The sequence below is a fragment of the Eschscholzia californica genome, unplaced genomic scaffold, assembly GCF_041429995.1.
Source record: "Eschscholzia californica isolate CP2 unplaced genomic scaffold, dmEscCali1.0.p SCAF_1, whole genome shotgun sequence".
NCBI lineage: Eukaryota > Viridiplantae > Streptophyta > Magnoliopsida > Ranunculales > Papaveraceae > Eschscholzia > Eschscholzia californica.
The window spans coordinates 36,348,999-36,421,087 of record NW_028238198.1 but is presented as its reverse complement, the minus strand read 5'-3'; the positions used below and the strand labels follow the sequence as shown (position 1 = coordinate 36,421,087).

The window sequence follows — 72,089 nt, the reverse complement described above, 5'->3', positions numbered from 1 at the left end:
TATGTCAAGGGTCCCCACCTAGGACGAGGTACAAGCAGTGGTTATGGATATGAATTCACTAAAGAGTCCGGGATCTGATGGTCCACTGACACACTTTCATCAACATAACTGGGAGACGGTGGGAAACGAATTAACATCTTATATCCAACAGGCTTTCATTACAGGTAGCATTGATCCTTCACGTAACATTACCACTGTAGCTTTAATTCCTAAGGTTAGGAACCCGAGTACACTGTCAAAGTATCGTTTGATTTCTCTTTGCAACACTATTTACAAATATGTCACTAAATTGGTGGCAAACATAATTCAACCTTACTTAGAAAATTGTAGTCACTGGTCTCAAAATGCATTCCCCTGGTCGCCAGATCATGGACAACATCGTCATTTTCCAAGAACTACTCTATTCTATGAATAATTCTAAATCGAAGAAAGGGGTTTTTTGATGAGACATGAAAATGCCCCATCTGAATCTCTTAACTCATACCAGTTAGTCCAATTCGAGCAGTTGCTCTGATGAATTGTGTATTTCTCTTTGACAGGTGTCTTTTATGGAGTTTAGTGTAAAAAACCGATACAATCGAGAGAAAGACGGGTTGGGGGTATTCTGGTCATTTCTTGATTATGGTAAGATTGGTCAATATTGGGACTCGGATGAAATGTAGAGTCCAAGGTGAACTCGTGGGCGAAAACAGAAGTGAAATCGGAGTCCGGACGAGCAACATAGAGCAAGTTGAAGTTCGAGTCAAAATCAAATGACCAGGTCAACATATACCAACTCAACAACATGTGGCGCAAATCTGACGGCCTGGGTGAAAATTTCGGTACATTCTCGGTCATAATTCGGGACTATTATTCTCGGTTGCACGCCCATTCAAATCCAACGGTCTAGTTCACTTAATCGACATGTGGATTAATCTAAGAATGCATGGTAACCTCTTGATCTTGCCTGAGAAGCACCTAATCATCCCTTCTTGACAGCACGTTCTCACTCAATTGGCCATAATATTTGGAGAAAATCTTCTCCTCTCTCTCACCTGTCTTTCTAAATACAAGATGAAGTGAATACAGTAGAGAGAGAGGGCTTGAGATTTTAGAGTGATAACTAAATTGATATTTCTCTCCATGTATAGAGAAGTTTTACAGGGAAAGATTGAAGGAAATTTGAGATATTTAGAGAGAGAGGGATAGGCATTCTCTCTGGAACAGGAAGGTAAGAAGATTTTGGGCATTCTCTTATTGATTTGGCAAGAGCTGGATATTTTCTTACTGTTAAAACAACTCAGAGAGAAGATATAGATGAAATTCTGTATTTAGAAGATTGAGAGGAGGATTCAAATGTTTTACAGCATAGAGAGAGAAGGTTTGAAGATATTCGATAGAGATTATAGAAAGAATTAAAGATTTGTAGTAAGAGAGAGGGCTGGAGATTGATCTCATAGCTGTTTCTTTGGGCTATATAGAGGGGAAATAACAGAGGAACAGGGATCAAATCTTTAGGGGTTGAGTTAGGATTAATTTTTCTGGTTCTTCTTCTCTGGTAATTAAAGATTGATTTTAGAGAGAGAAGAAGAACCAGACTATTGCAATAAACAGAAACAGGGATAGCAACATAGGCTTTTTTTTTTTTTTTCTTAATTTCCTTTCTGATTTTTAAAAGAGTTAGAGAGAGAGATTCTGTAAAAACAGAGAGTTTCTTGTCTTGTTATTTTATGAGAAGAGAGAGATAGAGAGAGGATTGTAAAGAGAGAAGCAGAAAGAGACAAAGAGATTTTAGAGAGATTCAGAGTGAAACAGAGAAAAGAGATGGAGAGATTTGTAGAGATAGTGATTTTTATCTAATATAATCTCATTCTTCAAAGTTTGATTCTCTGGTGTGAAATAGAATAGAAAAGTAGAAAGAGAGAAACAGTAGAGTGATAGAGAAAAATGCTTGGAAAGTAATTTCCCCAGAGAGAAAATATTTCCGAGAAGACGAGAAAGTTATTTTCCTTAAGGGTGCGTTTGGCTGCCAGTGGAAAATCAGTGAGAAAAACTTTATCCTTCTTCCATTTTCTCTCTTATATTTCATGTTTAGTTCAATCTAATTTCATGAATAGCTAACTCTCTCTATCTAGGGTTTTACAATGAAACAGTATTTGACCTTTTAGAAACATATCTTTGATCGATTGATTCTCTCGATTGTCCTTGAAAGTTCGATTTGTTTTAATTTGTCAAATCGATTTTCTTTTCATTGTTTATACTTTTAAATTTGATATATCATGCTTAGGTTAAATTCTTTGATGATATATGCTTATTGATTGATAGACAATAGTTTAAAGATTTATTTTTCGAAATAAACAATAACATTGTTATACTGTATCGGTTTTAAACGAAGACATCTCCCGGAATTAGGATAGTTCATTATCCGAAATTCTAAGTTATAGGAAAAGAGAATTGATTAGATATTGATTCTAAAAGTGATTTTATTGTGTGGATTCTAAAATCTTAGACTTCTCCCCCATTGATTCGTATACCATTTTTTATTCGTTTTAATATTTTTAATATCTTTAATCACCAAAACCAAATCAAAACCAAAAACCGTACTAATTCTAAGTCTTAGAATAGGTTTCACTTAGTCCCTGCGGATCGACCCGGTCTTACCGGATTTATTACTTGACTCTCGTATACTTGCGGGTGTAGACCTATTTAGGAAACTTTCTAAGCCCATCATTTTTGCTCTTAAAATGGACATGGCTAAAGCCTATGACCGGGTGAGTTGGCAATTTTTGGAGTCTGTCCTTAGGGCAACTGGTTTTAGGGGCACCTTGTTAAATTTAATTATCTCCTGTGTCACTTCTACTTGGTTTCAAGTCAAAGTGAATAGTGGTCTTTATGGTGATATCAGGGCCTCTAGACGCCTCAGGCAAGGTTGCCCTTTATCACCGTTTCTCTTCATACTATCCTCTCAGTCCCTTTTTTCCCTTATTAATCATTTCGAAACTCAACATAAGTTTACATGATATATAGTCAAACCATCCAACCCTGGTATATCGCACCTTCTATTTGCTGACGATTTGATTCTTTTTAGTACTACTAAAGTTACAAATCTAGAAGCAATTCAAGAATTAATGCAACAATACTCTGCCTTCTCTGAGCAACGAGTCAACTTTGATAAGTCCTCCATCATTTTCAGCTCAGGGGTACCTACACCAATTAAGAATCAGTGTATTGATTCACTCTAAGCGGAATCTCAGACATCTCATGTCTTGACATTAGTATGTCCCAAGATCATCATGCATAAACTAATAGTTAAACTAATAAGAAAATAAATGATTACCTTAATCACTATTTTCCCTCGAACCTTTCCCATCGCTAAAGAAGACCAAGAGCTCCAATTGTCGCTGCTCTACTTGGGACACCAAACGGTGTATTTAATCTCCCTCCTTGAAAGCTCGCTAGCGCTCCAATGGTGGTTTGATAAGAACACCTTCTTCTTGTTTGACTAGTTGATAGCTTGGGAATTAACTCGCTTTCTCCTATCTACTTGATGTGGTAGAGTAAGAAAGCTTAGAGTGAAATTCCACACCTTATTCTCTGCCCTAAGAGTATTTATATAGAACCCTAATAAGAATCCAACTCCAATTAGGTTTCCTAAAAGACCCTTTAGAATAAGAATTAAGGAAATTACCGAAAATAGCAACTAGTTGATATTTTCTTAATTCCTTGAGGAGGTGACGTTCCAGCCAAAATTGGCAGATTTAATGTTCCTAACATAAGGAACCGACCCTCCAAAAATCAGCCCAATCCCAGCCCTAAAAGTTCCCGAATCGGTTTAGGCCCAAAACTCCGTTTTCGGGCTTTTTTGCTATCTTTTGCCTAAATTCTCTTTAGGCCAATGAGATATGTTTATGGGACACACCCATGGTTATATCTAACTCCCACTAATTATATCATCCGATTAAATACCATTCTTATGTGTAACCCGTTGTAGGATCCGATCGAAGTTAGCCGCGAATTTAATTCGTAATTCGACGATCGTAGTTGGTTTCTAGCTAAACACTACGACCCCTAAATCAATCGGACTTAATGATCTTCTTCATCAATTGTCCTTGCCGACAAATTTCTCGCATTGCAATCTTGGTCGAAGGACATCTCCTTCAGACTCCCACTTGGACTTAGAACAAGTGCAATCCTCGATTCTCGTGTCAATTAGTATCCCATCTGATACGTCACGTCATTCAGACTTTCTTGATATCCGAGTACAACTGTAAAAGAAAAACGATTAACTCCTAATCCGTTTGAGCGTGGCCACGCATTTTCAGTTGTCAACTCATCAAGTGACCTTGAGACACTTTGTATCTAATGTGATTAGGATGACACAATCCATTCTTGCGCTCCCACTTAACTTCATGTCTATCCTGTCCTTCCCAATATCCGCCTTCATAACCCCCTTTTACGGCGCGGCGTTTAACAGAACCAAAGTCGGACATTCCTTACATAAGATGAGCGGAACACTCATGTTTTGAGGAATCTCTCCAATTTTGTCTTAATGAGAAGCGTTTGACGTTCATCACGAGTGATGTACTTCTCATTAGAGGCTTATCCAGTGTATAAACCTTTTACACACCCACGTAGTCGACTCGAATACTCCCATTCTATAGCCCATGAAACTGCGCTATCTCATCGACCTCACGTGCTAGTCTTCCTTGGTCATTGTTGTCCAAGCAACGTCCTGGACTAAAGAGATGATAATAAATATTCCAAGTTCACTTGATAGGGTTTCATTCATCAGATCACGTATCTGACGAACCTATTCGGAATATTTTTATATCTGTGGATTGTCGTTTAAATACTAAACCAAATTTAGACGACTGTGATATAATCAACTTGTTTCCGAGAGCTTGTAAATCTGAGCCTCTTTCGTAAAACTCCTTTTAGCGCTCAGTTTTACTTGTCAAAGTTTATTCAGAATATACCTCATGCCTTAGACTTGTGTATGAATCTCATACTTTGTCTTAGGTGACAGTTTAGTTTTGACTAACGATGTAGTCCGTTTTAAACTTTGTTAATTATCAATTAATTGAAGATTGGTTCTTTCAACTTTGATAATTGCTAGTAACTCTTTACTAATATTAAGGCTTTTACTCTATGTAGAATTCTTTCAGCCTACTTTCCTTCCATGTTTGGAAGTTTGCTACGATGACATGTTCAACTTTTGTACTACTTCATCCTTCAGCCTTCGAGGATGCTCTAAGTAGTGTTTCGGATTTTCCAATCCGAATTTTGGTGTTTAAATGCTAATCATGTCCAACATGATTGACTTTATGTTTTCAAACATAAATGTCTCTCTCATACGTGTTTGCTCATCGATGTCTTTTAGACTCCGAGTCTTGCAACGCTCTCTGTCATGAGTTTTTGGGTCGAAATTCTTTTAGACTTTTCCGAGTCTCAGATTTTCGGTTTTGGATCTCAAGCGTCTCAGCGTACTGAGTCTTTCTAATCCTATCATCTTTTTTATCTGTGCTTATAGATTTTAGATGCCCAAAATGACATTTTATCCTTGTGTGTGGTCCTTTTATTGAGTCAGTTCGTTACTGTTATACAACATCTTATGTTGTACTCAATCTTTTGTATGTACTCTGCATACGGACCCAGAAGGTTTTGGATCTCAAGCGTCTCAGCGTACTGAGTCTTTCTAATCCTATCATCTTTTTTATCTGTGCTTATAGATTTTAGATGCCGAAAATGACATTTTATCCTTGTGTGTGGTCCTTTTATTGAGTCAGTTCGTTACTGTTATACAACATCTTATGTTGTACTCAATCTTTTGTATGTACTCTGCATACGGACCCAGAAGGTTTGTTACTCCCACTTACCTTCTTGAAATTTCATGATTCAAGAATTTCTTCATTCCTCAGGAATCAAAACTACTTTGATTACCTCTGTGAATCGAAGATTCCGACTCTTGCATGCCATAATCCGTCGATGGATTCCTGAAGCATGCATATGGACATAACTGGACTGATGAATTTCATTCTTCTTGTCTAGTTTCGGAAAACTCGAATGTTTTCATCCTTCTCAGTTCTCAACTCTGGAAAACTAATTTAGGTCTTCCGTTGACTTAACTTATCAAGCTACATGTCTTGACGAGATATGGATTCCATGATGATTTTGGCTTTTAGCCAAAATTTAGAGTTAGTTTCCGTCTCTGCGCAGGTCTTTTACCTCTTCAGAAATAACCTTTATCTTTTGAATCTTTGAGATTACTTTTGACCTTAAGGGCTTTTGAACAACAATTTGGAATACTCTCGGTCGCTAGAGAGTTCTCCTGTGAATTAACATTCGCTTTAGTGCGGTAGGTTTTTAAGATCACATCTTTACCTCTTCCTTTTCCGAGGAACCGCGGTTTACTGTCTTTCAACAGTTTTGTTGCTCTTGGTCGAATTTAATCGGCCTGTACAATTTTCATGATTGTTCTTCATGACTCTTCATGATTTTTCTCATGGTCGAATTAATTCGACTTGTACTTTTCTCCCACTTATTCTTGTAATAATTAGTACTTTTCTCCCAAAATACTAGGTATGCTAATTACTATAAGAATATTATTATGAGCAACAAACACTTTATTCTCTGGATTGTTTGTGGAAAAAGCCCAAATTTCTTTTAAAGAAATTGCTAATTTTTGTACCCTTGTAAAACATTCTTACACAAGTTTAGCTTTAGACGATGTAGGTTAAGTGTGAAAACAATAGTTTTCTAGAATATATCCCAAAATATTCAGAAGACTTGGCTTAAACCCATCATTGATCGAATCATGCATAGCAGTGTTCGATTTCTCCCACTGAATCCACCATCCCTCAGATGTGTTTCATGGAGCGAGTTGTGAAATGTTTTCTCAAATCCTTTGATGGTTATCAAGTGTTTGACTCAAGTTTTCACCACTCCAATCTAATCAGAAGGCTTAAACTCTCTTGTCAAAGTGATTCTTTACATCAGTTTGTACTTTGTTTGAACTTTTCAAACATTCCGACTTACACTTTATGATTTGTATGTTTCCATACTTCATGAAGTTGTCAGAGTACGTATTGAAGTTTCTCTCGTTAGCTTCTGCAAGTAAACTTATAGGTCTGCATAACACCGTATGAGTCCTAATAGAATACTAGTCTCTATGCCTTTTTGAAAATGGTGACTTTGTCAATTAGTCTTTAAGACCCAATTGACAATGCTGAAGTTAATGAGTTTGAATCTCTTGATATCAACCATTATCAATGTTAACCTTCAGTTAATTTTACCACTGGATTCTATAAGAAAAAAATAACTATTATTAAGTTTTAAGCTAGATCAGTGTCTAAAACAAGACTTCGATCCCTTTCAGCATCCCTAGCATTACTGCTTCTGCTCCCTCTTGGATCTTTACTTCTTTTAGTCAAGTATGTGATTCCCTTGAGCTTTATCGAGCCGCACATCCGGTCTTAATATACCGATGAAGGAATTTTACGATACTTATTTTTAATTTTGTTAACAAGGATATTGGAACCAGAATTCATAATTCCATTCCTTTTGTCCTCCAGTGCTAAGGGTAGTTTCCTCTTGAATGGACTAGCCATTGGTTGGAAACATTCACAGTAATGAGGAATACTCTTGATCACTTGTTCAGCAACTGCTTTGCCTTTTCTTTGATCAAATGTTTTTCTCACTTCACTGACCCTTTGTCCTTTTGAATCTCAAGAAACCCTTTCTTAGATTCCTTTTATCAAATCTAAAGAATTGATATTCCCGTGTGTTCTGCTCAGTTGTTCGTAATAATCTGAGTGACTCATCTAAGGTATTATCTATCTCTCCATTTATGACATTGAATTGGGTGATAGATGAATTCTATTGTCTTCCATTAGAATGACTTTCAGATTTCCTTGGAGGTCTCGTATCTCTCCATTTATGACTTCCGTAGGAACCCCTTCCTCAGTTTGTCTTGATGGTCTAGCTAGCATCCATTACTCTTTCAAAGAGAATGTTATATGATTGCTTGCAAAAGGCTTTTGACCTTCTCCTGTATGAGTCAACATTGGGATTGGGTATTCTAGTACGCTTTTCTTTTAAAGCTGAGAACAATTCTCGGATTCATTTTTCCATTCTAGGAAGTTGATTAGCACCTCCCTTAGGTGTGATTCAGTGTTGAACCCGTTTTCTTGTGTCATCTTTAAAACTACATAAAGGAATCAAAGTTTTAAACTCGTTATCGTTTTTGAAAAACATTAATTTTCCCACATTATTCAATATAAAATCGTCCCTGATTGAATAAGTCATTCCAAGACCCCAGTTCTTCGGAGTAAAGCGGACTATGGCCCTACCCTTTGACTTCGTCTTTCTGGGTGAGTGAACTACTTAACTGATCATACCCTTATGACTCTTGGTTGATAGATTTCATTAATGAATGACTAATCTACCCTTTTGCCTCGAGTATCCAAAACTCTTTTGCCGATCTCGTTGAGTAGAATCATTTAGACATGTAGGCCTCTTCTATGGACCTACCCGCATTGTCCCAAGGTAGAGGAGGTACTCTGCTAAGGCCGACCCACCTTTCTCGAACAAGGGCGCAAAGGGTGTCTTAATTTGGATAGGCACTTTACTCAAAATTACATTTAGGGACTTTTACGCTACTCTGGCGTTTGTTATAGTGAACTATTTAGCCTAACTAACATCCACGACATAAAGCGTAAATAAGTAAGTAAATGCGCGTGAGAAAGTAAATCAAGCAGACATGGATCCTAGTATGATCCCTAACCTAGAAGATCTGATCTCCTTGGTTTTCTTCTTGTTTCACCTTTTGGTTCGTCTTAGATCGCCATCTTTGAACCTCTATTGATTTCTCCCACTCGCCTTTGGATTCCATCCTCGAGTTTCTTCAATGGACTCATAGACCCTAAACTTTAATTACAAGACTCTAACGATTCACTGATCGTATAACTTAAAATTACAATTATGCACCCATCCGTGCTTAAAACAAGAATAAAGAAACAAATCTATGGCCATACTAGTTTCCCGCATTCACATCTCATGCATTTATATAATATATCAAGGCTAAGAATTATATATGCATGATAATCCGGGAGATACTTTTGTCGACATCCTATGTCACATTACTGGTCTTAAGTCTATTCTCCAAGAATTCGACTAATGGCGCGTTCCGGTTTTATCTTTTATGATTTTTAAAATCAACTTTAAGAAAAACTCCGTTTTGGGCTTTTGAAGGTCCGGGTCAATTTCGGAAAAAATCGGTTTGATTCTTAATGATTTCACAAATCAATTTTAAGAAAAACCAGTTTTGGCCTTTCGGATGGCCCAGAATAATTTTGGCAAAATTTGGGTGGAATCGGGAGAAAATTTGGACAAAACTCCCACTCGAATCATGGTCCCTTTTATGGTCCAAAAAAGCCCGGGACAAGTCCTCACAAAGTCCAAGACAAGTCCCGGCCCAAGCCCATTAAGGGCTCGGACAAGGTCCAGACATGGCACGGCCCAAAGGGCCGACATGTCCTGGTCCGAGTCCTTCTCGGCTTGGTTGCGTCCTGGGCATAGGCCAGGACGCGGGTCCTTGCTCCAGACGCGTCCTAGACGCATCTGGTGCAAGACCGGACCAAGATGGGATGTCTCGGAATATACCAAGACACCCTTGGGACTCCCAGACGCGTCTCCAAGACGCGTCCAGGAAGCTCCTGTCCCCAGCACTAGACGCGTGCTCTGGACGCGTCTCCCAGACGCGTCCAGGAAGCTTCTGTCGGCAGCTGCTGGTCGCGTCCAGACCTAACTTTGACTTTGGCTAATTCCCTCGTCCGGACTCCGATTTGACTTCCGTTTTCTCCTACGGGCTCGTCTCGGACTCTACTTCTCACCCATGCACTGAACTTTGCCAAATTACCAAAATGTCCTCGACTCTAAATGACCAAAATACCCTTCATATATATTTTCTTCGTTTTTAACCGTTTTCACACCTAACTCTGAAAAAGACACCTAATTAAGAAAACCAACCATTTTATTATAATAAGGATTCGAAATGAACTAACTCGGCAAAATTAAACGACTCTGATGGGACATTTTCATGACCCATCAAACATCCCCAAACTTAGATTTTGCTAGTCCCCGAACAAAACAAAATAAAAGAAAAACCTAACTCACTTTCGGAGGAATCCCGGTTGTATTTAGCATATGCAACGAGCCGTTAAACCCCTAGGTTGCCCTAGTGGACGAGTGTTGTCTCGTGAGGGTTTCCAGAGAATATACCCACAAAATTCAAAAACATTTCAAAACTACAATATGGTTCAAATGCACTTGGAGTCAACTAAGATGAACAAAAAATGTTTATCTCCTAGAAAATTTTAGCAAGCTAATAGGAATCAGTAACTATACAGACGTTAAAAATCTCTTCACTAATAATCTAGACTCGAAGTGTACGTGACTAACCACAATGAGAATGACTTTAGTTCCAAACAAACAGAACCTTGATCCCTATCTTAATACATTTCGCCTCGACTTTGGCCTCACAGGCATACGCTCTAAATATGAAATCACTCCAGAATGGTTCGCTCGTATGTGTGAGTGTGATCACTAACCTGGACTCAACACATAAAAAGGGGTGAGGATAATATTTTAGAACGAATGATCTTCGAAAAGGAATATAACCACTAAATGGAATGAGGAAGCTAACTTGCCCTTCTCACCCACTCTACCCTCTAATAATGTTTCCTAAAGGTCAACGAATACAAGTGATGAGATGGATGATGATGAGATCCCGAGAATGTCGACGGCTTCAATGTTAGAAAAACAACTTCCATACTTAGCTTTTTTGCTTCAAACACTTATTTAACACAACAACTAAAGTTCACATGAACTTTTTTTACACAAACTTTTTGTTTTTCATATACTTTTTTTTTAACACAACTATAAACAATACAAATACCAACACTAGTATTCTCAACAATCAACTTTTCCTTCTTTCACACTTTGCTTTCACTTTCTTCTTTCTTTACTTTTCATGCCTTCATTCTCGGGAGTCATATGATGAATGGATGGTGGAGTATCCGTCTTCCTAAAGTTGACACTATTATCAGGTTTCATGGACTACAAAAGTAAGGTTTATTCGCTATCATGATGTCACTCCTAGTGGTTATGGAAGTTGAGCACACGAGATCAAATGAGCTCTTTTTATAAAGTTGCGAGGTTGAGTAGATCTTCACTCTACTCAGAGTCAGCGCAGAAGAGTACGCTCAAAGGTAATAGAAAGGCTCAAATATCTCACAAGGGTTAAGTCTCCACTAATGATTAATCTAGTTCTCTTAGAACCATCTACCCTTCACTTCCATAATACTCACATCGCTAGCACACAAACGAGCTCAAGACTCGAATTCATGAAGAAACCTTTAACAACCGGATAGTACGATCAACTCGACTCTATAACTATTAACAAGCCAAAAACAACCATTAGACTCACATTTTCGGTCCAAAATTGAAAAATTTTGAACCCTCTTGAATTTTGAAATGAAGGACTTAGCAAAAGTTCTTCCCTATCCCCAAACTTAAACCGAACATTATCCTCAATGTTTTGAAGACTATGTCAAAAAATAAAAAGATGAGAGCAAAGATATTAACAGACTCTACTGTCCTATATTAAAAGCATGGGTTGCCTTCCAAGAAGCGCTAAATTTATCGTCTTCAGCCAGACGATGATAAAAGAAAAAGGAAAGAAAAGTTACTGTAAACCTACTGGATTAAGGGTTGATGACACCCCATATAACAGTATTCGGAAGATTTGAGGGTCAACCCAAAAATGAAGTATCCAGGAAGGTTCAGTCTCACGTCCATGAAATGATATGACAATTTAAGTGAGACTTTCAATGTGGATGAGTTATCCCCAAACTTAGATGAAGCAATAATCATTAAGTTTGGCACTACACCGGAAACAGTATAGACCTGATCAAAAGGGTCTATGTATGAATGAAAAACTGGGTGTGGAACTGCAAAAACATCTTGACCTATTCCCAATGGACCATATGCACAAAAATCTAGAGGACTCTCAGGGACAGATGAATTTATACTCTTTTGGTCTGTTATAGACCACCCTATTAGTTTCTCCATAGATGGAGACGACTCTGGGTTAGGCTGACTGGAGTCCTCTTCTGATGGGCGAGGTGTCTCTAAAGTTGACACCATAATTGGCTCCGAGATTATGAGGAGTTTCGCTTTAGCTTCCCACTTCGCAGTATCCAGCAATGGGGTTGAATCCAGTAGAAGATTTACCTCATTGATACTGCTCGCCTCATCAAAATCGAAGCCAAAATGGGTCAACAATGCTTCCAACGGGTCATCTGTTAGAGTTTGGTAGCAATGGAACCATTTTTTTATAAGAGTAACGAAACTACGAAGAACCTAAGGAAAATACACACACAAGAAAGCTGACTCAACCAAGCAACCTAGACACAATCTAGACGACTGGGTGGTCTTTTTCACCTAAAAATAGATCTAGACAGCTTCTACTTCTTTCCAAAGCTCGAACTATGATTCTTATAAGGAGTTACTCCGTCACAGTACAGTGATCAAGCAATTCTCCAGGAGATAGCCAACTATGAAAGTTGAAAATAACTATACCCTTGGCAACGTTTCCTCTTCTCGAGGCGGTCGTGGAAAAGAATTATGCGCTTGGATCGTTCCCTCTTCCTAGGAATACTCCAAATACTAATCGAGTTCTAGATTTGTCTAGAATGTCCTATAAGCTCGTTACCCTTTGGCCAATGTCTAAATCAATTTTTAATTTTAAGTGAGGTTTGGGATTGGGCAATGTTGTTACTGAAGGATATATCCGTTCGGTCTGAAGGAGATATCCTTCCGAAGGAGTGTCCTTCGACCAAGATGGCAATGCGATCAATTTGTCAGCTAGGATAACGACGACCATAGTGTAAAGATCATCTAGTCTGGTCATATTAGGGGTCGTAGCGTTTTGCTAGAAGCCAACTACGATCGTCGGATCACTTCGGTGATTCGCGGCTAATATAGATCGGATCCTACAACGGGTTACACATAAGAGTGGTAACTTGATCGGAGAGATTTGACTAGATAGGAATAGGCTAAAGATGGATTAGATCCAACTAAATAGGCCGAAAAGGTTCAAATAGAGATTCATAACAAGATAGAAAGAACCGGGCTCAAAAGGGGTGCCCAGAGCAAGGCTCTAAGGCCCGGCCATATGATGGCCAACCAAGATAAGTGGGCCGGCCAGATAAATCCCATAGTGGGTGATGAGACATGAAAATGTCCCATCTGAATCTCTTAACTCGGGCCAGTTAGTCCAATTCGAGTTGTTACTCTGATGAATTGTGTGTTTCTTTTGTCCACGAGTCTTTTACAGAATTGAACGCGAAAAACGGATAAAATCGGGATAAAGACACACTTGAGGGCATTTTGGTCATTTGGAGGTTATGGTATTCTGGAAATTTTAGTACTCGGATGGAAAGTGAGGTCCATGACGAGTCCGTAGGAGAAACCGAGAGTCCAATCGGAGTTCGGAGGAAAAAACTAAAGCATGTCAAAGTTTGTGTCAAAATCAGTTGAATAAAAGTCAACATAGATTGGTCAGTGACACTTGGCGCATAAGATGGAAGTAGATCTATGGCATGGATGAGTGTGTGGTACACTGTTGGGAAACATTGGATGGCACTGGGGATTTCTTTTGACTCTTGATTTGGTGCTTCACACGTTAGAGTTTCAATGCTCCCGAGCGGATCCGACGGACACAATCGCGGGCGCACGGATCAGCAAGAATTAGATGGTCTCCTCAACTTTTCTTGATAAACCCAGCTACAACAAAGTTTCCCACTATCAAAGGATCATCACTTACCAATTTTATTGCCTATCATGAAGCAATCCAAACGTGATTTGGAGGGAATGGCCAATTTAGCCAAATTCTTGGAAATCTTTCCTGATTCTTTAGAAATTAAAGAGAAAGATATTAGCATCAAAATGGAAGAAAGAGCTGGAATTTACTGAAATTGATAGAGATTTGGGAAGAGATTTTCTAAGATAAATAAAGGAAAGGAATGGTGAAGAAATTTCTCTTATCTTCATTGATATAAGTCTCTTTCTTGGTTGATTGAAGTAGAGATATGGCTGAATATTTTAACAGGAACATTAGAGAAAGATTTGGACTGAAGGAAGGAAGTTACAAGATTTTGTTCTCTTACTCTTATCCTCTTCTAAAAACATAACTGATATTTCTCTTAATAGTATAGAGACAGAGATTGATAGTGAGGATATTTGATTAGGAATTGGTTTTCTCTTATCTTCTGCTTCTCTCTTGTAATTGACAGTAGAGATAGAGACAAAGAACTCTGGTTGGAAATTGGAATTTGTTTGAGGAGATATTTGGGCAGTGGATTGAGAAGATTATTTGGGTGATTTTATTAGAAGATTTGGAGACATAAATCAGGAAATTTCAATGAGTTATAGAAAGAGAATTGGAAATCTAGAAAATTTCTGACTGTTAGACAAAGAAGATTGAAGATATTTTTAAAAGAGATGGACAGAGAGCAAGATATTTCTGAATTTATTGCTCTTCTTCTCCTATATATTCAGTGAAACAGAGAGAGAATGGCATCTCATCTTCTGGGGGCTGAAATTATCAATTAAAAACTTTGTTCTTCTTCCTTCTCTTGGAGCTTCAAGAAAATTATAGAGAGAAGAGAAGGAGAAGAACAGAGTATACATTTTTCAGAGAAGAAAATCTTGTAGAGAGAGAGTGAAATTTATAAAGAACAGAGTATACATTTTTCAGAGAAGAAAATCTTGTAGAGAGAGATTGAAATTTATAAAGAACAGAGACCATTTTTCTTCACAATTATTATCTATCTTCTTCTTCTGTTTTCCTTTTTGTGAGAGAGAGATAAAACAGAGTGGGAGTAGAGAGAATTGTAGAGAGAAAGAGAGGATTATTTTCGGTTTTTCATCTAATATAATCATGATTTGTTGGTGTTAGTCTTCTGGTTTTGAAATAAAATAAAGGAGAAATAGTAGAGAGAAATTGTGTTGAAGAAGAAGACACTGTTTGGATTAAGCCTTTTGCAAGAAAATCATTTTCTCCAGGGGAGTGTTTGGTTCACAAAAGGAAATTATTTTCGTGCGATAAAAAGTTTTAATTATTCTTCTCCTCTTTCTCTCCTATTTAGTTTTAATTTTGATCATGATTAGCTAAAATTCTAATCTAGGGCTAGGATGAAACCCATTTTTGAGCTTTCAGGGACACATTCTTGTATAATTAATTCTCTTGATTGCGTTTAAAAGTTCAAGTTGTTTTAATTAGTTAAACTTATTTTCTTTTCATAGCCTATATTTTTAGTTTGATACACCCTGCTTAGATTAAGTTCTTTGATGGTGTATGCTTATCGATTAATAGTCAATAGTTTAGAGATTTTTTTTCAAAATAAAACAATTACGAGTTTATGATTATCAACGGGTTTTAACGAAAATATCTTCCGGAATTCGAGTAGTTCATTACCTTGAATTTTGAGTTATGAAAAGAGAAATTTAACTTGTCTAAGTATTGATTCTTAAAGTGAATTTATGTGGTGAATTCAGAAACCTTAGGCTCTCTCCCCCCTTTTAGTTCATTTTTATTGTTTATTTCAGTTTTTATTTTATTTTATTATCACCAAAACCAAAACCAAATTTTAAAAGAAAACGTGCTACTTCTAAGTTTTAGAATAGGTTTGACTAGTCCCTGCGGATCGACCCGGTCTTACAGGAACTATTACTTGACGCTCGTATACTTGCGGGTGCTGACCTTTTAGGTCCATCAGTGGGCTGCCCTGGCTGGCCAACTAAAGGGAATAACCAAAATACTCTAAAAGGGTATTTTGGTAATTATCTTTTTTGTAACCCGGAAAATAGAAAGACCTAATTTGAATATGATTCTAATTAGGGTTTCTCTATATAAGGGTCATTAGAGAACAAAAAAGGTGTGGATTTTTCTCAGTAAGAAAAATTATACACCTCTCTCTCTCTCAATATACAACTAGTAGAGAGAGAGAGGATTGTAGAGAAAAAGCTCCCGTTCTATCAATCTAGTCAAGAAAAAGGGTTCTTCTCAACCCTCTATTAAGTTCTAGCAAACTGAAAGGAAGGGAGATCAAGTCAACCTACTCGGTGTCTCAAGTAGAGGAGCGACACTTGGAGCTCTCGATCTTTACATGCGATTGGAAAGGTTCGTGGGAAAAACGAGATAGAGGTATTTATTCCCTTCTAGTTCATTGATTAGTTCATGCTATATGATCCTGGTAATCCAGTGTTAAACATATAGATGTTTGAGATTCCGCTTAGAACACTAGTAATAGTATGTATTAGATACCTACAAAACCTAAATTTGCAAATAGCTAGAAGGTGATTCATTTTGATAACGAAAGGTCCACTACTTTAGAGCGCGTAACTGCTCAACGAAAGTCTCCGTGCCGCTAGCACGGGTTATGCCTAGTTATAAATAAATCAATTATATTTTATTTAATATTTTTTAATAAGTGCTCCGGCAAGCTTAGAATCCTGGGTCCGCCACTAAACATGAAAACAAAATTAGGATATTAAGAGCTTATGTAGTGAGTGATTTGAAAAGACTCCGTGACTCAATTTAAACGACAAGTAAAAATAACTAGTCAAGCAAGGACAAGAAATATCGAAAAAAAGAAATTTTGTCTAAACAATACCCTTCATAAAGTTGTGGACACAAATACAGTGAGCGGGTCAAGCAGAGAAAAACAAAATTTGAAAAGGATTTTTTATTTAAAAACCCAAAAAATGGGCCTAAATACAAGATTAGGCCCACCATACATTAATAATTCCTAGAAAACTCATTTTTTTGAAGATAAATCAATATCAAACCCAATTTCGAATCCCCATGTGCATTTTCACACCTCTAGGAACCCAAATTTTCTTGTAATACCCCTTGTGCCCTTCTATATATAAATCTTTTTTCCTCTCAACCTTCCTCATATTTATCCAGATTATTTCTTTCCCTCTATTCCCTCACTTTCTTTATCAGAGAACATTTCTTACCGGAAATAGGTGACTGAACCGCCATCAAGATGTAATCTTTTGTTTCAACAGATGTATTCTTCATCTCCATCTTCATCACAAGCAACTTGTTCAGCTTCATCTTGATCTATTTACTCCATCGTCATCCTTCATATAAATCATTGTCTTTAAAACATTCATCTAAATCACAACATCTTCAACAACTTATATTTGAAATCTTTCTTTATTTTTCTTCATCTTCAACATTTATCTTCACCTTTAACATCTATATTCATCTTCAACATGTTACTGTAGGGTTTTGCATGCATCCCTAATCATCTAACTAGTGTTGGTAGCAGAATCTCAACCATTATATGATTAACACTAAGTTATCCAGGATCTATGCGTGAACTAATCAATGAACTAGAGGGAAGAAGAATACCTTTATTCGCTTTCCCAAGAACTAATTCCGACCAGTATTCAGAAGATAAAGAGCTTCAAGTGTAGCTCCTCTACTTGAGACACCGAATTTATTACTTGAACTCCCTTCTTTCAATCTGCTAGAACCTTCTTGAAGGTAGAGATGAAGAACTCCTTGTTTTAGACTTGATAGATAGAATGAGAATTTTTTCTATAAAATCCTCTCTTTCTAATAGTTATGTGAAGAGAGTGATTTCCTTCCTGACAAAATTTCACCCCCTTTTCTTAACTCAAAACTGGTCCTTATATAGGTATTACCTTAGTAGAGTCCCACTCAAATAAGGAATCCTAAAAGTCCCTCAGAAAAGATAAGCACAAATTAAAGTTTAATCTAACTGAAACTCCTAATTACGGATAAAACCCTAATTAGGGTTTCCTTATGCTATGGCCAGCCAGACTAGCCCTTAAGTGGGCTTAGTCTGTCCGGCACATACCCCTTAAGTGGCCGGCAGGGATCTCCCTCTAAGGAAATCTCTTGTTTGCCTTAAAAGTGAGTTTTTATCTTTTTCGGTTTCTTTTTAGTGTCTGATTATTTTCTATCTTTTGAGCACTTTCAGACTGGATCATATCCATCTATATGCTAGTTCCAATCAGTCTATTCTCACTGTTCAAGTTACCATTCTTATGTGTAACCCGTTGTAGGATCTGGTCTATGTTAGCCGCGGATAACCAAAGTGATTCGACAATCGTAAGCGCCTTCTTGCTAAGCATTACGACTCCTAATTGAACCGGATTGATTGATCTTCCAATAAGGTCATCATTATCCTATTAGCAAAATCGTACGCATTTGCATCTTGCTCGAAGGACATTCCTTTGGAAGGATATACCTTCAGACTCTAAGGACACAGGACACGTATCCTTCAGTCTCCCGCTTGTACTTAGAACAAGTGCAATGCTCGATTCCCATGTCTTTTCATTTCTCATCTGATACGTCATACTTATCAGACTTTCTTGATCGGGAGGATAAACTATCAAATCAAATGATTAACTCTTAATCCATTTGAGCACGGTCATGCATTTTGATGGGCCTAGAAGGTCTCCCTAAATAGGTCTTCACCCGCAAGTGGACGGGTGTCAAGTTGTAATATTTCCGGTAAGACCGGTTCGTTCCTCAGAGACTAGTTAAGCTTATTCTAAAACTAGGAAGTAATAGGATTTTAAAATGATTTGGTTTTGGTTTTGAAATGAATAAAATATTAAAAATAAATTTACGAAAAGAAAATAATTACAAATGATACAAGGAATTCAGGAAATGGGGGAGAAACCTAAGGTTGTCGAATCCGTCCTTATAATAATTCTAACAATGATTCATTATGATTTAATTAATTAACAAATTCTTTATATAACTCAGACTTTTGGTCCATGAATGGTCCAAAAATCCGGAAGATTTTATCGTGAAAAACAATAAAAATATTAATAAATCATATCGATAAAATTTCTTATGTAGAACTTCATCTAAGTCCCTAGATAAAAGAATTAGTCACTCATGGGAAACAAGATAACATTAGCAAGTATGAAAATAAGAGATAAAGAGGAAAGGAAAACATAACTTTCTCATTGGAAATTGTTTTTCCTGCTGATTTTCCACTCGGACAACCAAACGTGCCCTAAGAGAGAAGTTTTCTCATCTTCCCGGAAATTAATTCCCTGGGGGAAAATTATTTTCCCGTCTTCTTTAACTCTTTTTCTCTCTTTCTTTTTGAAATCTCTCTGTCTACTATCTCTTTCTACTCTGTTTTCTCTCTCTCACTAAAAGAATAACAAAGGAAGAAGAAGAAGAAATAGAAGATGAACAAAATATATCTTATTTGATTTCTCACTCTACAATTATCTCTCTCTCTCTCTCTCTCTCTCTCTCTCTCTTTCTATCTAATCTTCTCTCTCTCACAAAGAGAAGAATCAGAAGAAGAAGAAGCAGAAAACAGTAAACTCAAATTCCTTCTCTCTCTCTAAACCTCTTTCTTCTTCTTTTGCCGTCAGATGATCTAACACCGAGAGCTCTTTACATCACTCTCTCTCTCTCTCTAATATAGTCGGTTTTGGTTGAGCTACCAGAGGAAGACCCTCCAGTCGAGATCTCCTTTCACTGTTGTCTTCAATCGGTTTTATAGTACTCCACTCTCCCTATAGAAAATAGCAATGAACCGAATCTTCCATCAATTCTCTCTCAAAGAATTTCTAAAAATCACTCTCTCTAAAATCTTCTGTTGCCTTCTTCAATCATCAATCCAATCTTTTCTCTGTTTAGAGAGATAAGAGAAATAAAACCTTCTCTATTTTTTATAGAAACCTGGTTTATCTCTCTAGAAATAATTTCCATCAATATCCGACAATCTTCAATCTCTAGCTCTATAAGAAATATCTTCAGTTCTAAAACCTTCTTAACTCACTCTATGAATCTGTCAAGATATCATCTCAATCAGATTTCCTTCCTCATCGATCCTCCCTGTAAGTTTCCATTTTTTCTATTATGTAGAAGACTAAACTCAGACAAATCCCCAAAACCGAGTTGTTCTTGCCATCAGAGAAGGAATAAAAATCCTTAGTTTCTTTAAACAAAAATGATGCTATGCCCGGCTGAATCCAGGCCTGAATCCCGGCCGGCCGAGCTGGCAGTCCAACCGGGCATAGCATCAGACGTGTTTTCAACAGGAAATGGAACTAGGCGAGTTTCATTTCTGGTCCCTTAAGTTTACCTTAATTACAATAAAGGGCTTTGCATAAAAACATCAAATTAATCCCATTTCATCTCAAAATTTCACTCTACATTTCCTCTCGAGGGTTTCTTCTTCACTTAGGGAGTTAGGGTTTCACCTTCACCCAACTTCTTCACTCAGGGTTTCATCTTCACTCGGCTTCATCACTTATGGTTGGACAATAGCATTTGATCAGATCAAAGGTTTCACTCACTTTCTCTCCTCATCTCAGTTAGGGCACGGCTTCCTCTCTTCATCAGAGAACAGCACCTCGGGTTTGAACAGATCGAAAGTTTCATTCGACTTTCTCTCTCTCACTCTCTCTTCATCACCACCTAGGGCTTCCATTTTTCTTGCAACGGAGGTGAGTGTTCATCATTTTTCTTCTTCATAGGTACAAATCCTTTTAATTGCTAGGAACAATCATTTTCTTCAAACGAGTTGAATCAAAAGTTGTTGCAAAAAAGTTGATACATACTTAACAAAACTTATAGAATATCCTGATGGTAATGGTATTTTCGTGTAGCAAGATTGATAAATTTATGTTGTAATTATTGTGCATTTGACCCATATGAAAGATTATAACATCAAGTGAGTGTGTCTTCTTCTGCAACTGTTTATTAGTTTAAGTGTTGCATTTACCGAGTCGGAAATGTTTTCTTTTTCTTGGTCGATTCGTTAAATTATTACTTCTACAGGATACAGTATTTAATATTAACGAGAAATCTATGCTAAAAGATGAGGCGTGGAAGTACACAAGCAAAGCTCGATACTCGCCGAGGCAGACATAGAGAAGCAATGGATGAAGTATTTAATATTAACGAGAAATCTAAGCTAAAAGATGAGGCGTGGAAGTACACAAGCAAAGCTCGATACTCGCCGAGGCAGACATAGAGAAGCAATGGATGAAATTGTATTTTCGGACAAAACCAACCCTAAACGGAACGACTACAGCCTTGAAACTTTAAACAAAAACAAGATTGCGGAGAAATGACGATGAGAGCCTAACGCCCTCAATTTGCAAAAAAAATTGTGTCCTATCTAACAGAGGTGGTTCTTTTTTGTCATCTGATTCTGGAGTAGCGGAGAGAAAGATTTTGATACTTATTTTTCTAAATTAGGTTCATCCCATATCTCCATCGAAGACTTGGATTAGCTTTCATCAATTCTTATTCAAGTATATTTAGCTGCAGGAATTGTGAGCGGTAGTGAAGTTATTGGAGCTGAAACAACCTTCAACGATTAGACAACATTTTATGTGTCGGACACGATAGCATTTGAGCTCTGTCGCAGGAAGTGTTTTCAAGTTGAGGGAAACCCACCCTAATAACATTGTGTTGTGACTTGTGGTTACTTGTTTCTTTGTTTTATTTAAAGAAAAGAAAAAACATAATTTGTGTTTCTTTTTACAACTCCGGATGGATGAACAGAGTTAGACACCTACCTATATGATAGTATTTGATTTCTCCATAATTTTTATTAGCTTTTGTTGGTGTAAGTTGAATGATCATCTTGCAGGTGCAAAGATATACCATGTGTATTAAAAGAATCGTAGACACTTCACATAAATTATCACAGCATATAGCATACCTATGTAGATGCTTTAAGCTGACAAACTGATTTGATCAATTTGTAGTGGGTATCCATTAAGCGTTAAGGTGCATGTACCCATTTTTTTTCTGTTGAAATGCAGTCCTTTATAAACATACAATCTGATGTTTAATCACTTAACAAAGAAAAAGTATTCTTCCAGCAAAAAGTGACTACATATTAGGAGGACAAGTTGCTTAGATTGTAATTTAGAAACTACATAAAATTTAGTAATGTAATAACAGTAAAAAGACAGCGAAGTGATCTCTTCAAGCTTAATAGATTTAGAAAATTGGACATTTTTACATAACACATAGATTACTATAGTACAAAGAGTTAAAGGACACACATTTGGTTGAATTTGAGATTCTTTCATTTCAACAAACACCTTCTCTACTTCAATGTCATTACCATTACAACATCCGTTCGAATTTGACTTCAACAAATAGATATTTGTTTCTTACGTAAAATGATAAACACAGAGTAATGTGCAATCTTCTCAGTTTTACATCCATATTCTCTTATTTGATTATAAGCAGTTCATCCACCACTACTAATATAACGCCTCACCAAGATCTAAAAAGTCAAATTCGACAGTAAATGACAAAGCTTCCTCAAAGATAAATACTTTCATGACGAGAAGAGTTGGTGATCAAACGACAAAGCTTTCCTCAAAGATCAATACTTTCGTGATGCAAGTTTGTGATTAAATGACCAGGCTTTCCCCAGAGATCAATAATTTCATGATAAGCTTGAGACTTATGATCAAAATCATAACGATTAATTACCCGTTTGAAAATATTTAGATTAATTACCCATTTGAAAATATTTAGGGTTTATAAAGTGGGATGCTATGAAGAAGAGAGTGATGAAGACGAGCTGTAGAGAGAGAGTGAGAAGAACGCAACTGATGTCTGATAGGGGGGAGATAGATTTTAGGGCATCACTAACTATTTTATAATAGGGACTGTGCCTGAATAAACATAAATTTCAGGGACTAAATACGAAACCACATTTCCTGGCTCCTTTCTTCGCTCCAGATCGGATGCTATGCCCGGTTGGCGCGCTACGTCAGCGCGCCGGGATTGGGGCCTGGAAATCAGCCGGGCATAGCATCAGAGAAGAAGAAGGGATAGGCACTTACTTGTCATCGATTTAATTGCTGGCTACTTTTTGTGCAATGATTCGCTACATCGCTGCCTATTGAGATGAGAAGAAACAGTCGTCCGATCTTACTGTTCGTTTCAAGCTCCGTTGGATTTCCGCCACCAAGAAAGGAAGCAAAAGATGCCTTTCTTTCTTTATTATAATAATATACGAGAGAAAGTAGGAAAGAATAGATTTCCCATGAATTTTGGGAAAAGATGTTGCTGGTGGTTGATTTGCTGGCTCGGTCAAATAAGAGCTGATTTTGTGCTTCACCATAGGAATAATTAAGTTGCAACGCCACATGTCGTCTTCATACTCGTTAGTCTACTTAATTGGACCAAGACTTTGACCTTCTTTATCTTGCTCGTTCGGACTCCGTTTTCACTTCCAGTTTCGCCGATAGACTCGTCTCGGACTCTACTTTCACATGAGCACTAATATTGACCAGAATACCCTTGTCATTAAAATGACCAAAATGCCCCTCAAGTATGTCTTTATCACGATGTTTTCGCATCGAACTCCGTAAAAGACATCTGGACAAGAGAAATACACAATTCATGAGAGTAACTGCTCGAACTGGACTAACTAACCCGAGTTAAGAGATTCAGATGAGACATTTTCATGTCTCATCACATTTCCAGTTGTCACTCCTCAAGTGGCCTAGAGGTATTTTATCTTAACTCTCGTTAGGAAGACATATTCCATTCTTGTACTTCCACTCAACTTCATGTCTATCCTGTTTCACCTGGCCTCCATTTTTATAACCTCCGGCGCGGCGTTTGACGAGACTAAGGCTCGACATTCCTTACATAAGATGAGTGAGTACTCATGTTTTGAGGAATCCCTCCAATTTGCTAAATGAGAGTAATGACGTTCATATCTTAAACTCTTGAAGTACTCTCGCTTGGTGGGTTTCCAGTGTATCTCATACACCCATGAAGTTGACTTGAATGCCCTTAATCCTATAGCCCAAGAAACAGCGCTATCTTGTCAATCACTCATGCTATTCTTCTTAAGTCATTGTTGTCCAACCAATGACCTAGACTAGGGATACTATAATGGATAGCTTCCATGTTCACATTGTAGGTTTCTTTCATTAGATCACGTATCTAATAAACCTATCTGGAACTTTCCATTATTTTGGACTGTCATCTAAATTCTAAACCACAATTTAGATGATGAAATAAACTAATTTATTTCGGATAACAAGAGTTCGTAAAAGTGAGTTCCCCTTTTTAACTCCTTTACGTGCCCAATTTTACAAGTCCTTTTAGGGCAGTCTTTCATGACCCTAACTCCTTAGATTCGTACATCTCCCATGTTCGATCTAAGGTGAGAGTTTAGTTTGTGAATTCAATCCACTTTTTGTTTTCACTTTGCTTATCATTATCATGCTGAAGAACGCCTTCGTCAGTTTTTATGATAATGTCAGTTTTCTTAAACTGAAACTAACACTTCCCAAGTGCTAATTGAACTTTCTTTACTAGTAGAGTTTGCAATGACTCCCATTGTGAAAAACCCCTTTTCACCTTGTTGTCCTTCCTAAAATATTCCTATCTTTATTTTCGGAAGATTGTTTTTTATGACTTTCTTCAACTTTTACTTTCAGAGACTCTCTCCTAAATACTCCAAGTATCCTAGGAATCTCTCTGTTGTTTATGGGCGACGACATCAGATACTTCTGTATTTCTATATGTGCGGGTAAAAATCGATCATCTCCAGAATCGATCTCATGTCTTGTGACATCAGTGTTTCTCTCATGTGTACTTTTGCTCATCAGAACTTCCAAATTCTGAATTATTAGCAGTGATCCATGAGAGATGGTTAGAATCTCTCTCTAAGAGTATTTCTAGTTAGACCTCTTTAAAACTTCTTTTGAACGAGTCTTATCATCTGTTAATCTATGACTATATAGATTTCGATGCCCAATTTTGTTTACCCTCGTCTAGCGTCCTGTTAAGTCAGTTCCTTAACTGTTTCTAAATTCTAGTATGTCCCACATACAGGACTTGAAACTAACTTGTTTTACTCCCACTTACCTTCTTGTTGAACAAGAGTCTAACAATTCTTTTTAGAAAATCAACCCTTGGATTCCTTTTCGAATGTTAGATAGCAACTCTTACTTTTGATCCTTTTGACTCTCAGCCAATTTTCAGAGTTTGGTTCTGCAATAGATTTTGTGGGTCTTCTGAAGACTCAATGAAGTTTTGAACAATATCGTAGAATCTTCTTAACTCTTAAGAAGTTACTTGGCGAGTTTCTATTACTCCCATTTGTTCTTTTGTTGCTCGGTTCGAATCAGATTCAAATATTTTTCTCCCACTTGTCTTCTTGAACAACTCCTTTCAAGGAAGACACCATCGAGAGCAACAATCCAATTTTGTCCCGATGTGGTGAGGGAAAAACCCCATATTTCTTCTCTTGAAGAAGAAACTATGTCTGAAGCTCTCAGACTTAAATAAAAGGCTATTTTAGAACTTCTTCTAAAATCCATACCCGTATGGAATTCTTTTATTTTCTATAGCAGTTTTAGGTTTAGTGGGTATGCAGCTTGTGTTAGACACTTGTTTTTTCGGAAGACCTTTTATGACTAAGACTTTTGATCTCATCAAAATCTCTAGTCACATTGATTCATTACTTAATTTAGGTCAAGTTTCTAAAACTTGTTCTAAATTCGAGTACTTAGTTTATTCTAGTCACATTAACCATTATCTAATGTCTAACATAAGTGATTAGTTGACCTCTGTTTTGTCATAAGAGATCTTGTCAGACCAGTTTGTTTGGACCATGTTCAACCTAGATGTCTGACTAGATTAGAATAACGAATCGTTTGGCATCTTAAGTTTGTAAGTTGAAATAGACACCTTTCTAAGAACACCATAAATTATTGAAACCAAAATACTTTATTTTCTCATGAATCCAATTCTAGAGACGATGTTCAAAAAAGGGAAAAATATTGAAGTCTAACCAAAGTAGTGCCTATAGGAGACTTGAATCCTTCTTGAGCCTTCTCAACAACCATTGCTTCTGCTACTCTTGACAGGTTCGTCTCCTTTCAGTCAAATACTCAGGTCCCACTTGCTCCTGTCATTCATAATGACATGAGCATTAGGTATCCAATACCTTTAAGGGAATTTGTATTTAATAGATTCAACTTTTTACATTTTTACCTAGGTCGGAGCTTCCAGCTCCATTGTTTAGCTCTTCCTGGTAGCATGGGCAATCTCTTATCCATATATGAGTTCTGCTACCACAGAATAAACAACTATTGTTAGGAAGGATAGTTCTAAGTCTTGGGACTCGCCTGCCCCTTTTTATCCTAGAGCGTGTCCTTCTCCTAACGTCTTCCGTTCTCGGGTCGATACCTTCTTGAACAATAAGAACTTCTTCTGTATTTTCAGGTACTCCGATTTTCCTTTCGGCTACTTCTAAAATTGTGAGCAATCTTTCGAGAGAGACTATGCCAAACTTTCTTTCAAAGTTGCATCGTACTTCTCTAAACCCATTATGTAGGGAAAGTAAGATCAATTCAACTACAAAGTTGACTTCCATAGTTGCTCCCATCCACTTCAAGTCATTGATATGATTAATCATTTCTAAGACATGAAGTGGAACAGGTTTCTCTCTTTCTTGTTGCTTTTTCAATACAGTTCTCTGGATATCTCATATCTTTCCCTTCGATATTGTGCGTCAAACATTTCTCTCAGTTGTCGGATAATGCTATATGCATCCATGTCAATTAAATTATCTTGATATTCCTTTTCCATGGATACTAGCATCAGTCCGGTCACTGGTGCTGACCTTATTTTCATAATGTCAGCTAGCTCACGTTCCTCTTTAGAAGAGGTTTTTGTAAGTACCAGGATAGGTGTGTCCAATACTTCCGCTCTTTTCTCGAGAACCTTTCTCAGATTTTTTTTCCATTGAACGTAGTTCTTGTCGTTCAATTTTTCCATCACCATGTGGAGGTTGAAGGTATCGTCGAATGTCATAATTAAACTACACGTAAAGAAAGCAAAGTGACTTAAAATTGTTATCCTTGCAAAATCCTGATTTTTCCATATTATTCAAAATTCTTATCCCTTGTTTGAATAATACGATTCCAAGATCCCAATTCTTCGAAGTTAAGCGTACTAGGGCACTACCCTTAACTCCATTGTCCTGGGTGAGTAACATCCTTACTGATCATACTCCTACGACTCTTGGTTGATTAGTTTTACACTTGAGTGTCAAACTTAATCCTTTGCCTTGAAGTCCAAAACCCTTTTGCTGACTCGTTGAGTAAAACCAGTTTAGAAGCGTAGACCTCTTCACAGATTTACTCGTATTGTCCCGAGGTAAAAGTTGGCACTCTGCGGAGGCACACCCACCATCGATGAACAAGGGATCAACAGGTGGCTTATCTCTGGGTAGGCTTATACTCAAAATTCTTTTAGGGATTATTACGTATTTTATCAAGTTTGCGTTACTGTAAACTCTATCGTAACCATTCGTGACGTATACGTAAAAGTTTTTATGTGAATTCTCGTAAGGTTTTATCCAAAAAACCTGCCTCCTAAAAAATCTCATCTTTTAGATTAATTCTTGTTCGTCTAATGGTCTGTTTGGATTTTCATCCTTGAACCACCATTGATTAGTCCCACTCGAATCATGATCTCATCATTCGATTCATCAATGGTTTCTCTAGACCTATACTCTAAGTATTATTCGGGCACATACTCGTTTGTGCTTAGAAACAAGAATCGATAACTTATCTAAAGGGAATACTATACTACGCATTCACATATATACATACATCCAAAAAAAATATGACATTCATAAGATGAAGTATGTATCCTAGATTCATTTATAGGTTTTGCTATTTTTCGTATAATTATTTGTGGAATATTGTGACATCTCTATGTCTAATGGGCTTCTAAGTTCAATTTTCGTTAAATTCGGACTAATGGCCCACTTGGTTCTTCCTAAATGATTTTCAAAATCAACTTTAGGAAAAACTCCGTTTTGGTCCTCGGATGACCCGGGTAAATGTTGGAAAAATTATGTTTTGGGACCGGAAGAAAAGGTAAGAAAGTCTCCCACTCGAGTCAAGGCCTAATGGGCCCAAGTCAAACTCGAAAAGACGCAAGTCAAATTTGGTCAAAGTCCATTGACTAGGCTCGGTCAAAGTTAGTCAAGGTCCGGACTTTTGGGATGGATGCCTAGATCCTCTCAGATGGGATATGCTTGACGCGTCCTAGACGCATCCCAGCATAGGACGGCTCGGGCCATCTCGGTCACTAAGGTTGAGATGGCACAGGCCACACCAGATGCGTCCTAGACCGAGACCTATATAGGAACCTAAGACGTGTCTCGGTCCTCCTCGTCCGTCTCGGACTGAGATTCCCAGAGGCATCCAAGACTCGTCTGGGATGTCTGAGATTCTAAATCTCGCACTCCCAATCCTATTCGGACTAGGAATCCCAGTCCTGTTCAGACCAGGACTTCCTTAGTCTCGCGTGTCTCGAGACCAGCCTATGAGTTTCTGATATTTTTCAAAAACCCTTACTTTCTTGGTTTTTTACCTTCTTCTTCCTCATGTTTTCATGGTGAAAGTTGTTGTTTTTGCACTATTCACCACCCAAAACTCATGCTTTTGAAACCCATTTTTCAAAATCTCTATAATCTGTTAGATCCGTTTTCGAAAACCCTTTTAAAACCTAACGATTCTATGCATTAAAACTCTTTCAGATACATGTTTGATTATGTTTAAATCTAATTCAAACTAATCGAAATTTGTCCCAATCTTTATTCAAACAATTCTATCTATCAATTTCAAGTTCGACTCTAATTCGTTCTAGCCAAAGATAGTTTCATGCAAACAATTCATGATGCCACTATAGGGTTTTGCATGTATCTAATACATCCCTAATCATCTAACTGGTGTTGGTAGTGGAATCTCAATCAGCATATGATTAACACTAAGTTATCCAGGATCTATGCGTGAACTAATCAATGAACTATAAGGAAGAAAAATACCTTTATTCGTTTTCCCACGAACTAAATTCCGACCAGTATTCGGAAGATAAAAGAGCTTCAAGTGTATAACTTGAACTCCCTTCTTTCGGTCAGCTAGGACCTTCTTGAAGGTAGAGATGAAGAACTCCTTCTTCTAGATTTGATAGATAGAATGGGAACTTTTTCTCTAAAATCCTCTCTCTCCAATAGTTGTGTGAAGAGAGTGATTTCCTTTATGAGAAAATTCTGCTCCTTTTTCTGAACTCATAACTGGTCCTTATATAGGCATTACCTTAGTAGAGTCACACTCAAATAAGGAATCCTAAAAGTCCCTCAGAAAAGATAAGCACAAGTTAGAGTTTAATCTAACTGAAACTCTTAATTAGGGATAAAACCCTAATTAGGGTTTCCTCATGCTATGGCCGGACAGACTAGCCCTTAATGGGCTTAGTCTGTCCGGCCCATACCCCTTAAGTGGCCGGTCAGGGATCTCCCTCTAAGGGAATCCCTTGTTTGCCCTTAAAAGTGGGTTTTTTCCTTTTTCGGGTTTGTTTTTCGAGCCCGATTTTTTTCTATCTTTTGAGCACATCAGACTGGATCATATCCATCTATATGCTAGTTTCCATTAGTCTATTCTCACTGTTCAAGTTACCATTCTTATGTGCAACCCGTTGTAGGATCAGGTCTATGTTAGCTGCGGATAACCAAAGTGATCTGACAATCGTAAGCGGCTTCTAGTTAAGCATTACGACTCCTAATTGAACCGGATTGATTGATCTTCCAATAAGGTCATCATTATCCTATTAGCCAAATCGTACGCATTGACATCTTGGTCGAAGGACATTCCTTCGGAAGGATATACCTTCAAACTCTAAGGACATATATCCTTCAGTTACTTCATCTTACTTCTTTATCTTTAATGTTTTATTGCAACAAATTTATTATTCATCTATCTTATCTATTTATCTCTTTTCAAAGTTTTTAGCTTCATCATGAATACCAACATATGATTTGTTCTTCAAAATTTTTTGTTTAAAGAATTCAAAAAGTAGATACTTAGATCTATTTTTCGGTTTCTCTCTCTAGAAATTACGTTTTAGCAAATGTTGATGTTTAATAGACAAATTGACAGGTGTTTTAAGTATTTTAGAATATGTTGTTAGCACGATGTTAATACAATGATCAAACTGAAAAATGCGTTCTTTAATTTTATAACTGTTACCATGAAAACCCAGATTTTGTGTTTTACAAAAATTGATTGTGTTTTAAGCATTTTAAATTTGTTATAGAAACGATGTTAATTCAGCGACCAAACTCGAAAATGCTTGCTCCAAAAAAAAGTGCGTCCAGATTTTGATCTTCCATACATGTTTCTCTCTCTAATGTTTTTTTTCTTCACAGTCACTTAAACCGTAATACAAATCAATGTTTTAACAGGATTTCACTTTGTGCATATAGCGGAAACATTTATATCCGAACACAAATCGTTATGTTTTCAACACACAAATATATTCTCAACATTACCATGAAACATGATTTTAATTTTTGTTATATTTAAAGCTAAAATATTATGTTTGAAACTCAAAAGCACTAATATCAACACAAAGAGGATGTTTTGAGCACACATGTAAATGTTCAACGTAACCATTAAACACTATCTTTTTTTTTCTTTTTTATGTTTGCAACTTATCTTCAAAGATAACAAACATAAAGCGCTGTTGTTCTAGCATAACGTCCCTTGCTTCCAGCACTATGTGTTTGTTTGTTACATAAATGGATATTTCTAGAGCAAACACTATATAAATTAAAATATTTTTATAATTTCTGGACATATTTCGGTTTGTTCTAAAAGTTTTTTGACATTTTATTACGCTACTATTCTCTGTTCATGCAATACTTATATATATGAGAAATCATATATGATTGTTCGGAGATCAACGACTATACTTTATAGCATTCCCGATACTGGTCTTGACAAGCATGCATATGTTTATTGCATTTTTTGTACTATTCTTATTATCGAAATCACATTCTTTTTTGTCACTGATTTTAACCACTTGCAGTCTCAATTCCGAAGGAAGCAGATAAAACAACTGATGATTCACGAGACGGGAACAAAAACTTATATCGGAATCTTGGAACCCTGTATTTACTCACATAGGTCAAATATGTTTAGGATGAGTGAAAAGTTTTGAACCAATATCCAGTTTGAGTTACAAATTTTTTGTTTGGTCTCAATAATTATTTTTTGTTTGGAGACATTTTAGCTTTTGTAACTGGAACAAAAGATTTTGTTATAAATATTTCAATTTATGTTGTTTACTTAACTCATTTATGGTTTCAACACTATCGTAATTGTTCAGAATATTAATTAAAATGTTACGCGAAAAACATCGTTTTTATATTCAGAATAAATATTGATTCTATACAACACGTATCGAAATAATTCCGACAAATATCAAATTGCTTTAAGCAACATATAAATTGCCCTGTTGTTTTTCAAATTTGTAAGTAACGGAAAAGTCTCTTCTTAAAGAAATTTCATATTTGCTTAAACCAGAATCCAATCTCTTTTTACATAGCACAAGTATTTTTACCAAAATGTTTACAACACATACAAACTGACTAACAACGATCACAAATATACAGACAAATAATGATCAATATTGAAAGCGTTTAGTTATGTCGTCGACATTTAAATAGTTACACACTACAAATAAAAATACTGAGAGTATTAAAAAATATGCAACCAAAAAAACATTAGTGTTGTGAAAAGTTATCAACATTAAGCCCTACCATGAAATACTTCAACCTTTCTAAAATGTCGACAACAAAGTAAATATATACTAAGACCAACCAAGAATATGCATCCAACCAGGATAGTATAAAACATCGTCAAAAATATTTACAATTAAAAACAAACTGAATTAGAGCAATCACAAATATGCAAACAAATAACGATCGGTGTTGAAAAAAAAATTCCACCAAAAAAAATGCATCCAACCTGATAAGTTCAAAGCAATCTAAAAAATGTTTAGAACAAATCAAAGCCGACTTAGAGCAATCCACAATATGCATACAAATTATCACCAGTGGTGAAAAAATTTCTAACAAAAACATACCATGCATGACTTTGAGATCTTAATAGATATACCCAATAAATAAGAAGTGCCATTAGCAACCACAAATATGCAACCAAAAAATAAAATTGTGGAAACAAGATTTTCACAAAACATAACTACTTGTGTTCGAAATTAATGGTTTATGCTGCAAGCACGTAAGTTATCATTCCAGAACATTGGTTTATGTTCCGATTAAACAAAACATATTTCAAAACATAGTTAATAATGTTTACAAAGTTCTCTAATCTCCATTTAATCCTATTATCTTCGAGGACCAAGAATGTCATTTTTGTCCTTTTTCTTTGAGTCACTTCTTTCCAATATGATTTCAACTCCTCAGCTTCTGGGATCTTCTTTCTCCGACTTCAATCTCCTTATCATCTGACCTTCCTTTACCATTGTTCACAGTAGACACACCTTTGCATAAGACATTTAAAATTATGTTACCATCACAAGCAGAATTGGCATCGACATTCTAATTATCTATTCTAAACAGATATTAATTTGTGAAAGCAATGGAATCATTTTTCAACCAATTTTTGACATGCAAACAAATTATGATATTTGTTGGAAAAAAATTTATTTACCAAACAACTGATTATGGAAGAATAGAACATTGTTTGAAATGTCCAAAACAAATTTATTGAAATCGACCTACAACATTCAAGTTATTAAACATTAGTATAGTGAGAAATTAATCACCTTAAGTTCCACAATTAAATCCTACAACATTTTAAAAAAATGTTCATAACAACATAAATTATGTCTAAGATCTCAAAAAAAAAATGTGTCCTATTGTGTTTTCCAAAAGACATCTCGAAATATGTTCATAACAAATATTTACTTACTAACAACCATAAAAACTATTCAAACATATTTTCATTATTGCTGAAAAATGTTTTCGGACGATAATGAGAATTGTCAAGGAATCTCAAGAAGGTCTAGCGGGGTAAATGCCTCTATACGTATGTAACTACTACTATCTCGTGGAAAATATCTGAACTTAAATTATGGATGTATTTTTTTTTTTTTGGAAAAATTATGGATGTATTTGAAGTGGAAGGAAAATGGTAAAAGTAAAAGACCATCACTATACAATCTGACTGTTTATTCTGTTATAACAGTTATCACATCATCAATCTGAATCACAATTATTGATTCAATTGTTCAAAAATATTGATTGTGTAAATTAGCAATACATTATTATTTTTTTTGGAAGACAGACTACCATCTACGTATATCGTGATATTGGCATTTGATACATCATAGATATGATAAGCTCGATAACTGCCCACTCAAACATTAACAACAACGAACCCATAGCCCAACAAAGACAACGACCTGAAGCCCAACAACTTTATTAATACCTACATAATCACAATTCAAATAACCAAAGATTTCACTTTCTCTGGGATTCGAATTTGGGACCTCCAGGGATTTCTGGGGTTTATGTCAACACCTTGAAACCACTTGGGCTACCAATTGTTGACAAATTAGCAATATATTGATGTTGTGGATTAGTAGAAAAAACAAGTCAAGCAAAAAAGACAAGTCAAGCAAAAACACAAGAAATGTCGAAAAGAAATTTCTTCTAATCAATACGCATCATAAAGTCGCGGACGTAAATATAGTAAGTTGGCAGAGCCGTGTCTTGAGGGGGGCGGGCAGGGCTTTCGCCCTGGGACCCCCCACTATAATGGGGCCCACTCCTCTCATTTTCTATACACTAGACAGGTTAGTTTTTTTCTCCCCGGTTGCTTTGTACATGTGGCATAAATTAAGGACTTTCCTCCAGACTTTTACGCGCGTCAATCAAGGAACTTTCCAACAGACTAGTAGGCTTCCTATTTAATCTCTCTAACTTTCTCTCTCTCTCTAACTTTTCTCTCTCTCACAATTAATACATACGGCTACTTTAGAATAGGAATTTTCCAAATCAAATTAAGATGTCATTGTTCATCAAAAAAAAAAATTAAGATGTCATCCTTCCCACATCCTCTTTCAAGTTGATTTATGACTATATCGTTATATTTATAGGCTTTAATCGATATGACCATTAAAAAAAATTCTTTTTCTTTCAAACTTCATCTTTGAAACTAATTGAAAAATTCTTTTTTAGCTATCTCGCAACCACAGTCTACTTTAATTTGTTCGAGTTTTTCTTTCGATATTCATTAATAACAAATTCAATCACCCAAGTATGTATTTTATTAGTTAGTTTTTCATCAAATTTTCAGTACCATGTTTAATAGCTTTAAATATTTTCCAAGATACATTGTTAATTAATTACTAAATTATTTGTTATCTTTTTAAGGCCGAATTATTTTGAGTTTTCTTTTTATTTTACGTATAAATTTTTTATATTTTATTTATACACTTAGCAAGAATTTGGCCCCGGGCCTCCAAATTCTCAGACACGGCTCTGTAAGTTGGTCAAGCCGAGAAAAACGAATTTTCAAACTTAAACAAAAAAAAAATCTTATAAGAATCTCAAGAAGAATTGTCTTCTAACGAGAATCCTCTCTCTCTAAAAATATATAGGTTAAGGATTCTTACAATAAGGAGGATAAACAAAATTGAGTCTCATTAGGTATGGTTGCAGCAGACTGCTCATCAATGTTGCTATTACCCATCTTAATATTACTAGTAGTACCGATGACAATGGTTGCGACCATGATGATCACCACCACCATAAAGCCTGGGTGCAAAGAAGAATGCGGGGGTATTAGCATTCCCTACCCATTTGGCATCGGCGAAGGTTGTTACCATTATGAACCTCAGTACCAGGATGGGGAGGGGTACCAACCGTTTCTGTTAAATTGCAGTTACTCTTTGAATCGTCCAATTCTGTTGTACCGTAATATAGATGTCTTAAACGTTTCAATATTGGACGGGGAATTAAGAGTAAAACTACTGGCAGCTCCGTATTGTAATGATAATGTTGGAGAGACCTGGGTCTCTACCATGGCCAATCTTGGCAAATTCACATTCTCCGATACTAAAAACAAGTTTTTTGGTATCGGTTGTAACGCCGACAACAGTGTGGCACTTGATGGAATATTAGGAGGTACGTTTACCACAAAATGTCAGTCTACTTGTACGAGTATAAATGATTTAGAGAATGGAACTTGCTTTGGCAAAGGTTGTTGCAACACCCCCATTCCTAAAGGCATCTACAGGTACGAAGTTACCATTCACAAACCTGAAAGTAATGATACGAATTTGGGTATGTGTAATACGGCCTTTGTAGCGGAACAAGATTGGTTCAAATTTAAAACATCATATGTAAAGGGATTTGATAAAGAAGCTTATCAGTATGCTCCTGCAATAATGGATTGGACCATTGGGGAAAAGACGTGCCATGAAGCAGCAGAAAACTTAACTAGCTATGCTTGTGGGCCGAACACCTATTGCTACGAGCCCGGAGGTGCTAATGGTTATCGATGCAAGTGCAGTAGTGGATATGAAGGTAATCCGTACCTTACGAGTACTCCAGGTAGTTGTCAAGGTAATCGTCGTGTTCATATCTGATATCAACTTACTTTTGAGGATAAATTCAATCATAATTATCGTATTTTTTTCTTTAGATATTAATGAATGCGATGATAGTTGTAAAGGAGAATCAAACAAGTGTACAAACACAGAAGGTAGCTATACATGTTTTTGCCCAGATGGTTATCGTCGTGAGAACATGTCAAACTCTGTCACATTTAATTGCTATGCCCGTGGCCCACCCCCAATTCCCCCCAGTCGCCAGAGGAGGTCTGTACCTATTCAAATAATTATAGGTAAGGCAATTTTTTAATTTCTCATCAAAAAAGAAGAAAAACTTAATATTGAAATGATAGGTTGTATTAGGTTTTTTTTTTTTTTTTTTGTTGAAAGCGTTGTATTAGGTTCGAATAGGTTAACATCCAGAAGAGGAGATACTTTTTAGGGAGATTTTATAGGGCCCCCTCATTTTTGTTAAAAGGCCTCCCCTTAGTGATAATTTAGCAAGTAAAATGGTTTATGGGGAGACCTTTTAACAAAATTGGGGAGGCCTTATAAAATTTTCCTACTTTTTATTTTATAGTCTAATTCTGTTTGACCCCTAATCAGTGACCAGTTGGTCATTTTGGACCATATAAGCGCTTGACAGTTCGATTTAATCAGGAACGGACCCACCCAGGGACCTGTGGGAACACGTGCCCCCACGAGTCCCAAAAGTGCATGCCTATTTGGAATAGTAGTAAGGATGCGTCATATAAAACAACCTCAAACACTTATCTTTAAAGGAGTGTTGGTGTAGTGGTGTTATGAAATAACGTGCGCATAGGAGGTCCTATGTTCGACTCCACTCCCTTACTTCTCTTCTTAGTTTTTTCAATTGGGTAAATTCATATATGCCCTCTAGTTTTTAGTTACCTATCAGTTTGGTCCTATATTTTTACATTTTGACCCCCTATTTATAGATTAGTTCACCTGTTAGTCTCTTTTCTTTATAACTTCAATGTTGACTCCCTTACTTCTCTTCTTAGTTTCTTCAATTGGGTAAATTCATATATGCCCTCTAGTTTTTAGTTACCTATCAGTTTAGTCCTATATTTCTACATTTTGACCCACTATTTATAGATTGGTTCACTTGTTAGTCTATTTTCTTTATAACTTCAATGTTGACTCCCTTACTTCTCTTCTTAGTTTTTTCAATTGGGTAAATTCATATATGCCCTCTAGTTTTTAGTTACTATCAGTTTAGTCCTATATTTCTACATTTTGACCCCCTATTTACAGATTAGTTCACCTGTTAGTCTCTTTTCTTTATAACTTCAATGTTGACTCCCGTTAATGTTGTTAGAGATTTTTCCATGTCATTCTAATGCCTTCTTTTTATTTCATCTTTATATATATATATATATATATATATATATATTTAAATACATATATGTGTGGTTGCGTGTGTTATCTTTTGACTATTTTTCTAGAAGGAGTATGCATTCACTTTTTCCGTAACTTCTTTAGTAATCCGAATGTGTATAAGACTACTTATTTGATTACAATCAACACAAATCATGTCTAAGTAGTTGAACTGGTTTGGAATGTAACTGTAATGTATAAAAATTACTCGGTTGGAAATCAAGTCAACATTTTTGGACGATTTACAATGTCTTATTATAACTAAAGTGGCCCCACAAAGAAATTTTTCTAGGTCCACCACTGGATTTAATTCTTCAGGGCCATTCTTTTTTTCATTTTTTTTTTACAGAAATGCACTTAGTAGAAAAAATGAAATTAATCTAAAAATAGTACTGAAACATTAATTCCACGTCATCTCTCCTTTTCTTTTCTCCACTTCATCTAATCCTCCCTCCACCTCACTCTTCTTCTCTGACAAAAAGTTATCGACAAAGGCTGACAACCTCTGGGCAGACTTTATGCCAGAGACGAAAGGTGAGGTGAAGAGCGGGAAAGATGAAGTTGAGGAGGGATAAGATCAAGAGGAAAATATAAGCGTACAATAGTTCAATTTAATTCTTAAGGGTCATTATAAAAAAAAAATTACTGAAATGCCTTAGAAGACAAAATGAAATTAATCTAAAAATAGTATTGAAACATTAATTCCACATCATCTCTACTTTTCTTTTCTCCACTTCATCTAATCCTCCCTCCACCTCACTCTTCTTCTCTGACAGAAACTTACCGACAACCTCTGGTCACAGACTTTATGCCAGAGACGAAAGGTGAGGTGGAGATGAAGTTGAGAAGGGATAAGATGAAGTTGAGGAGGGATAAGATGAAGTGGAAAATAGAAGGGAAGATGAGGTAGATTAATGTTTTAATCCTTGTTTGGGATTAACTATATTTTAGCCTCTAAAGGTATTTCCGGGAAAAGTTGAATTCTTCTTATCTTCGACGGCCAAACCAAACTCCCCGACAGTTAAACGGGCCAAAACGATTTGTTGGTCAAAAGTTAGGGCCAAAACGTTATTAACCCAAGATTCATTACGCATGGAATCAAACTTATAAAGAGAAATAAAGTTTTTGACATTAGGACTTGAGCGATAGAGAACCGAGAAGAAGAAAGTGTTTTACGCCCTTTTGAAATCGGTGAACTCAAGATCCGCCCAATTTAATAAATTTCAAGTCCAACACAATAGTGACCGTGATTATTTTGAGAGGAGGTGCTTTTAACAGTTAGTCTGAAAAGTTGTGGTCTGGTTGCTAATTGTAAATGTTGATTGGTAAACATGAATTACCATTCTATGCAGGTAGTTGTGTAGGCTTGATAGTCTTACTTGTGAGCAGCATTTGGTCATATTTGTGGTATATGAAGATGAAATTCCTCAAGATTAGAGAGAAATTTTTTATGCAAAATGGAGGTTTGATGTTGCAACAACTCCTTCATGAACGAGAAGAAGAATTTCAAGATAATAGGAGTGGCGCAAATGGTAGAAGTAGTAAGTCAATTGCGAAAATATTTACTGCCGAAGAACTAAACAAAGCCACCAACAATTACGACGAGACTCAAATTCTTGGTCAAGGAGGATATGGTACCGTTTATAAAGGAGTCTTGTCTAACAGAGAAGTCGTCGCTATTAAGAAATCAAAAGTGATAGACAGGACTCAAATTAACCAATTTATAAACGAAGTGGTTGTTTTATCACAAATCAACCATAGAAATGTGGTTCGTCTTTTGGGTTGTTGTCTAGAATCTGAAGTTCCCTTACTAGTTTACGAGTTTATTACGAATGGAACTCTTTTTGAACATTTACACAACAATAATGAGAGAAAAGTACCAAATCTTTTATGGAATGACCGCTTAAGGATAGCGGCAGAGGTGGCAGGATCACTTGCATACTTACATTCGGATGCTTCAATACCTATAATTCATAGGGACATTAAGTCAAGTAACATACTCTTAGACGATGATTATAAAACTAAAGTATCAGATTTCGGAGCATCAAGATTAGTCCCTTTCGATCAAACACTATTGAATACAGCCGTTCAAGGAACTTTTGGGTACATGGACCCAGAATATTTTCTTACCGGACGACTAACAGAGAAAAGTGATGTTTATAGTTTTGGAGTTTTACTTGCTGAACTACTGACGGGGGAAATGGCAGTTTCTCTTGCTAGACACCAAGATCACCGTAACTTAGCTAATTATTTCCTCTCTTCGATGAGAGAAAGTCAGTTGTTTCATATCGTCGACCATATGTTTGCGAGTAGTGAAAATGATGAGCAACGATATCAAGTGGAACAAGTTGCAGAACTAGCAAAGAGATGCTTAAGAATAAAAGGAGAAAGTAGACCGAAAATGAAAGAAGCATTTATTGTATTGGATGGACTGATGAAAAAGTCTTCCAATGATAACTGGGGTTTCGACCAGCTCATAGGAAATGATGATGAAGAAAAGAAGATTTACCTGTTAGAAGAAGGAAGATCCCAATTATCTTACGGTGGTAGTACTAGTAATACAATTGGTGACCCTGAAGCAATGGTTTCTTTAGAACTTGGGGGCCGTTAGTACTTAGTATTTATTCATCGTAATGTATTGCTAGCGTGGCTGGGTGGCATTCCTAGTGTTTCCTTATAATAATGGTGAAGAACAAGGTGTTTTTTTAAATTTTGTGTATTTATTTTAATCTTTAGATTATTTTTTTCTTTTAATTTGGGTCTTTGTATTGTTTACCCTAATTAGATAAATAATTTTCGGGTTTTTAGTCCAAAAATCTACACCTAAACACACATCCAGTCCACTCTACTATTAATATAAGTTTTTTAGCCAAAATAATAAATTTAATGGATATTTAGGCCCCGGTTGGTTCCGCTTAAAAAAAGCGAAAAGCCAGTTTTTAGCATATTTTAAGCGCTTATTGAAAACTTTGCGCGTTTGATTCAAAAAAGCTATAGCTTATTTTAAGCTGGAAAAACCCATTTCCTCCAAAAAGCAGAACCCACGATTTTGTGGTTTTTTTTATAGCTGCGTTTGAAAAGCTAGCTATGAATATAAAATAAATTATTTATCTTTTTCGTCACCATCAATAAACATCCACCCCCATCACAACGACCCCACCACCTCTGCCACCACCATCACCCCCACCACCTCTGACAATCACCCAACCACCTTCGCCACCATTCCACCACCATCACCAACACTTTACCGCGTCCATACCATCTCTGGCGCAACTCCAACACCACCACTCCACCACTTTCGCCGCAACTCCACCACCACTATTCTACAATTATCAAAAAAAGTTTACAACCACCCCACCACCATCACTCCACCACCTCTGACCATCACCCCACCACCTCTACCACCATTCCACTACCATCACAAACACTTCATCACTTCCATACAACTTCCAACGCAACTCCATCACCACCACTCCACCACTTTCGTTGCAACTCCACCACCAGAACTATTCAACAATTATAAAAAAAAATTTACAACCACTCCACCACCTTCGCCACCACTCTACCACTATCACCGACGCTTCACCATCTCCCCGGCAACTCCACGACCTCCGATGTAACTTCACCTTCGGCGCAATTCCATCACCTCCACTCCAATTTTGCCCCAACTCCACCACCACCGCCACCACTTCCGCCACCACTGCCGACACCACTGCCGCCACCACAACCACTTCACTACCATCGCCCCAAATTGACCACTCCACCACCAAAGTATCCTGAAGGAGTTGAAGGAGATGTCCTTCGACCAAGATTGCAATGCGAGCAATTTGTCGGTTAGGACAATTGATGAAGAAGATCATCAAGTCCGATTGATTTAGGGGTCGTAGAGTTTATGCTAGGAACCAACTACGATCGTCAAATTACGAAGTAATTCGCGGCTAACTTCGACCGGATCCTACATCGGATTACACATAAGAATGGGTAATTAATCGGATGATATGACTAGTGGGAGTGTGATATAACCATGGAAATGTCCCAGTAACATATCTCACAGGCCTAAATAGAATTTGGGCAAAAGACAGCAAAAAAATCCCGAAATGAGGGTTTTGGCCTAGACCGATTCGGGTACTTCTAGGACTCGGATTGGACTGAAATTTTGTGGGAAGATTTCTAATATATACAGAAATATATCTACAAATTATCGTGGTGTTTGGACACCTCCTCCTTAGGGAATTGAGAAAATAACAATAGTTGCTATTTTCGATAATTTCCCTAAATCTTATTCTAAAGGGTGTTTTAGGAAACCTTTAAGGAGGTGTATTCTCATTAGGGTTCTATATAAACACTTTTAGGGCAGAGGATAAGGTGTGAAATTTCTGCTTAAGCTTTCTTGCTCTACCACATCAAGTAGAGAGGAGAAAGTGAGCTAATTCCCAAGCTATCTTCTAGTCAAGCAAGAAGAAGGTCTTCTTATTATCAAACCACCATTGGAGTGCTAGCAAGCTTTCAAGGAGGGAGATTAAATACACCGTTCCGTGTCCCAAGTAGAGGAGCGACGATTGGAGCTCTTGGTCTTCTTTAATCTATTCTACTAGTTCGAGGGAAATAGCGATTAAGGTAATCTACTATCTCCATTAGTTTAATTGCTAGTTTATGCATGATGATCATGAGACCAATACTAATGTCAAGACATTAGATGTCTGAGATTCCGCTTATACGACATTAGTAGACACCACCATAACCCAACAGTGGCGTCAGAGCCTCTTGCAATTAACTAGTTTTTGCTAAGAATCGAACTAATTGATATATGATATGCTTGATAGTTTGATAGATTGAGTTTATAAAAGTGTTTAAAAGTGTTTTAAAAGTATTTTCAACTCATAATTTGATTACAATGAACATGATTCAACTAGTTTTCAAATTAAAAAAAAAAAATCAAAATTGATGATTGAAATTATTTCAAAACATTGAATTTGATTGATTTTGGTTTTTGAAAAGATTTTTCAAAAGTTTTGTTCTTCATGGATTGGGAATTCTTTCAAGAACAATAAATTTGGTTTTTTAGAAGTTACTAAAAAGTTAGGATTTACGGCTGTTAGAAGCTACACAAAAAAAAAAAAAGAAAACTTAGAGTTTCCAAAAACAGAAAAAAATTGGAAGTTTCCATAAAAGGTGCACTGTCCTGGCTGGACGCGTCCAGTGGATGCGTCTAGAACGTGTCCCAGCCCAGAGACGCGTCTCGGTCAAAAGACCAAGACCGACTCGGATCAGATCCGAGTCGGTTGCGTCTGGACATCTCGGGCCAAGGACGCGTCCCAGCACCCGAGAGCATCTCGGACTAGGTCCGAGATGCACGTGCTGCTCGGGAAGGCATAAGACGCGTCAGGGACGCGTCCCAGCCACCCGAGATGCATAACTTGGCACCAGACGCCACAGGACGCGTCTGGTTGCTCGGATGGTCCGAGCACGTCTCGGATTCCATCCGAGACGGCTGAAGACTCCAACCAGACGCGACAGGACGCGTCTGGTGCATCCCCAAGCATCTCGATTGCATCCGAGATGCACTAGGGGATGCGGCCTATGGTCAGGATGCAGCTGATGCATCCGGACGGCTCAGCCAAGGGTGCAGATGCATCTAGGTGCATCCGGACCCAGGCCAAACGTCCTGGCTGTGGCCAGGACGCATCCTATGATCTTGGCCGAGCCCGAGACGCATCTAGATGTGTCTGGCTCAACCATACCAAGTCTGGGTCGGCCTTGGGCCGTGCCTATGCTTGACCCGACGATCTTTGGGCCGTACCAACCTAATGGGCTTTAACTTCCGGGTCTTAGGCCTTGACCAAAAGTTGGTCTTGGGCTATTCCGAAGATGTCTAAGGGTCTAAAGCCCAAAGTTTCACGAGTCTCGACTCGAGTGGGAGTTTTTGACGAAGGTCTCAACTTTTTCTCCTGATCCCACCAAATTACAACCAAAATCAAATTGGATCATCCGGTGATCCGAAAAGGTTTTTCCTAAAAATGGATTTCAAAATCGTTAAAAGTCAAACCTATTTTTTTCGAAATTGACCAGGGCTTTCAAAATCCAAAACGAAGTTTTTCTTAAAATTGATTAAAGATAAAACTAGAATGCACCATTAGTCCAATTTTTCGAATTTAGACTGAAGGTTTGTAATGTGACATATGATGTCGACAAAAGTATCTCCCAAGATCATCATACATATATAATTCTTAGCCTTGATATATTATATGAATGCATGTGATCATGTGAATGCGGGAAACTAGTATGACCATAGATTTATTTCTTATTCTTCTTTTAAGCACGGATGGGTGCATGCTTTGTAATTAATTTCAATTTCAAGTTCATACGATCTGCGAATCGTTAGAGTCTTGTAATTAGAGTTTAGGGTCTATGAGTCCATTGACGAAGCTCAAGGAAGGAGTCCAAAGGCGAGTGGGAGAAATTAATGGAGGTTCAAAGATGGCGATCTTAGACGAACCAAAAGGCGAAACAAGAAGAAACCCAAAGGAGATTAGATCTTCTAGGTTAGGGGCCATACTAGGATCCATGTCTGCTTGATTTACTTTCTCGCGCTCATTTACTTACTTATTTACGCTTTATGTCGTGGATGTTAGTTAGGCTAAATAGTTCACTATAACAAACGCCAGACTAGCGTAAAAGTCCCCAAACGTAATCTTGAGTAAACGCCTATCCAGATTAAGACACCCTTTACGCCCTTGTTCGAGGAAGGTGGGTCGGCCTTCAAAGAGTACCTCCTCTACCTTGGGACAATGCGGGTAGGCCTATAGAAGAGGCCTACATGTCTACATGGTTCTACTCAACGAGATCAGCAAGAGAGTCTTCGATACTCGAGGCAAAAGGATAGATTAATCATTCATTAATGAAATCTCTCAACCAAGAGTCATAAGGTATGATCAGTGAGGTAATTCGCTCACCCGGAACGACGGAGTCAAAGGGTAGGGCCTTCGTCCGCTTTACTCAAAAGAACTGGGATCTTGGAATCACTTATTCAATCGGGGACGATTTTATTGAATAATGTGGGAAAACTAATGTTTTTCAAAACGATAAAGAGTTTTAAAACTTTGCTATTCTTTTATGTTGAGTTAAGATGACACAAGGAAACAAGTCTAGCCTTGAAACATACCTAAGGGAGGTATTGAACAAAACCATCCATGAAGGAAGAAATCGAGAGATACTTCAACTATTGGATGAAAGGTTTAAAAACACGCTAAAAGTCTTAGACCGTCCATTTTCAAAAGTGGTTTTATTGGCTGCTAAAGAAGCAGAGCGTCAAGAAGAAAATCAAAAGAGGGCAGAACTAGAATCAATAATTGCTCGGATGTTTTCAGCCATGGAGACTGCTCTTGAAGAGAAACCTCAGAACATGGAAATCCCCTCTATTACTCGAAAAACTAAGGAGTCGATCCGAAGAACAACAAAACTGGAGAGGTTTGATATAACCAGTAAATTATTGCGTCCGTGCCTCGAGGAAGGAAAACCAGTGGGTCCTCATGTTGGGCAACTGATAGAACTCTTTGCTAAACTAGAAGAGCTGGGGTTTCTCATTAGCCAATCGGCGGCTAATGATATGATCCTCTATTCACTTCATGAAGGGTTCACTCCATTTAGGAAGAAATATGCCTAATATGGATGGAACAAGCCTTTATAAGAACTTGATGCAATGCTTCAGGAAGCAGAGCGATTTACGATGGACTTGGAGCAAAAGAATAAGATTTTTGTGACTCAAGAGAACAAAAGGCAGGAGAAGATACCTGCGTTGAAAGGGAAAAGCAAAGGAATTTCCCAACCTCAAAACAAAGGTATTCCTTCTACATCAAGATGTTTCTATTGCAATGACAGAGGCCACTTGAAAAGAAACTGCCCTAAGTTCTTGGAGGATAAGAAGAATGGAACAAGGGTTTCCACTTCAAGTATAAATCGTTAATTTATCAAATACCGTAGAATTCCCACACTTTGGTATATGATACCTAAAAATGCCCTATCATTGTGAATGTACAGGTGTAGCTGGGAACTGAGTATTTGGCTAAACAAGAAAAGTACTAATTATTACAAGAATAAGTGGGAGAAAAGTACAAGTCGAATTAATTCGATAATGAGAAAAATCATGAAAAGTCATTTGGATAAACTTGTACAGGACGATTAAATTCGAACAAGAGCAACAAAACTGCGACACCTCAGAAAAGGAAAGGGTAAAGATATGATCTTATAAACCTACCGCATAAAAGCGAATGTCATTCGCAGGAGAACTCTCAAGCGACTGAGAGTACTCCAAATTGTTGTTCAAAAGCCCTTAAGGTCAAAAGTAATCTCAAAGACTCAGAAAATAAAGGTTATTTCTGAAGAGATAAAAGACCTGCGCAGAGACGGAAACTGACTCTAGATTTTGGCTAGGAGCCAAAATCATCATGGAATCCATATCTCATCAAGACATGTAGCTTGATAATTTAAGTCAACGGAAGACCTAAATTAGTTTTTTCAAAGTAGAAAACTGAGAAGGATGGAAACAATCATGTTTCCCAAAACTAGACAAGAAGAATAAGATTCTTCCAATCCCAGTTATGTCCATAAGCATGCTCAAAGAATCCATCGACGGATTAAAGCACGCAAGAGTTAGAATCTTCGATTCATAGAGGTAGTCAAAGTAATTTTGATTCCTAAGGAATGAAGAATTCTTGAATCGCGAAATTTCAAGAAGGTAAGTGGGAGTAACAAACCTTCCTGGTCCGTATGCAGAGTACATATAAAAGATTGAGTACGACATAAGATGTTGTATTACAGTAACGTACTGACTCAATAAAAAGGACCACACACAAGGATAAAATGCCACTTTGGGCATCTAAAGGTCTATAAGCATAGATCAAAACATGATAGGATTAGAAAGACTCAGTACGCTGAGACGCTTGAGATCCGAAACCGAAAATCTAAGACTCAGAAAAGTCTAAAAGAATTTCGACCCAAAAACTCATGACAAAGAGCGTTGCAAAACTCGGAGTCTAAAAGACACCGATTAACAAGCACACATGAGAGAGACATTTATGTTCGAAAACATAAAGTCAAGTCATGTTGAACATGATTAGCATTTAGACATCCAAATTCGGATTGGAAAACCGAAACACTACTTAAACATCCTAGAAGGCTAAAGGATGAAGTAGTACAAAGGTTGAAACAAGTCATCGTAGCAAACTTCTAGACATGGAAGGAAAGTAGGCTAAAATGTTTAAGCCGAGAGCTGTTGCGAATTCTACATAAGAATTAAAAAGCCTTAACTCTAGTAAAAGTTACTAGAAATTATCAAGGTCGAAGATAACAATCTACGAATTAATTGATAATTAGCAAAGTTTAAAACGGACTACATACATAGTCAAACTAAACTGTCACCTAAGACATAGTAGGAGACTCATACACAGTCTAAGGCATGAGTTAAATTTGGAATAAACCTCGACGAGTAAAACTGAGTGTGTAAAAAGAGTTTTACGGAAGAAGCTCAGATTTACAACTCTCGTTATCGGAAATAATAGAGTTATTTCACAGTCGTCTAAAATTGGTTTAGTATTTAAACGACAGTCCATAGATAATGAAACATTCCGAATAGGTTTGTCACATACGTGATCTGATGAATGAAACCATATTAAGTTAACTTGGAATATTTATTATAATCCCTGGTCCAGGTCATTGCATGGACAACAATGACTCACGAAGACTAGCACGGGAGTCGATGGGATAGCGCAGTTTCATGGGCTATAGGGATAGTATATTCGATTCGACTACGTGGGTGTGTAAAAGGTTTATACACTGGATAACCCTCTAATGAGAAGTACATAACTCTTGATGAACGTCAAATATTTCTCAAAAGACAAGATTGGAGAGATTCCTCAAAATATGAGTGCTTCACTCAGCTTAGTAAGGAACGCCCGACTTTGAATCCGTCAAACGCCGCGCCGTAAAAGGAGGTTATAAAAACGGATACTGGGAAGGACAGGATAGACATGAAGTTAACTGAGAGCGCAAGAATGGATTGTGTCATCCTAATCACATTAGGTCAAAAGTGTCTCAAGGCCACTTGATGAGTGACAACTGAAAATGCGTGGCCGCGCTCAAACGGATTAGAAATTAATCGTTTATGTTTTACAGTTATACTCGAAGATCAAGAAAGTCTCAATGACTTGACGTATCAGATGGTATACTGAATTGACACGGGAATCAAGCATTGCACTTGTTCTAAGTCCAAGTGGGAGTCTAAAAGAGTTGAAGGAGATGTCCTTCGACCAAGATTGCAATGCGAGCAATTTGTCGGCTAGGACAATTGATGAAGAAGATCATCAAGTCCGATTGATTTAGGCGTCGTAGAGTTTATGCTAGGAACCAACTACGATCGTCGAATTACGATGTAATTCGCGGCTAACTTCGACCGGATCCTACATCGGATTATGATAGAGAAAGATATTCTCTATATTTAGAATTAGAAGTTTCTATATTTTGAAAGATATTTCATAGTTATTTAATATTAGGAGTTTCTATATTTTAGAGTTCTAAGTAATTTAGGAGTTTCTATATTTCTAAATATTGAGTCCTAGTTGATGTCTAATTAGGAGTCCTAGGAGTTTCTATATTTCTAAATATTGAATCCTAGTTGATGTCTAATTAGGAGTCCTAGTTGGAGTCTAAATTGTCTAGTTGTAGCCTATATATATGGTTGAGTTCATAGTAGTTAGATATGAATATGAATATTGAAGTTATTAATAAAGTTTTATATTAGTATTACGTTTATCTTTGGCTGGCCTAGAGAAGAACTTGAAGGTTCTTATCAATTGGTATCAGAGCAGACGCTCCTATCATTCGCTTTCGCACTACTTTTTATCTTCGTTAGAGAATCTTATTTTTGGTACAAATTAAAAAAAAAATAGTGAAAAAATGGAGAAACAATTAGGTGAATTAGCGGAGAAGATGACTGAGATGACGGTAAATCAATCATTATTGATTGAGAAAATTGGTCGATTGGTCGAAAATAGAGAGATTGTGTCTCAAAGAAGTGATCGTTTTAAAGGTGAAAGACTATATTTTGCACGATTTAACGGATCAGATGTAGAAGGATGGGTTTTTTAAGCTGAACAATATTTTGAGTTCTATGACACTGCACAAAACCAAAAGATTCAGTTTGCAATCAGTTACTTGGATGGAAAAGCATTACAATGGTATCGATGGGCTAGAAAAGGACTTAGGTTCTTATCAATTGGTATCAGAGCATTCGTTCATGGGAAGAGTTTGTCGAAGCGGGTGTCGATCGTTTCAGGAGAACGACGTATGAAGATGCAGGGGATGCACAAGCAAAATTACGACAAACAACCCCATACAATGAATATCAAGAAAAATTTGATTGTCTTTCAAATATGGTTAAGAAGCCCGAAAAAGATGAGGAGAAGACAGAGAGAAAAACAACCAAAGTAAAGGAGAAGGAAGCTCACAAAGAAAACACAAAAATCTCAGAGGAAGACAACATTGATGCCATCCTGATGAATATACAAAAAGGAGAATCCAGAAAGAAGGAAATTCACATTGAAGAAAATGTTCCTAGACCTTCTCCTAGATCAAACTGTTCGATGAACATCAATCTACTGAAGGAAACAAAACTGATCATATATGGAGAATATTCCAAACAAGTAGCATCTAATAAGAGTAACTGCTCTGAGAAGAGAAGTTCTAGAGTAGAAGAGGTAACTATTTTCGTTCATGGGAAGAGTTTGTCGAAGCGGTTGTAGGTCGTTTCGGGAGAACAATGTATGAAGATGCAGGGGCTGCACTAGCAAAATTACGACAAACAGGGTCCTACATTGAATATCAAGAAGAGTTTGAGCGTCTTTCAAACATGGTTAATGATTTACCAGATAGTTTTGTAATGAGTTGTTTCATGAGTGGATTGAAAGACGAGGTTAGACTAGAAACTAAATCCTTTAATCCAGTAAACTTACATGATGCAATGTCTATAGCAAGATTACAAGATGAAAAAGTCTATTTGAGGCACCAAAGTTATATAGATATTACAAGACCAAAACCCTTTATCAACGCAGAACCACTGAACTCAAGACCACCAACGATACCAAACCAGATTAATAATGAAGCACCAGTAATTCGCCGACTCACATCAGTTGAGGCCGAAAAAAGAAGGAAACAACAATTATGCTATAATTGCGATGAGAAGTGGCATCGCGGTCATCGATGTAAGACACAAACTTTATTCCTCATTGAGAAAGAAGAAGAGAATAACGATGCAAATCAAACTGAAACGGAGAGAGTTGATGAAAAGATGCACACACAAGAAGAAGAACATGTGGAGATTTCTATGCATGCATTGGACGGCTCCCCTGCACCAGAAACCATGAAGGTCCAAGGAGAAATTGAAAGAGCTCAAGTTATCGTCTTAATTGATTCAGGTAGTACAGATAATTTTATTGACGCTTCCATTCCTAAGAAGCTAGGTATTAAAATTGTACTTGAAAACTCTTTTGAAGTTATGGTAGCAGATGGATCAAGAACTGCTTGTGAAGGGTAATGTGTTAATCTAGAGTATAAAATTAATCAGTATGCCTTCACGGGAAATTTTTATATACTAAAACTTGGTGGTTGTGATATGGTATTGGGAGTAAGTTGGCTACAAACACTTGGACCAATAACTTGGGATTTCAAGTACTTAACAATGAAATTTACTGTACGAGGTAAAAAATTTAGTTTGGAAGGTGTAAGAGGAAGGAAAGTGAAGACCGTTAGTAGCCATGCCATGCAACGACTTGATAGGCAAGGATCATTGGGAGTATTGTGTCAACTTCTTCCTAGCCTTAAGAGTCATCTTCATATTACCCAAAATAAGATGAAACAATATGCTGACAAAAGGCGGAGGGATGTGGTATGGCAATTAGGAGAGTATGTGCATTTAAAGTTACAACAGTATCGACAAAGTTCTACAATAAGAAGTGTGTCTCAAAAGTTATCTCCAAAGTATTATGGTCCATATAAAATACTCGAAAGAATCGGTCCTGTAGCGTATAAATCAGAATTGCCAGAGGGAACTAAAAATCATCCTGCTTTTCATGCTTCTGTTTTGAAGGAGACACTTATACTCAATATTCCGATTGATGATGAAATACCAATCGTCGAAGATGAAGGAGACCCGGTGTTGACATGATCGAGAACATCCTTGAGGGCAAGGATGTTGTCAAGGGAGGAGGAATGATAGAGAAAGATATTCTCTATATTTAGAATTAGAAGTTTCTATATTTTGAAAGATATTCCATAGTTATTTAATATTAGGAGTTTCTATATTTTAGAGTTCTAAGTAATTTAGGAGTTTCTATATTTCTAAATATTGAGTCCTAGTTGATGTCTAATTAGGAGTCCTAGGAGTTTCTATATTTCTAAATATTGAATCCTAGTTGATGTCTAATTAGGAGTCCTAGTTGGAGTCTAAATTGTCTAGTTGTAGCCTATATATATGGCTGAGTTCATAGTAGTTAGATATGAATATGAATATTGAAGTTATTAATAAAGTTTTATATTAGTATTACGTTTATCTTTGGCTGGCCTAGAGAAGAACTTGAAGGTTCTTATCAGATTACACAAAAGAATGGGTATTGAATCGGATGATATGAATAGTGGGAGTGTGATATAACCATGGAAATGTCCCATAAACATATCTCACATGCCTAAATAGAATTTGGGTAAAAGATAGCAAAAAAACCCGAAATGAGGGTTTTGGGCCTAGACCAATTCGGGTACTTCTAGGACTCGGATTGGGCTGAATTTTTGTGGGAAGATTTCTAATATATACAGAAATATATCTGCAAATTCTCGTGGTTTTTGTACACCTCCTCCTTAAGGAATTGAGAAAATAACAATAGTTGCTATTTTCGATAATTTCCCTAAATCTTATTCTAAAGGGTGTTTTAGGAAACCTTTAAGGAGGTGTATTCTCATTAGGGTTCTATATAAACACTCTTAGGGCAGAGAATAAGGTGCGGAGTTTCTCCTAAAGCTTTCTTGCTCTACCACATCAAGTAGAGAGGAGAAAGTGAGCTAATTCCCAAGCTATCTTCTAGTCAAGCAAGAAGGTCTTCTTATTATCAAACCACCATTGGAGTGCTAGCAAGCTTTCTAGGAGGGAGATTAAATACACCGTTCGGTGTCCCAAGTGGAGGAGCGACGATTGGAGCTCTTGGTCTTCTTTAATCTATTCAACCAGTTCGAGGGAAATAGCGATTAAGGTAATCTACTATCTCCATTAGTTTAAATGCTAGTTTATGCATGATGATCATGGGACCAATACTAATGTCAAGACATTAGATGTCCGGGATTCCGCTTATACGACGTTAGTAGACACCACCATAACCCAACAAACGGGCCCTAAACATATATTTAGTCCTCTCTAATCCTATAAAGGGTTTCTAAACCAAAATATTAATGTAAATGGATATCTAGTCCATTTGTATACATCTAGATAGAAAACACAAATCCCTAAAATACATATTAAATCATAATACCTAAACTAACCTTCCTTATATATAAAACTGATTCACCTTCAAAATCCCCAAATATTTTTTCCATTTTTATCTCCCACCTTCTCTCTCCGTTCACGTTTCTATTCAAAGTAACCATTATCTTCATTATCCTCCATAACGGAAACCTGTTTCTTTCCTCTCTCTAACATTGAATCATCTAATCAACCTCTATTTTTGAGTCTCAGAAATCTTCTTCATCTTCATTAGAGCAGCTGAAAGCTCCATCGTTTATTTTTATTTCCATTATCAACGATTCAGGTTCGACTCATTGTTAAAATCAACAGTTGCTTCTGAGGTTAAAGTAACAAGTTTAATCTTTCTTTTTAATGTTTTTCATAAACATCTTTAAAGATATTTATGATTTTCATTATAATCGATTTCATCTCTGTATCATCTTCTCAAATATTCATCATTATTCATGATTTTCTCTCTCTAAGATCTTCATAACCGATTTATGATGTTAATGTTTAATCCCTGTCACTATCACTCACATCATTACCACCTACATATCTTATCCGCCACTTTTACCACCATCAACATAACACCACCACCATAACTCTGTCACTATCACTCACATACCTTATCCACCACCATTACCGTATCTTAACCACCACCGTACTTCGACCACCACCGTATTTCCACCACCATCGCCAGCATCATACCTCCACCACCACTGTTGCCACCATCATACCTCTATACCACCACCACCATCAAACCTCAACCATCACCATGCCCCATAACTATACCTTCATGGCACCACCATTACAACCAATATCACCACTACTTCGTATACAAGAGTAATCGTGGAAATTATAATTAAATTCAATTAAAATCGAGTATCTCTATCGGAAAGAAAAATAAAATTATCAAAAGTAAATTGAGTTACCAAATTAACTTTTTGACTTTTTTTTACTTATAAGTGATATTTTTGCCAAATATACTTTTGAAACTTTTTTTTTATCTTTTTAAAGCAAAAAAACTTCTACTACAAGCAAAAGTACTTCTACTTTTGGTTGTCAAACGACACCTAAATACTCCGGCGAAGGGATTCCCTTCGCCGGAGTAGGTCTCTTCAAGGTCAGTTCACTCCAGCGAAGGGTTTCCGTTCGCCAGAGTATTTAGAGAGAGAGAGAGGAGAGAAAAAAAACAATTTTGAGAGAGAGGGAGAGAAAATTTTTTTTTTGTGTTGACGAACAGACCAGAACTCCGACAAAAGTTTCCCTTGCCGGAGTGTTAGAGAGAGAGAGGAACAAATATATATATATATATATATATATATATATATATATATATATATATTTATGTTTGAAGGTCGCCGGCCGGAAAATTGGCGGGCAACCTTTGCCGGTGAAGACGATGAGGTGGCGAGAAGATGAGGTGACAGAGAGAGGTGGTGAGATGAAGGAGAGAGATATGATGACTAGTTAACGGTGTTATAACGGAATCTGAAAAAACGTTATATGGGTATTTTCGATAAAATAGGAGGCTAGGCAGGAAGCTGGTCACAAAGTTGGGGATATTTGGAAAATAACCCTTTTTTTTTCCTTACTCCTGATGGCTTAATCGGGTTTATCTTAAGTGTTCTTGAGTCAGACGTGACACAAATCTGACTTAAGAGTCAATCATCTCAACAAAGGATGTCTAAGACAGCATCATTTGTTGATTCTTGATGTTTTTTTTAACTTTTATTCGTTTCTTGATGAAAGCCAAGCATTTCAAATTGAAAGTCTATCATGGCATACAGTATCAGAAACTAAATGTCTCTGCAAGGTAAAAGTTTTCAGATGCGGAACCAAAAGGACGAAAGCTCCCAGAGCAATTTTTTGGAGTCCATCAACTCCTTGGTAAATTAATTCGTGTAATTTTTGTATGGTGATTTATCTACTTTTTAGTTTCAACTGTTTGAGTTGTTTTCATCAATCAACATTTCAATACTATTAGGTACCAGCTAGGTGAAAAGACTATTTCGTGATGTCGCTCAACTATTAGAGTACTTGCTTCAAATATAGCTCCGGAGTCAATTTGTGGGATTATTTAATGATTGATAAATGCACTATCATTAAATGATTTATAAGTGCAAAATTGTTTTAATCGACCGAACAAACAAGAAGATAGAGGAAAACAAAAGAACACAAGTTAACCCACGTCAACACAAAGTGCAAAAATCAGACACTTATTTAGTTTCGGTAGGTTTATATAGTTCCTAACATGTCCCTAGGTTGTAAGAGGCCAAGAGCTAAGTAGTTTTAGTAATATCTTGTACTTTCAAGACTCAAGCACATCAGGAGAAACTCCTGGAGTCTTTTGACCTCTAAGCATTTCCTATTCAACAAGTATGTTGTGCCTGAATCTATATGCCCTAGTCAGGCACAATCATAATGCCGTTGGAAACAAACAGATCACTCTTTTTCACATTTTTTGTACATAGCACGAAAGCTTCTGGATTAATATTCATGCCAATACCAGGCATAAGATTTGGGTACAATATACGTTACCTTAACTACTTGAACTGTAATTTCATGTATTTTTCCAATACTAGCCAAATCAATGAATGAGTAAACGAAATTGAATCAAACAATCGGAAATATACACCAACAAATTAACAATTTTGCCTGTACAAACATAAAAATGTAGCACGCCAGATACGAACATGAATTAGTATGTATACTACTCAAACAATCACATGACCGAAAAATTATATTTGTATAAAATCTACTCATACAAAAATAGCAAATATAAAAAAAGAGATACCACAATATAATTTAGTACATGCACCTATAACTGCAAATGTCCACTCAACATGTAACACAATATTTTCACAATAATACCCTGATTCTTTATTTTTTATGTATAATACCCTGATTCTAGATGGCAAAATTCAACAAAATACTAATTCTAAAATACAAGAAAAACACTTGTGGGCATAAACTTTATCCACACCAAGAAGCATACAAACATAAAATGGAGCACAATTTTTTATAAACTTAGTAATGTATTCAAATAGTGCCACATACATTACATTTTTTTTGTTTATTATATAAAAGCACTGAACGAGATAACTTTAGGGCTGCCTACATACCAATGAGGGGGTCAGACTAAACTGACTTCAACTGGATCAAGTGCAATGTAGTTCTCCTAAATACATTAACTCTACTTCTAACCAAATCCTATACCAGTCTTTTATTAATCGGCCTTTACGTATAATTCTTCAAATGACTACTAAATTAAGAGGACTAGTTTTACACCTAGACTTGCTTTAGTGTTTCGTCCAGCTCGCTCCACATATCAAGATCTTCAGCTTCCTCTTCCTCCTTAGCGTCTTCGAGCTCCATCCACAATTCGTCTTTCTTTTCTTCTTTCCCCTCGTCTATTGTTTCTTTTTCCATCAATTCAGGTTTCGTTGTCATCAGTTCTTGATGGTTTATTGGCATTCTTTCGATTGTGTAGGGTAGAGCTTGTGGCAATGATGAAACTGAGAGATCGTTGTGGTTGATGGCATTTTTCTTTATTGACATTGAGATCTTTGATGTACTATGTTTGTTGATGTGAATTCTGCATACAGCCCATTCATCGAACTGCAATTAAAGTTAATCAATCAAGTTAATTAATTAAAAAACAACTAAATGTAAAACAGATTGAAGCAGTAACATTATGACGAGTTAGTTTTTCTTTACATACGTACCTTAGAGGTGGTGGTTGTAGTAGTTAGGACGTATTCATGCATAATGAAATCTGTTTTAGTAGATTTCAAAGAATTTCCATTGAAGTAAACCAAAGTGTTTTTCGTTCCGATTTCTATTTTATCTTCGCCTTTATCTTTTCTGCATCTGATAAGTTGGCTTGCCGTTGTTGCCCTCCAATACCCGCCTGGAGTGTAACGGTTAGGTCGGGTTTCATTTTCAGATCTCCGTACTCTTTTAGTAAAGAAGAACCAATCTCCGTTTTCTTCCGAAGTCTTGTAACAATCTATAACATATAATTAACCGTGTTAACAACCATAAATAATACATATATACATATACATATACACAAATACATATACATATATTTGTATATACATAAAGAGCATTATTAAAGAAATTTTAATATAAATATAATGAAAGAAGAACTAACCAGGGAGAATATGGGCGGGAATATCATAGAGACTAATTGTTTGAATATTGCAGCAAAGAGGTAGACTATTAATTTTGTTTGTGAGGAAATAAAGCAATTCTCCATCAGTTGGTTTAAACTTAAAGCACGGTGGTATATAGTAAGAATCCATTTGAGAAAAGTGATTGAAGATTTCAAGGAAGGGAGGTGATACTTTAACTAAGTGGTAAGAAAGCAGAGAATGAAATATTTGTAATGAAATTGATTAGAGAGAGAGAGAGAGAGTTAAAGAAGGTTGATATTTAGAAAGAAAGCAAAGAGTTAGGGACTTGGGGGAGAGTGAAAGAGGAATTGATATTTATAAAGAAACCACCGACTGAAGTAATTTGTAAGAAAGTAGGATTGTATGAAAGAGAGAATATCGGGATTAATACTACTATTAATAGAAACATGGTAGGAAATGTTAGGGGAAAAAAACCCTAATAATGCTCCGTCTGTACCAGTTTATGGGTTTGATGATAAAGAGGAAATGAAACAAGAGATGGATGAAATGGTTGATATAATTAGGGTTTTGAGACAGAAATTACCAATTCAAGATTGATTGATGAGATTAAAGGTCGTCAAGAATTGCTTTGCTGGGAATGAAATGGTAGAAGTAAATTATTCATCACTTAAGTTGTGAAAGACAAAAGGTACCTTCAAATATTCTATTTTTCTTTGTTTTTGATAATAGCTTTGACAATGCTAAAAGTTTCAAAAACATCTAGTATATTGATATCTAACTAGGAGAGCATAGTAATAAGTACGAGCCGGTGATTATTAATACAACACGTTGATAAGCGTTTCACTGTAAAATAATTGGGCAACTAGTATAGATTTCATTTATCCTGTATAGTACTTGGACACCAGAGTCCAAGAGGAACTATTGTGACATGTTTCTTCAATCCTCACGTTGCGTCTATAAGCCAATTACGTATCTCTATTTTAGTTGGGAGTGGAAAATATGTGACCGTTGGGCCTAGCTCTGATGCCATATTACGTTTGTGAGTATCCAAATTCAACCCTACTTGAGTATTTGGTAATGGACGAGGAGGTCCTAGATCTTATACACTTCGTCACGAGCCTTACAATTGTTCTGAATGTGTTAGACCTATTGACCATGGTGCAAATGGATTGTCTCACTCTGGAATGATCTTGGTTGGTAGTAAGTATACTGAAATACCTAAAACAGATTTACTAAATTTCATCTCTTCTGGGGAAGCTCATTCTGATGCACTCCTCATAAGGTGAAATTAATCCCACATTTCTTCTGCATTGTATATTATTGAAATATCTAAGGTTCCATAGACCTTTGCGACCAGATCTTTGAGAGACCTAGTTGGATGCCCTTTACCTTTGATAAATGACAACGGAACACCAACTCTTCATATCTATTGTAATGATAATATGATTCTGAGCTAGATATTAAAAAGGCAGAGACTTTTCAAACCTTCTTTTTGTTAACTTTTCTTTTGTTATTTGTCAGACACAATGAATTTGAGGATGGAAACCATTACTATCGTTTCCTTGAGCAAGAAACATTCATCCCAAGATGCTTTAACTTCAGGGGATCGACGAATGACTGCAAGCCAAAATCTGCAGTTGTTCTGGGCAAAAAGCTCACCAATCTGATGTTTGCCATCCTCGAATCATATGCATCTGAGGACAGGCGTCACCTCGACTATACGAGCATCAGCAACAGCGAGGAATTCCGGAGGTAGTTTCCAATTTCTGTTTTACAAGCTCACCCATCTCTCAAATTCGAACTCATAAAACATTTTGATCTCTTTTAATTACTGTTCGTTTGTTTGTTTTCATTCCTCTTCTTTTAGAATCTGGGTATCTGAATCGTACTCATCCACAGACTTGTCGGAAAATAAACAATAATTTTAGTAAGAGTTAAATATTTATCTTTCAATGCAGATTAAGAATGTGACTGAAATGGGTTCAAACTACTGATTGTGAATATGATCTTCGAGTTTTTCTTTTTAAATTTTTATTGCACCTTCCCTATTACTCGCGAAAACGTAGAACTTGATCCCTTATTTGATTTATGCACGTAGATACGTAAATATGACTAAAGATCTGCAACGAGTCGACATCTTAGCGCTCGCGAACGATGATAAACTCACATTTTTCATGAACATGTACAATGGCATGGTAATCCATGCAGTGGCAAGGGTAGGACGTCCAGAAGGAGTTATTGACAGGAAAGCCTTCTATGGGGATTTCCAGTATCTAATAGGAGGCTATCCTTACTCCCTTAATATCATTAAGAATGGAATCCTTCGATCTAATCGGGGACGACCTCTGTCTTGGACAAAGGCGGTTGGAGCTGGTGATGAGAGTTTGAAGGCACCAATCAAATTATTTCCTCTTTTTTTCCCCAAGAATCCTATGGATGTTTATTTGATTACCATCATGCCAATGTTGGATACTGCTTGCTCTACAAGTACAAACTCGTAGGTAAAAATAACAAAATTACCTGCATACCAGACATAAGAGTTAGGGTTCAACGAGATCATCTAACCAGGAGGTCTAAATCTTAACAGATTAAACTGAAATTGCAGTTTATACTATCGGAAATTGACTAGTTAAAATGTTAAAGATTTTGAGTTTTATGAAGATAGAATTGCTTTAGTAACTTCATTCTTTATGCATCACTGAAGCTATATATTGTCTTGGAATAGAGTTCAAACTTCTCCTGGCCTAGAGTAGCCCAAAATCCACCTTCATATTATTGCCTAATGAGAATTGCATCTTACCACTTTTTACCCCAATGGATCAGAAATCACATTTTATTTAGTTGTGAATTTCAAGCCGTGTGATCTTGTTGAGCTAAAGCAGATTTTGAGCCTTAATCAGTGAGAACAATTATCTTCATTTCTTTATAGTAATTTCAAATTACTGACAATATAGATGAGAATGGTTCAAATTTTTCAGGATTATGCAATGGGACAAGATCAAGCCCAAAAGTGAGATTTTTCTCCGGACAAGTTATTGAAGCGGAGTTAAGATCAGTAGCAAGAGAGTTCTTCCAAGATGATGGACTAATTGTCGATATTGCAAAGAGAACAGTATATGTCTCTGGGGTCATCAAATGGTAAGTTTTAATAAACTTTTTCTTCTCTAAACTTCAACTGCGTCAATTATATCGATAACAATATTGGGGATATGGCCGTTATAATTACCGACAGCTTTTTAGTAATGAGCTTCTACCATTATTATTATTCGAATCCGATGTTCTTGTCAAAACATCCATAACCTTAGCTTTTCCTTTCCAATAATATTTTCCCTAAATTGTTGGGAATAATTTTTTCTATTTTCAAATGTTTTGTTGCAGGTTCATGATAGATTTTGCTCATGAAAGAGAATTACTTAACTGGGTAATTGAGTACTTGGATTCAAGTAAAGCTGGATCTTTGGCCCATCTTCTGAACGAAGAAGGCCCAATTAGTGTTGTTTATCAGAGTCATAACTTGTCGTTGAACTCCTAAAAGTTCAAGAAAAAACGGATACTTCAACTTTCAAACACAAGCAAAAGCTTTAAAATTATATCTAGAAAAGTTGAGTCTAAATTATTATGGTAAGTGTAAATAGACAATTTTGTGTATAACTGAAATTGTGTGACAATTTTTGGATAAATTTGTGCTTAGTTCTAGCTAAACAAGATAAATGTGTTATAAATCCAAGGGTTTTAGTCATTTGAGTCAAAATAATAGTCAAAATTGGTAAAAATCAACAAATATTCTTTAAAGTACTCTATTTTGTAACTATGTACTTCATTTTTTTTTTTAAAACTTCAATTTTTTCTTTAAATTTTAAACTTCAAGATAAATATTATTTTCTTAACTATAACTCAATATTAGTCACAATGTCCTTTTTTTTTAGGATTTTTGAGTCAACAGTCCAAAATCTGGGGGTAAACCCAAAAAAATCCACTCTTGCCCAAAAATTAGTTGCAGGTCCAAATGTCAGTTTTTTTTTATTCCCCTCTTGCCCTTGGACGGGACATGCTGACGTTTTCCTGGAAAAAAAAAATGTCTGGTAAATAAAATAATTTACCAGTACACGAAAAATTCAAAGTTTCAAAATTTTTTGAAAATTTGAAACGAAGTTTCAAATTCCCGCCCAGCAAACCATCTCTTCCTGGTAAATAAAATAATTTCTCGTACACAAAAAATTCCAATTTTCAAATTTTTATTGAAATTTTCAAACGAAATATTTTTTTCGAAATTTTAAAATTTTCAAACGAAATTTCATATTCCCGGGCAAATTTTCAAATTTTTTTGAAAATTTTAAATTCCCGCCCAGCAAAAGTGTCTAGAACAGAAAAAAATTTCCAGTAAATAAAATAATTTCCCGGTCACAAAATTTTTTTTTCGAAGTTTTGAAATTTTCAAACGAAATTTCAAATTCCCGCCCAAATTTTCAAATTTTTTTTACGAAATTTCAAATTCCCGCCCAGCAAAAATGCCTAGTACAGAAAAAAAATTCCAGTAAATAAAATAATTTCCCGAAAAAAATTTCGTTTCCCGGGAATTTTTCGGTGGTTGTTCCGTAATTTTCTGAACAGTACAGATTCTGATGGACGGGTTGTTAGATTATTTTTCAGAAAAAAAATCGTTTCCCGAGAATTTTCGATGGCATGAACGGTAAATACTTTATTTTCTAAGGGCCCTTTACGTAATTTTGACCCCCCAAACTGACACATTGGACCTCCCTTTCATTTTTAGGCAACTTTGGGTGGGATTTTCATTTTGGCCCCCTTTTTGGACCAATGGCCCAACCCCTCTTTTTTTTATGAAGTCACAATGTCCTTGATTTAGGCACGGCATGGGTCTACCAGTTCCTCCATCTAGCCAATATAGGTGCCAAACATCTCCTACCATTATGCAAGAAAAGGTGTTTTGCTATAACTTTTTCTAAAGTCTAGTTAAGAAATGGATTTTTGAGCCAACAATCCAAATAATGGAGGGTAAATTAGAGCCCAAACCATTTTTGTCAAAAAATAAGTTTTCAGTCTAAATGTCAGTGACAGCTCATTGTTTCCTGGTTTTTATTTTTTTCCTCCCCCTCTTGCGCTTGGACTGGAAATTCTGGCGTTTTCTGACAATCTAACGCGGGAAAGTACATTTTTTTGAAAATTCAAAATTTTTGCCCAAAATTTTAGGATCTCGTCCGGCAAACTCTCTCTTCTCGTTTTTTTTTTCTCTCTAAAACCTTAAGAAAACCATGGATGTTGATTATCTTCCTCTCTCACAAAACTAATCTTCCTCTCTCTCTCTCTCTTTCTCTAATTCTTTTTTTGAAATTTTTCCTCTCTCTCTCTCTCTTTCTCTAATTCTTTTTTTGAAATTTTTCCTCTCTCTCTCTCTCTAAACAAATCTTCCGAAGTTGATTATCTTCTTCCCCTCTCTCTTTCTAAAAGCTTATCAACTTCTAATATCTCTCTCTCTCTCTCTAAATTTTTCCTCTCTCTATACAAATATTTTGAAATCGGTTACATTTTTACCCTCTCTATCTTTTTGAAAGATTATCGACTTCTGGAAATCTATCTTTTTCATTAAAAATCTTTATCCAAATAAATACATCTAGAAAGATTTAAAAACAAATTTTCCTATACTTTCTTCCCAAAGAGTGTTTATTACATAACCAAACAACTGGTACATAAAACAATTCCCGGTACACAAGAAAACTCCCACTTCAAAAGTGTCTCGTACATAACCAAATAGCTGGTACACAAAACAATTTCCGGTAAACAAGAAAATTCTCAGTACAAAAGTATCTAGTACACAAGAAAATTTTCAGTAAATAAAGTAATTTCTGGTAAACAAAGAAATTCCCAGTACGAAAGTGTCTAGTATACAAAAAAAATTCCCAGTAAATAAAACAACTTCCGCTAAACAAGAAAATTTCCTGTACGAAAATGTCTAGTACACAAGAAAATTCCCAGTAAATCAAACAATTTCCTTATACAAATCAATGGAAAACTACCAAAAATAAAAAAAATTTAAATCTAAAGAGATAAGAAATAAATCTGGAAAAAAGAACGAAAGTTGTTGAGATTGGAGATATAAATTTGTTGAAATTAGAGAGAAAAATATGTGTGGGAGAAAATAAGATAAGGATAAAAATCTGGAAAAAAAACGAAAATGGCAAGTTGGTAATTTTTGTAATGGCAATTCTGTAAATTCGGGGGAAGTAAATGGTTTGATGGCAGGTGCGTCAGACTATTTTTTTTTTTAAATCGCGTTTCCCGGAATTTTTTCGGTGGCAATTCCGTAATTTTGTGGAAAGTGCAAAATCTAATGGAAGGGTTGTCAGGTTATTTTCCAGAAAATTTCTTGTTTTCCGAGAATTCTTCGATGGCAATTTCGTAAATTTCAAAAAAGAGAAGGGTGTTTCGGAAATTTCATCTCCTCTGACGATTTGCACCTGCTTTACATTTTTCGGCATTAATGGATTGGGCTCTTATTTTGGGCCCAATTTTGGGCCATTCGTCCAATCCCCCTTAAGAAATGTGCGTCTTCGAGTAGTTCGTTTCTTTGTTTGTGTAGGGAAATTTAGCGATACCTCCACCTCAAATGTCCAATTAGCGATATCTCCTTTTTTAATTGGATATTAGTGAAATCGCAACTTTTTACACTTAAAAATACAAAAATAACCCCGCATTTGTTATTATCTTTTTTCTCTCATATGAGTACGGCAGACATTACTCTTTAGCTTCGGTCTTTCCATAAATTTTCTATCTAATTTGTAAATTCACAGTCTACATAACACTCTAACTTCGGTCTATCCATGAATTTTTCTATCTACTTTACAAGTTCAATTAATAATTTCTCTTCTAACATTTTAAGTTTTTTGCTCAATTCATAACTTCACTTTGCATTTGTATTTTTTGAATGTATACGAGTTATAATTAATAGAACCAATAGGACGAAAGCTCCCATAGCAACTTTTTGGAGTTCATCAACTGCTAGGTAAATTCATTCGTGTAATTTTTGTTTGGCGATTTATCTACTTTTTTTTTAGTTTCAACTATTTGAGTTGTTTCGTCAATCAACATTTCAATACGATTAGGAGACCAGCAAGGTGAAAAGACTATTCCTGGTAAATCACGAATTCGTTAACTATTAGAGTACTTGCTTCAAATATAGCTTTGCAGTCAATTTGTGAGATTATTTAATGACTGATAAATGCGCTGTCATTAAATGACTTATAAGTGCAAAATTATATTAATAGACCGAACAAACAAGAAGATAGAGGAAAACAAAAGAACACAGCTTAACCCACATCAACATAAAGTGCAAAAATCAGACAGTTATTTAGTTTCGGTAGGTTTATATGATTCCTAACATGTCCCTAGGACGCAAGAGGCCAAGAGCTAAGTAGTTTTAGTAATATCTTGTACTTCCAAGATTGAAGAACCTTAGGAGCAACTCCTGGAGTCTTTTGACCACTAGGTATCTTATTCAATAACTATGTTGTGCCTGAATCATATGCCCTAGTCAGGCACAATCAGTATGCCGTTGGAAATCAAACGAAACACTCTTTTTTTATCTTTTTTGTACTTAGCACGAAAGCTTCTGAATTAATATTAATGCCCATACCAGGCATAAGATTTGGGTACAATATACATTATCCTAACTACTTGAACTGTAAATTCATGTGCATTTTCAAAACAATAGCCAATACCAATGAATCAGTAAACGAAATTGAATCAATCAATCGGAAATATACACCAACAAATTAACAATTCTTGCATGTACAAACATAAAAATGTAGCACGCCAGATACGAAATGAATTATTATTTATACTAAAACAATCACATGACCGAAAAATTATATTTGTATAAAATTTACTCATACGGAAATAGCAAATACAAAAAAAAAGAGATACCACAATATAATTCAGTACATGCACCTATAACCACAAATATGCACTCAATTATAACACAATAGTTTCACAATAATAATTCTAAAATACAGCAAAAACACTTGTGCGCATAAACGTTATTCACAAAAAAAAGCATAAAAACATAAAATGGAACAACATAAACTTTATGCACACAAATAAGCATACAAACATTAAATGGAACACAATTTTGTATAAACTTAGAAATGTATATACCTTACTCAGACAGTGCCACATACTTCACACCCAAATACTAATTTTGTATACCCTATTCATCCAGCTACATTCTAATTGTATAATTTACACAAAAATACTATTCCAATACATACTAGTCATGGAAACATAACCAAACATACAAATGTGATTAACACAAAACACCATTAGTCTTAGTTCAAAACCATAACTAGAAAAATTGATCATTCATTTCAGTGAGCGAAATTGAATCGAACAGTAAAAGACTACAAAAAATAAAGGGCAAATAATCTAGACATGCAAGTTCAGTAACTACTAACCCAAAAACACAACCACCCAAGAAACCCACCAAAAGATATAAAAACGAAGCACACCCAAGAAATAATTACAAAAGATAACGAAAGATTATTTTTGTAAGGGAAGTTTTACATGCAATGCCCAAACTTGTTAAAGGTAATGTGTTTTTCAACCAAGACTTGGTCAAAACAAGTTGACCAAATATGGATAGAGGCGATTCGAGGGTGTTTATCACCCACTTTTTCTTTGTCTCTCCCTCCGGGAAAAAGTCGTCGGAACTAAATTTCTTCCTTCTCTCTACTCTCTCTCTCTCTCTGGCAAAGGGGCTCCCTCCACTTACTGGAGAGATACGAGAAGTAGGATGAACTTTTTTAGTTAAGGTTGTCGGACGGAGTTGGTGGCGACGACCTAATGGTGTCAATTGTGTCGTCAGGTCAAACTCAAATGGACATTGCCTCTAACAAAAACATCTTATAACAGGGATTGTCTTTAATTGCCTTTAACAAGTTTGGGCATTGCCTATAAAACTTCCTTTAAACTCATCTAATATAAAACACCAAAAGACGAATTCCCTACATGCTCTCACAAACACAAAAGATGCACTCAATAATATATACACAATATACATAATACATCAAGATACACCAAAACACTCGCACACATAATTTTGGTGCACACAGAGAAGTATACAAACATAAAATAGAGCATACCAACTTAATATCATCGTATATATACTACTCAAACATTTGCATAGTTCCAACCAAATACTAATTTCGAGACATACTAATCATGGAAACACCAAAATGTTGAATGGATATGTACTATTAGAAGACCCAATAATAAAAAAGTAGTTCACATCCACAAAAGACTAATTGTAAAATACACCAAATAACTCCATACATGATACTCAAGTGTACAATCAAAACACTAAACACGATGAAACAGTCCAAAATACTAAATACCACACACAAATTAGTCCAAAATATTAATCTCATAAATGGAATACTAAAATAATCACCAAGTCTAAAATAATCACAAACAAACTAACAAATTTTGTATGTTACTCTGTATACTCGCAAGCATCATTCAAATGTATTGCGCACCAGCAATACTAAATTTTATATTCAAGCAATCATACAAAATTCACACATAAATACCAAATAAAAACATACAGATACAGAAATACCTATATAAAATATTAATATTTCAGCAATCCATTCACAGAAACACCTTAACGTTGTTACTAAGCAAAACCATACAAATAGTCAAATACTAAGCACATAAATAATAATAATAATAAGTAAATACACACTACGAAAGTAATTTAACGTAATCAAATAGAGAAAAGATTGCCACCAGAAAAAGATGAAACAGAAGAGAAAAGGAGTGATATCACCAGCTTAGTGCCTTGGTGAATGAAATTGTAGTCTTAAGCTTAGGAACCAGAACATACCAAGGTACCAACTTCTGACTGAAGGTAAAACCTAAAGTATCTGAAATAAAACAAGTTCTTAACTTGTTCAGAAGAATACCAACAATTCTAAGATTGTATATGTCAATACTTATTTCATCCCAAATCTATAAAAGTGAGTATTTTCCACGATGAAGAGTATAATTAGAATGAAATTTAGGAGTCTCAGCATAGCTGGTTCTTATAGTCTGTTCGGATTTATCATTTTGGTTGCAACTTACCTTTCAAACCACAAGTAAAGTTACTGCTTCGAAAAAGTAGGAACTTGGTTTAGGTTTGCATCACAGAACTAAATAGATTTCATGACGGAAGTGCAAGAATATTGTTTAAGAGTAAAAGTGAAATATAATGTACCTGAATATCTTCCTTTCTGACTGTTCCAATGCATGTTTTCTGCTATGGACTTCACTACATTGCATTACATGTTCTGGATTTCGGTTTTAGAGCAATTCATGCATGTCCGTGAATCCATGGGTTTCACCAACAAAAGGATCTTTAGACATCGTAAGTCATACCTATGGTTTAACGGATACATTGAGCTAGCAGTGTGAGTTTGAAGCTCATATGACATAAGGGACTACAAAACCCTCGCTCCTATAACAATAAAGTTAAGTGAAGAGAACTGCTGATTTTCTAAAACCAATGTACCCAAGCAAGAAAAGGGAACAATATTGTAGTCCTATTTTGAGCATGTTGCAAGTATCATAAACAAGAGAAATTGAAGTCCTTTTTTTTCCTTAAGAAGGTACAATTCTATTCATATTGTTACAGCAACAATGAAAAAGATTACTATCATAAATAAGGCAAGAAGTAATATTACGTAAGAACCATGACATCCCAATTAACAACTAAGTCTGAGAGTGGGGTGGTTTTGTGCCAAGAGTCATTGATGCTCAAATAATGGAGATTCTCTGATTTCTTTCATTCCAAAGGCTCCATAAGATGAGAGAAGTTGCAAACTTAAGGAAGCTTTTCATATCCTATAAGATTGGTGGAAGGATGGAATTGACTTGTTACTAGTAAGATATAGCCAAATTTGTTAAGAATAGGCACAAGAGATGCAAAGATGTTCTTCTGTTTCTTCTTGGCCTTCACACAAAATACATCTATACAAAAGGGAGAAACTTTTTCTTCTCAAAGAATCACAAGCGAGGAGAATGTTGAGATGGGAAACCCATATATGATTAGAGATTTTCATGTAAGATTTGTTGAGAATGACTAAGTACTCTTGCCAAAGTTATTCTTGTATGAATTTGGTAATCGTTCCACTACTCAAGGTTTATGGTATAACTATTTGAAATATCACCACCCCTCTTTAAAGTCAATATATTCATCTAAAAGTTGCTCTCTAGAATGTCCACTACCATTGTTCATGGGTTACTTAATCAACCAAGTCACCCTTTCGTGCAACGACTAGTTCTAAGAACCACGCATATAGATCTTAATTACGCAAAGAAAAATTAAGGAAACGTTCTTAGGGTATAATATATATTATCTTAGAAGGGGTTTTTCAATGTGAAGGTTTCTTTCACCATCAAATCATTCAGCGAAGAAAAATGCCCTTAACCACCCTCACATTATCCACCTTTAAGATAGTCATGACTGCAAAAGATAAACTCAAGAATGACACTAGCTTAATTGAGTTGGTCTATTTGCTAGTGTACATGTTTGCCCTTTTTCTCAACATGCATCGAGAATAGTATTCTTTTATTATGCTGGATATATTAAATGTGCTTAGAATTGTTTTATTGACCAGAAAAAGTTTATCCCTCAAAATATTGATGAAGTCGGTTTATTTGTCCGACCCTTAAAAAGGTAAAAAACCTTATTAAATTTGGAAGACTTGTTTAACAGTTATAAGCTTAACAAGGCCGAAAGTTTAGAAAATCATGAAAACCTACAACTAAGCATAGATAGAATTCCCGCGTGCAAGAAGAAGAGAAGTTTTGGAAAGAAAATAAGATAAATACCGATGCTTGCGTATTTGAGAAGTTGGGACCCACCTGAAACGCTGAAACACCTCTCGTGAGATATGTTATTTACTTCTTTCCATTATCCAACCACATGTTTACCTACAATAGACATTCAAATGGTTAGGAGGGATTATAATGTAAGAAGCAGATTCCTTAACACATCAGTAAGTTTAGGGGAGAGAAAACCAAAACAATGGAAAAACTGTCTATATTTTTACTGAGTTGTAAGAGATCTTGTTGGGCCTCCAGGTTGTCCGTGACAAATAATCCTTCCAAAGTTATTCATCCAGAAATGTTCAAGTTCCCTGATGATTAAGTTTTTTTGGGGGTTAACTAATCCACCAAATCAGTCTTTCACGCAACAACTAGTTCTGAGACAAGCATAACGAACTAGTCTGTGAGGTTGTTTCTAAGGGTGACACTACTTCATTAGATTCAATATCTCAGCGATATCACTCGGCTATTAGAAGACCTGCTTCAAATATGGTTTGCAATATAAAGGTAGCACACGAAAAATAATTCTAAATTTAACATAAAAAACTGTTAAAACGAATTGCCAATGATCGTTTATATGCGTGTTTGTATATTAGGGCAGTATTCATATCCTGAAGCCTATAATCACATTTTAGTTATTTGCAGGAACATTAGAGAGCCCCATTAACATTAGCGACATAAGATCCTTCTACAATGCATCTTGGAAGAGTATACAAGAGCCTATTCTACTAAGTGATATGTGCCATTTAGCACCCGAAACTAATTATTCCTTCAAATTGACCCAATGGCAACCAATAAGGTAAGTCGACTCGGTCCCATTTAGTTTCTGTATTTCTGAAATGTCTTCAGGAGACAAGAGTTAAGCGGTTTAGACATTATCGTGAAGAAATTTCAGGAAGCCTATGAATACTATGTGGCTAAGTCATTGTACTATTTTTTTTGTGCATATTTTGAGAATATGATTCAGCAGCAATATAGTTTCCTCTCTTTGTTATTAAACAGTTATTATCTAATCGAAATTATAAATTCTATCCAGATATTTAGTATCACTAGAACGATACTGCGAAATATCAATAACTTGCAATTTTGAACACGTACTATTGTTTAGACGAATTTGTGTTTGTGTTTCTTTTTTCTTATTTGCAAGATAATTTGAGAGACTTGAAACCACGAACAACACAAAGATCTTTCAGCAAAGCATATAGGAAGATTAAACAAGTACCTGGTAATATAGCATTCCTTCCTCAGTGGAAAGAAAATGAGTCTCTGAGTTTGGTTCAAATCCTCAAAGCTTGATTAGACAACTCATTACGACAGAGTATTGCCTGATCAGTTCGGAGTATATGGCGCATTAACCCACACAGGCTTGTTAATTACAAAATCAAATAAGCATCTTCGTACACCATAGGTGTAAAAATTCAACCAGAAAAGTAAACCTACACTAGCTTGTATTATAATTCCTGGTCTGTTCCAACTCCATCTCAAATGAACCCCCATCTTGGTGTCATATCTTGAGGTATGAAGTAAAATAAGTATCGTTAAACATCACAGATATAACTGAAAATGTAAACCAATTGCCAGTAATTATTGGCAAAAAACCAATGCCAACCATTTTTACCCGTACTCAAAAAAAAAAAAACCATTTATACCCACAATTGTTAGTAGAATATGCGCTGCCAAAAGAAACTTACCAAAATCACAAAATTAACAAAAGGAAAAGGAACAAGAGAGTTCAATGAATAAGTAAGTCTTCCCACACAACAGAAGCAGTCAGTGTCAGAACTAATTAGTCTTTCAAGATCTCACTACCAGAATCATTCCCACATTACTTGGTATCCCACCGACATATACCACATTACTTGGAACCCCATTGTCATATCAATCCCACATTACTTGGTATCCCACTGTCATATCAATCCCCCATTACTTGGTATCCCACTGTCATATCAATCCCACGTTACTTGGTATTCAACTGTTATACCATTGACCACCAAGGCACCAATCATATGATCTCGAAAAAATACCACCTATCATGGTTGTATACACTGTACAGTGAAATATTTTTTTTGAAAATTTAAATGTATACACTGTACAATGAAATATGAAAAGACAATCAAAACTTCTGGAATGTTGTTCGAAGCAAATGTATATTCGAAACAAAAGTAAGAAAAGAAAAAGAAAATAGTTTGACAAATAGGTAAGTCTCCCCATACGCCATAAATAGCAGTATAATACTCCTCACTACCATCAACGACCAGCTGACCACCAACCACCATTAAAAGTAATATTTCCGAAAAAATCGCATGTATCGTGGTGTTGTGTACACTGTACAACGACATATGCAGAGACTTACACTAAATGTTTAAAATATCATTATCATTGAAAAAGAAGAACAAAAATAAAATAAGTATCTCCATACACCATAGGTGTAAAAGTATAATCACAAAAGTATAACCAACTGCCAGCCATCACTTATACTGTAATTTTTAGTCTGTTCCCACTCCATCTCGAATGAACCCACATTATTTGGTACCACACCTTGATGCATGGAGATACTTACAAAACTTATAAAACTATTATAAAATATAACTTGATAATTAAAAAATAAAGCATCTTCGGACATCACAAATATAACAAAAAACGTAAGCCTGCCAACCTTGATTTTGTGTAAAACCCACAATTGTGAGTAAAAGATGTGAAAATAAAAAAAGTAAGAAAAGAAATAAAAAAACAAAATAAGTTTAACGAGTAGGTAAGTCTCCGCATACACCACATTAAATCAGTATCATATTCCTTACTACCATCAGCAACCAGCCGATCACCAACATTACAAATCATACTCTCGAAAAGATCGTGTATACCAGCAGCCTACACTGTGTGACATGTGCAGAGACTTACACTAAACGTTTAAAATATCATTAACATTGGAAAAGAATAGCAAAAATAAAATAAGCATCTCCATACACCATAGGTGTAAAAGTGTAACCACGAAAGTAAACCAACTGCCCGCCATCACGTCTAATTTCTAGTCTGTTCCGACTCCATCTCGAATGAACCCACATTATTTGGCACCACACCTTGATATATGAAGATACTTACAAAAAAAAAATATAATTTGATAATTAAAAAAAGAAAGCATCTTCGAACATCACAAATATAACAAAAAACGTAAGCCAACTGCCGACCTTGATCTCGTGTAAAACCCACAATTGTGAGTAGAAGATGTGATGTCAAAAGAAACTTACTAAAATCACAAAAGTAAAAAAAGAAAATAAAAACAAAATAGATTCAGAAAAAGGTAAGTCTTTGCATACACCACAAAATATCAGTTTCATATTCCTCACTACCATCAACAACCATCCGACCACCAACATCGTATTCTCGAAATATGCACTGTATTTTGGCATATGCAAAGAGTTACACTAAAACCTTTGAAATAAGAGAAGAACATCCATAGGCACATGTACTTATTTATAATCAAATTATAAATGAGTACCACGATGTATGAAAATATGTAAAAACTTACAAACTAGTAAATATTATAATACTGAAAAAATGACATAAATCTTGGTATTTCGAATATAAAGAGGTAACCATCTGTGTTTTTGAATATTTGGATGCACACCTTTGCAATTAATATAAAGTATTATCAACTGTTGTTTCGAGTATAGCCTACTGCCAACCTCGATATTTCTAAAACAGATTCAGGGTTTAGGTTTACTGCCAACTTTGATCAATTTTTAACCCCCGTTATATATTATTCACAAAAATGGGAAATCCGTAAACCGTGCACAGTTGAAAGAAGCGACAACTATCAGGATCTAAATATGAATGCACAAATGAACTTAGAGATACAAATTACCAGCAATACCACAAACAAAGATCCAATGATAACCCATCTGACTGTCAAGTTCAATACTGGATCGATTTTCTCTTACTGATGTACAAGATTAAGGATCACTATATCAGATCTCAACAAAAAAAGAAACCAGAGTTTCCCTGACGTCGGCGAGTTGTCCAAACTTAAAGATTGCGAATGTTTTATTTGAACCACAAAATTTAGGGTTTCAGTCTCAGAAAATATCGGGAACAAAATCATTGATAAATAAGTTAGGGTTTTTCTTTATCTAGATTTAGAGATCACAGTGCTGCAAGAAAGAGAGAGAGAGAGGGAGAGAGAGAGAGAGAGTGAGAGAGAGAGAGAGAGAGAGAAAGAACTCCGTACAATCTTCTGATGAAGAATCTCGTTCTTGATCTTTATTTTCCGATCTTCCGTTCCCTCTTGCTTCGCGGGTATGGAAGAGATATCTCACAAACGTCTCTATTGTTCTCACGGCTGAGTCCCTTTGTTCCTCTTTTTTGAAACACTTTTTTAAAGAATCCCTCTGTTTCTTGATTGAGATGAATGAACAAATTCTTGATATTTTTATTTCGTATGTGGCTGAACTAATTCTTGATATTTACTCTTCTTCCTATTTTAATCATTTACAGCAGGAATATAGTTTCAACTATGGATTCTCCCAATTCACAATTTCTCCAACATTTCGCTGCTCTTACTACAGAAGAATTACCCCCG

General features: G+C 36.1%; 2 protein-coding genes, 1 long non-coding RNA gene and 1 pseudogene across 4 annotated transcripts; 3 read left to right on the top strand and 1 right to left on the bottom strand.

The window, feature by feature from the left end:
* Window positions 1–20,254: 20,254 nt before the first annotated feature.
* On the top strand, window positions 20,255–21,668 carry LOC147566472 (uncharacterized). Its single transcript, XR_015230470.1, has 2 exons — window positions 20,255–20,562; window positions 20,897–21,668. It is a non-coding gene; the product is annotated as an uncharacterized LOC147566472 (long non-coding RNA).
* A 12,980-nt stretch (window positions 21,669–34,648) lies between these two features.
* On the top strand, window positions 34,649–39,563 carry LOC147566471 (wall-associated receptor kinase 2 pseudogene; annotated as a pseudogene).
* Window positions 39,564–54,504: 14,941 nt separating this feature from the next.
* LOC147566470 (NAC domain-containing protein JA2L-like) lies at window positions 54,505–56,375 on the bottom strand. The gene is made up of 3 exons (XM_086652973.1): window positions 55,651–56,375; window positions 55,220–55,503; window positions 54,505–55,112 (listed from the first exon to the last, which is right to left on the bottom strand). The coding sequence occupies exons 1-3, from the start codon at window positions 55,799–55,801 to the stop codon at window positions 54,783–54,785; spliced, it is 765 nt and encodes a 254-aa protein (XP_086509099.1). The 5' UTR covers window positions 55,802–56,375; the 3' UTR covers window positions 54,505–54,782.
* On the top strand, window positions 55,605–59,335 carry LOC147566469 (uncharacterized). 2 transcript variants are annotated; one of them, XM_086652974.1, is made up of 6 exons: window positions 55,605–56,263; window positions 56,678–56,915; window positions 57,155–57,385; window positions 57,732–58,023; window positions 58,612–58,771; window positions 59,012–59,335. In XM_086652974.1, the coding sequence occupies exons 2-5, from the start codon at window positions 56,818–56,820 to the stop codon at window positions 58,645–58,647; spliced, it is 657 nt and encodes a 218-aa protein (XP_086509100.1). In that variant the 5' UTR covers window positions 55,605–56,263; window positions 56,678–56,817; the 3' UTR covers window positions 58,648–58,771; window positions 59,012–59,335. The 2 variants fall into 2 exon arrangements, with proteins under 2 accessions (XP_086509100.1, XP_086509101.1); XM_086652975.1 differs by lacking the exons at window positions 55,605–56,263; window positions 56,678–56,915; window positions 57,732–58,023 and having other exon boundaries at window positions 57,183–57,385.
* Window positions 59,336–72,089: the final 12,754 nt, after the last annotated feature.

Coding starts and splice junctions, on each gene's coding strand:
- LOC147566470 (XM_086652973.1), bottom strand. CDS start 55,801: ATGGATTCTTACTATATACCACCGTGCTTTAAGTTTAAACCAACTGAT. Junction 55,504..55,650: donor TCCCGCCCATATTCTCCCTG/GTTAGTTCTTCT, acceptor TATATGTTATAG/ATTGTTACAAGACTTCGGAA. Junction 55,113..55,219: donor CTACAACCACCACCTCTAAG/GTACGTATGTAA, acceptor CTTTAATTGCAG/TTCGATGAATGGGCTGTATG.
- LOC147566469 (XM_086652974.1), top strand. CDS start 56,818: ATGATCTTGGTTGGTAGTAAGTATACTGAAATACCTAAAACAGATTTA. Junction 57,386..57,731: donor AACAGCGAGGAATTCCGGAG/GTAGTTTCCAAT, acceptor TTATGCACGTAG/ATACGTAAATATGACTAAAG. Junction 58,024..58,611: donor CTGGTGATGAGAGTTTGAAG/GCACCAATCAAA, acceptor CAAATTTTTCAG/GATTATGCAATGGGACAAGA.